This window comes from Lygodium microphyllum, chromosome 22, assembly GCF_053477565.2.
Source record: "Lygodium microphyllum isolate KBCC chromosome 22, Lygodium_microphyllum_v1.1.10, whole genome shotgun sequence".
NCBI classification, from domain to species: Eukaryota; Viridiplantae; Streptophyta; class Polypodiopsida; order Schizaeales; family Lygodiaceae; genus Lygodium; species Lygodium microphyllum.
Genome location: NC_141156.1, coordinates 7,214,256 through 7,286,344, shown reverse-complemented (window position 1 = coordinate 7,286,344; position 72,089 = coordinate 7,214,256). Strand labels below are relative to the sequence as shown.

The 72,089-nt window shown below is 40.4% G+C and overlaps 1 protein-coding gene across 1 annotated transcript; it reads left to right on the top strand.

Moving 5' to 3' along the window:
* Positions 1-29,319: 29,319 nt before the first annotated feature.
* Positions 29,320-52,752, top strand: LOC148016865 (kinesin-like protein). The gene is made up of 6 exons (XM_087662899.1): positions 29,320-29,765; positions 29,893-29,941; positions 30,030-30,081; positions 30,172-30,362; positions 50,824-50,937; positions 51,799-52,752. The coding sequence occupies exons 1-6, from the start codon at positions 29,467-29,469 to the stop codon at positions 51,970-51,972; spliced, it is 879 nt and encodes a 292-aa protein (XP_087519025.1). The 5' UTR covers positions 29,320-29,466; the 3' UTR covers positions 51,973-52,752.
* Positions 52,753-72,089: the final 19,337 nt, after the last annotated feature.

Sequence of the window (72,089 nt, the reverse complement as noted above, 5' to 3'; positions counted from 1 at the left end):
TTGAAAGAAAGGAATGAGAAAGGCCTATGTTCCAAACAAGGGAAAATACACATTGAATTATGCTACCAAATGCACTCACAAGATATCTAGGGTTAATAGTATGTTTTTCATTGAGGAATTGGGTGATGAGGAGGATGTTTCACCTTCCTATGACCATGCAGATGATAAAGAGCTTGTGGATGGCACAAAGAATTTAATGACCCACTTGATGGTTTCCATTTTGATATGGGTGGCTATGCTCCTTTTTATTTGGGTGGAAATGTTTATGATGTACTATTGGGTAGCTCTACTTTAGCCTATTCTATTTCTATCGATGCATAGATAGGTCTTAAAAGTCCAACCACTTTGAGGATTCAAGGCAGCACTAATGAAAAGATGGTTTACATTTTGGTAGACAATGGGAGCACCCATCATTTTATCAATAAGAAAGTCATGGACCAACTTAAATGATTCTGTATTGATTTACCTCAGCTAATAAAAGTTCAAGTAGAAAATGGAGATGAAGAAACTAGCAATCAAGTTTGCTCAAATGTGCCTCTACAATTGTATGAAGGTTAGAATACTTCAGTGAATCTTATAGCTTTGGATATGGGTTCCATTGACATAATATTGGGATGTGATTGGCTAAGGAAATTGGATAATACTTTAGTGAATCTTATAGCTTTGGATATGGGTTCCATTGACATAATATTGGGATGGGATTGGCTAAGGAAATTGGATAGGATCACCATGGATTTTTCTTAGACATAGATGGAGTTTTCTTGGAACTGAACTCTTATATAGTTTGATGATAACAAAATAGTATAGATTTTTTTATCATAAATAGGATGAAATCAAATCGAATTCTATCATAATCCTTGTCCAAAACAATAGATTGTTAGTTAAGATTTTGTTATCACCAATAGGATGAAATCCCATCGAATTCTATAATAAGCCTTGTCCAGATCAATATTCATATGCACAAAGTTTTCCGTTGCCAATAGAGCATCATCAATATAGATAGAACCAGATTGAGAATGGTCTCTTGGACCTTGCATCATGAGTAGGGTGATGGGTGCACGTTTGCAAACTTCATTCACAATCATAGTGAGGTCTCGCCCATAGATTTCCCAATATAGTTGAAAATTTTCCATTGACAATGTCTTTATCAAGTGACTTGTTTTCCTCATGCATGGCACCACTTGGACTTTAGTGACGGCTTTGTCCAAAATATTGGTCTTGTATAGACAAGTGATAGAGGGCATAACTTCCAAAAATAAGCAAGCTTGAGCATAATAATCATCCCTCATGTGATTGACTCCTTCCTTACAATATTAAGATAGAAAATTGTTTAGTATCAAAGTGATATTTTTATCTCTCCTATGTGTTTTATAACTTGGTCATCATTGACTTTTGAGATTGTAACTTGCGCCCTCCTCTTTTTGACTACTTTGGAGAACGATGATGATAGGCAATCACCAACTTTCAGCCATTGAATTTGAGAGTGAACTCTTATACCATGGAGTTAAGAGTCCCCATATGCTACTAGACAATCCTTAAGCTCGTGTAAGAGGTTAACCATAACCTTGTTATGAAGCCAACACTAATAGTAGTAATAAGTTTCAAAGAAAACTTGGTGCATATGATTCTATGGTAGGTGGGTATGTACCATTAGAGGTCCTTTAATGAGGAAAAAGAAAAGCGAAAGAGTGCAAGTAATGAGCTCATTATGAGTGAAGTAAAAGTTGGTACTCCCAATGAGCTTTTGTTGCTAAAGGGAGCAATCAAATATGCAATTAAGGGTCCACTAGGGTAAAGGGGCCAATTGCAAAATAGGTGCCAAAAAGCAAACACCTTAGGTCTAGTAATGTAACAAAATAAGTTAATATACTAAGAATCTTGCTTAGGTGTTACTCATTAATTTGCTAAATGGTGTCACATTACTAGCTCACAAGTACCTCAATGAGCCATGCACATGAGTGACATGTGAGGTATCTTGTTAGGCCTTGTTGACTTGGAGTGCACTTTTGAAGCACAATGTTCATTAGCATGCTACAAGCATAAGATTGCTCGTTCCTTCGAGCTTATGAGGCAATATAGATGTTCGACTAACATGTTGAGTTTCCTTTAAGATAACACATGATGGGAGAGAGACATGTATGTGTACATGTAATATCTCTTGTTAATATATTTTTAAAAAATGCATGATTTTGTGGAATGCCTTACTCTCAGTTCCACCTATCAATCGACAGTGTGTGCCCTTCTATTATAGATTGTGTGTATAGCATGCCAAGATGTGATCTATTACAACGTGGCTATCAACCCCATTGGGCTTGATAGGACACATCAAATCCCCCAAGTGGAAGGGGGCGCCACACCTCCCCCCTAAGGTTTAAAAGGGGTTGGTCTTAGATGGAAAGGCTTCATGCGGATCACATGGAAAGTGGTGATGGATTTGTTAGAGAGGCATAGACGATATGTGTTGGAGAGAAGCTGTTGTAGTACTACATAGGGTCCCAACTAGTGGTGTAGCAAGGACTTGCTGAGTCCTTGGCCATGTAGAGGGTAGTATAGGAGGACGTGATTCCCTTCCTTGTATATGACTGAAATGTGGCCATTATCGTAAGCCTTTTTTTGTTTTTGTTGTGCATGTTGGAGGTTCCTAATCAATGCACTTCGGAGTAAGGGTTGCACCCTTTGCAAGTGATGTAACCAATCCACTGCATCTGCTTTCACTGGTTGGACTTTGACAATATGCAGATCTAGTGGTAATGGGGGATTGAGCCCATACAATGCTCTGATACAGGACTGGCTCGTGTTGAGGATTGGGCTGATGTGTTGTATGCGTGAACAACATATGGGAGAACCTAGTCCCAATTGTGATGGAGAGGATCAACAAAAGTTGCAATCATTTGTTTAAGGGTGCAGTTCATCCTCTCAGTGAGTCCATTGGTTTGTGGATGATAAGGAGACATACAAAGCTATTGAATACCAAGGGCTTGTGTAAGGACCTGTAAGACTTCGGATTTAAATTGTGGACCCTAATCGGATAATAGTTGGAGAGGATACCCATGGCTGAAAATGAGCTTGTGTAAAAGGCAACTAGGTGGATAATTATTTTGGAGTGGGACAAGGGGTTAGTGATTTGTCTCTACCACAGCGTGAGATCCATGGAGATATGGATGAAATTTAGCAAAAGCCCATACAATTGCTAACAGCTTTATGTGTTGTGGAGTAGTTAGTTTCGGCTGGAGTGAGAGAACGTCTTATGAATGAGATTGGATACCATTGAGAATGCTCATCTTGTTGCAATAACACAACCCCTAAACCATGGTTGGAAGCATCCATTTGCAGGAGAAAGGATTTTTGGAAATCAGGATGTGCTAGCACGACTGCGTGTAAAATAAATTGCTTCAATTGATTAAAACCTTGTTGACAAGCAGTGGTCCAATTGTACTTACTTCCTTTCTTGAGGAGGCGATGAAGAGGATATGTTGGCACAAACCGAAGAGAGAAGTTAGCCATCCCTAGGAAACTCTAAAGAGTCTTGACACTTGAAGGGGGTGGGTAATTTTGTATAGCTAATACTTTGGCTGGATCCATCTGAATACCATAATCAACAGAGATAATGAAGCCAAGAAATGTTAGCTTAGTGGCACCCCACTTGCACTTCTTCAATTGTAGCTGTAGATTATAGTGTTGGATCCGGTTGAGGACTTCATGAAGGACTTGCAAGTGGTGCTCCCAAGTAGGTGTGTGTATGAGAATATCATCAAGGTAGACTACAACAACACCTTGTAAGATAAGGTCATGAAAAACATGATTAGCAGTGCGCTGAAAAGTGCTTCCAGCATCTGAAAAGCCAAATGGCATGCACGTAAATTGATACAAGCCAAGTGGAGTTTGGAAAGTTATTTTGTGAGCGTCAGCTGGGTTCAGTGTTATTTGCTAATATCATGAGGTGAGATCAAGAAAAGTAAAATACCATGACCATCCTAATTGATCTAGGAGGTCATCAACTCTTGGAGGGGATAGAGGTCATGAACAATCACCTTATTCAAAGGGCAAAAATCAGTACAAAAATGATAACTACCATCATCCTTCCGACGAACGAGGTGAGGTACAAAGAGCCAATTGCTTTTTGAAGGGACGATGACACCTTTCTACAACATCTCTTGTACAATGTGATTGATTTGCTCATTAACGGGGCTGGTGATCAACGTTATGATGCCATCTTGATGGGAGTAGCATCTCCCGTACAAATTGAATGACACACAGGTAAATTAATGGTTGATGTGCTAGATTTTTGTTGAGATAAAGAAGGGAATCGACTGAGTAAGTGATAGATGTCTTGTGTGCGACTTTCGATTGAGAGAACTGTGTGTTGAACATGAACAAAGTTAGGACCTGTCTAGGAATACAACAATGGGATAGGAAGTGCATTTGGGAGAATGAGATGGTGGGTGTCAAAGTGGAGTTTAGCTCGTGTTTGAATAAACTAATCACAACCAATAGTTATTGGAAAGAGTTGTCTAGGGAGAACATAAAATGCATGTCTAAAAGTTGTGTGTGCTAAACGGAAAGTGCAGTGTGCCACTACATTGAAATGGTATAGCTAGTTGTTATAACCAAAGAGGACTGAAATTAGATGAGTGACTTGAGTAGGAAAACCTAATTGTGTGACTAGGGATTGACTTATGGAGGAAATAAAGGGTAGGAGCGCCTGTCGTGCTTAACATTTCCAAATTAGCATGATATTAGCCTTGAATGCACTATGTCGTCGAAAGAGGAAGGATATTTTTAATTTTTTTTAAGAAAAAAGGAGGTTTGAGAGTGATGTACACTACTACACATGACATCTATGTTCGATGTAATGTTTGTGCATGGTATATGAGAAACCCACCAAATTTGTACTTATTAGAGTGCATAAAAGATTCTTAGAATAAAAAGTTCAATATATAGTACTAGGGTAGATGGGCAAGATTGTGGAAAATCCATATTCGTGCATCTTGCATTCACAAATAGGTAGATTAAAATTTTATCTTTATTATATATTAAGAGAAAAGAACCATACCTAGCAACTAAAGCTCCAAAATAAGCCCAAGCCTACAAGTCACTCAATGGGTAATCTCGAAGGTGACAAAAAATAAGTTTGGGTTTTAAAAAAAATGAAAAGTAAATTTAATTGGTCTTTCTTATATATCAAGAGAAAAGAACCATACCTAGCAAAACTAAAGCTCCAAAATAATCCCAAGCCTACATGTCACTCAATGGGTGATCTTGAAACTGACAAAAAATAATTTTGGGTTTTTAAAAAAGGAAAAGTAAAATTAACTAGGTTGGCACCGCAAGTATTCATTTGCTTTCACAAAAGCTAGGTGATGAGAGGAGGGAGATCATCATCCTATTTGTAGCATGTTGCTAGGCTGGGTAGTGGGGTGCTTTGAAAGAGATCGATGTGTTGGTTTTTCAAATTCTAGCTTATATTTTTAGTTTTAGGCTCTTTCTTTTAGCATTGATGACATCATCTACCCATAGAGTCCATGTATCTTAGTGTGACCATCTGTAAAGCTTGCGAGCCTTTCTTTGATCAAATTTGCTTATGTCCCTTAATGTGTGGCTTCTCAATCAAATGGTCAAGGCTAGGATCTTGTAGCAAAACAACACACACCCGCACATCCTCCCTCCCTCTCTCTTAGTATCCTTCTATGCTCATCTCTCTCTCTCTCTCTCTCTCTCTCTCTCTCTCTCTCTCTCTCTCTCTCTCTCTCTCTCTCTCTCTCTCTCTCTCTCTCTCTCTCTCTCTCTCTCTCTCTCTCTCTCTCTCTCTCTCTCTCTCTCTCTCTCTCTCTCTCTCTCTCTCTCTCTGCACATTGAAATGGAGTTTGGCATGCCAAACTATCATCTACACATTGTGTAGGCATTTTTGGATCTCTCTCTCTCTCTCTCTCTCTCTCTCTCTCTCTCTCTCTCTCTCTCTCTCTCTCTCTCTCTCTCTCTCTCTCTCTCTCTCTCTCTCTCTCTCTCTCTCTCTCTCTCTCTCTCTCTCTCTCTCTCTCTCTCTCCTTTGTGCACATTGAAATGGAGTTTGACATGCCAAACTATCATCTACACATTGTGTAGGCATTTTTGGAAAATATTCAAGTGGGGTGGGTCTATCTTTCATTTGTTAATTTTTGCAAGGACAAATAGTGGATGGCTACAATAGTTATGGATATATGATGTTGATACTAAGAAGCTTGGTGTTGCAAACACGGATATGGAAGAGTGATTGATAAAAGGAAGTGGAGTTGATACAGGCAGTGGTGGTCAGGGAAGTAATTGTCATGGAGCGGTGAGGAACTTGCTATGAGTAGGGGTAGCATGCTTTGTAAGTGAAAGAGAGTAGGATGTCCTTAGTCAAAGCTGCGATTGGCATGCTTCTTTTTCATCGATTCATTGATCCTTGTGCACACCTCTCTTTTTTCACATGCCTTCTCCTCTCCTCTCCTCTCTCTCTCTCTCTCTCTCTCTCTCTACTTAAGCTTGAACATATTGTAGGCTATAAAGGAGTTTCTATCTAATTGACATTTTTCTTATTTTATGTTATTCTGCTTCATCAGTATCATGATGCCTCTCTTTGGAGAGAAGAGAGACAAACTTTGTCCTTTCCTTTTGTTAATGCTTTCTGGCTTTATCAATGTCCTTCCCATTTGATGCCAACCCTAATATAGTCACTTTGACTGTAACAAATATTCATGATATCGAGAGGATAGATGATCACTATCGCAATTTCTATTTCTTTCTATTCAATATAAAGTAGGGGATGTTGCATGACTTGCTACTAATATACTTACACTTGCAACATTTTCACAATCAAAGAACCAAAATAAACTAAAACACATTTTGAAAAACTATTAATTGAATAGTCATAAAGCATTTGTTTGCAAAGCAACATACAACCATGAACTCCATAGAGACTTGGCCAAGTTTTGCTTACTAGCTAATTACTTTTAAATTTACTCTTACTTTATGTTGGGGGTGAAGGTGTGTGTGCCTAGCCACCCATGTATAAGTTACACTGACAGTACCCACATACATGTGCACCTGTACACTGCAGGTGATGAGCACCCATCACTGTCACTTCATTCTTTATTCTTCCAATGACATTTGAATAAAGGGAAGGCTGGTCACACATTGTGACTATTGTGACTGTTGGAGTTCCCACATTATGTGTGTGTCTATCTCACTCTCTCTCTCTTGATCTTGCTCCTTCCACCATAGCTCTTGCTTCTACTCCTTGCTTCCACTTTAGGGCTCACTCCCTTCAACTGGTATCAAAGCTATTGTGCCAACATTGAGGAGCTCAACCCGCTTCAACTTGTGGAGAAAAAGCTTCAGCTCACAATTTCAATGGCAATTCAGTCTTCTTCTCGAGGTATGAATCTTGCTCCTATCAACGGCTCCCTCCACTTGAGGTTTGTTCCAGAGCTTGGAAACCCTTGTTTGAGCTTCAGCAAGTGCTTGATAGCACTCAACAAAAGCAATAGGAGTAGAAACAGGGGCTGCAAAAAATCAATGTGATTTATGCATTTTTGTTGCCTCCTTCCTCTTGATCAGCTTGCCCACTTTGCAACCCCTAGCACTCCTCTCGGCTTTTGGGAATCATTGGAAATCACCGTGACACTCCCTAGCATTGGTCACTTGAGTTTTGGAGCTCCCAACCTCCATTTCTTGCTATCATTAATAGGAGACTTGCTGTTATACACAATTTTGAATAGAGTTTTCTCAGACATTGGAGCTTGTATATGCTTCCCAAGATATCTGTATACTTATATATTGATGCTAGGTACTTGGGGGATGCTATGGCATTGATGTGAGATGGCTTTGGACTGATTTGAGCACTCTTTTGCTCAATTTTACAGAGGTTTTTCATTTCTATTTATAGCATGGTTGAATGCTATTTTATCAATGAAAGTATATGCCGATTGCTCTCAGGTGCTTACCGATCATTCCAAGTGATGTATTAATGCTTATGGTTCATGTTACATGCTTAGTTATGTTTCCCATCCAAGGGGATATGGCTCTCACAAAGGTAGTGCATCTTGGATATGTTGACAAAGTATGGTATGGCTGATTGTAAGAAAATTCAATGCCATTTGATCAAAATATGAAGCTAAGTATTGATGCAGGTGAGATATTGGAGGATCCCACAATGTATAAGAAGATGGTGGGAATTTCGATATTCGCTACTATCATCAAGCTAGATTGTAACTACACAGTTGGTTTGGAGAGTCACTTTATGCAAGGGGCTCATAAGCCTCATTTGGGCAATGTGAGATGTACCTTGCAATACCTTAAGGCCACATAAATAGATAAGAGAATTATCATTTATTGTGACAATGTTAGCAACATACATTTGGCAAGGAACCTAATGTTTTATGCATGCACAAAACACGTTGAGATTCATTACCATTTCATCAAAGAGCGGGTCTTGGAAAGTGAGATTGAAGATTGTTGATATTTTTACCAAGGCCCTAGGAGCAAAAAAGGTTCGATGATTTGGAAACTTGGAGTGTAGGTCATGGATTCGAGCTTGAGGAGGAGTGTTAAGATGTCAAGCTCAACACAAGCTAATACACTTATCCTTGGATGATAGTTTTCACATTCATATCACTAGCATGGTTGGTACCTGCATTATCATATGATTACAGTGATACTTTACATATGGAATCAATTAGTCCATCTACCCGAGTTAGACGATATCTATCTAGTCATCTTTCTAGGTAGCGTGTTTACACTATGGATGTATATATTATGTATGTTATACTCTTTCTATATTCTTGGTAGACTATCATAGTGAAGAAGAAGAAGCAGAAGAAGAAAGATTAGGGTTTTCAACTTTCTATCTTGTGTGTACTCTTTGTGTGTTGGGTCTCTTGCAAGAGCTCAAGCTCCCTCTCTCTCTCTCTCTCTCTCTCTCTCTCTCTCTCTCTCTCTCTCTCTCTCTCTCTCTCTCTCTCTCTCTCCCCCTACCTTTTTAGCTATGGTATTCATGAGAGTGTACAATGGCTATGTGAGAGATAGTTGTAGCCTCATCGATCAACGTACTTGAAACAATAAGCATTCCGTTAGATTTGGCATCAAGCTTGAGAAAGCCCCAACAATAAAATAAAAAACACCTTCTTAAGATAAAAATGAACATATTGCTCTCTCATATTCATAGATCCATTCATTAAAAACGGGACTTGGGAAAATTCCAAAATCTCTATTTTGGTGTTTAAACCATTGGATCATATATTCCTTTGTATAGAAGTAAAACCAACTATGTACATAAATGACTATTTTTCTCTTCTTTAAAAGTCTCTCCATTGAACATTTTGTAATGCTTTGCCTTCAGTTTTTAATATCAAGTAGTGGAAATAAATTGTCATTTTTTAAAGGAAATTAATTTGAAGAAATTATGTGTTTATATGTATGTGTGTTGTAAGATGCATGCATAAAAGAGATTGTTCTTATTGATACCAATAAAGATTAGGGAACATGCTAAGTTCTCACCTTGAAAGTGATCATTAGGTTAATCAATAGCTAATGTAAGCTATACCATCAATAACAGAGTGCTTACTCACATTTCTTGATGTAAGTTAGAAAATTCTCATATATCCAAATCATCTTTGCAATATCTTCAATAACCCTATAACCCCATTCTAGAGGGGATGATGCATTAATTTTTCTTTGCCATACACAACTCAAGCTTCTCAATCCTCCGATAGAAGATATCATCATTGCCCACCTTTAATGTGTATTAAATATGTTTAAAGCTTTAATATTTCTTGAAAAAAAAATAAAAGTGCATGTGCTTATGATATCTAATGCGCTTGCAAATACTTATGATATCTAATTTACCTATGAATGGTAATTACAAGTACATTGGAGATAATATGTCATCATTGCCTACCCTTAATGTGTACTTTTTTATTTCCTTTTGCTCTCTTCGTGTTGGGGTTAACATTACCCCCTCCTAGATGAGTGCCAGTCCCATGGCACTCTTCGTCGAAGGTAGCATGCGGAGCTTGCACCGAAGACGTGGGTGGAAAGGACTGTTGTGGTTTGCCTTGGAGGAGTTCTGATGTTGGTGCGGATGAAGGTCATTGGTGGCACTTTGCTGTTTTGATTGGCTGGTGATATGATTGTTGTAGGTGGCAATAGGGCTACTCTTTGTTGGGAATGGTCACTCATAGCTGGCACGGGTGTTGGTTTTCTTGGGATGCTCATGGTGGATTCTGCTCGTGATGATTCTCTGGTGGTCTTGCATGATGAAGTAAAGGACAAGAGTTCATAGTTGAGTGTTGATCTAGAGCTGACGACGCTTTCGTTGGAGTCTTTAATACCTGCAATTGGAAAACCTCTCATCTGGTCTCTCCCTAAGGGGTAGTGCTAGTCTTCTTATCGTGCACAAGACATATTTTGATTAGTTTGGGAGACAAGTCGAACTCTAAGCAAGCCTGGAGTATTGTCCTGCACTTGAGGACCCAAACCGTGTATAGGTTATAGTGTGAATATTAAGTGAGTACACGTGCATATTTAGGTATTACTTAGTTAGAAGACTGTCGACCTGGTTCCTTGTATAGCAATGGGTCAATGAAGCAAGGGGCTAAGTTGATGGAAAAATTTGTCGATGAAGACAGGGAGTATACTTGAAGATTGCTTGAGACATCTTTATGGTCTTGTCAAGGCAATGTAGCATAATTGAGCTCCTTGATGTCTTAGATTTTGGTAGCTAGTGGCTACTTGTAGTGCTTGAAAAGTATGGTGTACTTTTCCATTATCTTTCATGCCTTGCTTACCACTATTGATTGTAATGGCATTGAGATGGAGTGCAAAAGAATTGTGCAAGTGGTTCAGGGTGACAGGTCTAACCATAGGCGAGGCGAGCTCCCTAGGTATGCCCTGCCGCCGTTGATGTGCCCTGAACAATTGTGGGGGATGTACAAAGGGCTAGGGGATTAGGGACAGAGCCAGTCGACCAAGGTCACTGGACGTACCTAATTTGAGGACCCCTGGTGCGGTGTTGTGATCGTGTGTGATTTTTTTTTCTTTTTTCTTTTTTCCTTTCCTTTTCTTTTTTTTTCTTTCTTTCTTTTTTTTTGGTGGAAAAAATGAATACAATCAATGCCATACATTGAGGCTGTTAGCCTTTCATTTGGATTGAGAAATGCTGGGATTCAAAGGCTATGAAGAATGGATATTACAGAGATGATTGTGTCACCAGCCTTGATGCTAGAGGAACTATTGTTGAGATGAAGAGATACACTTGAGATTTTGTAAACCTCTTTGTGGCATGTGAGACATCGAACAATTGAGGTAGCACTTGGAGTGAGCTATGCATGGACAAGGGTAGAGCATCTTGCGAATTGAATCCTCGATGATGAAGAGACGTTCACCCTTGTTGAGAGTGTGGCTCCTGCCCGAACATAGAGTTTGGCCAAGAAGGAGGAGGTAATCGATGATTATGCTTTGGCCATGCTCAGTTGCAATATGTGCTTTCTGCAGAGGTGTCCTTGGGTTCTCGTCCAGTGGCACTTCCGTCATGTCTTTTGTTTCTTGGTATTCCTGTCACTTCCTCCATAATGGTTCTTTGTGGGGTTGGTGGTCTTGTGGTGACTTGAATATTAAATGCTTCTAGGCATTGACCTGTGTCATTCTGCATTCACTTGGAAAGGCGTGAGAGTACATGCAAGTCACATGCTTCAACCATAATGAAAATGTCCAGCTAAACAAGACATTGCCAATCTGAATCCCTTAGTTTTGACTTTATGCGTATCACCTGCACTTGGTCATCATTGCTCATGGGGTGTGTTGGCCTTTGCTTCTTTTGGTATTATTTACACAGTCACAAAACACGTTGTTTATTTATGTACATGTTCATGAAACCATGTCACTCCGTGAGGATAAAAACCAATTGTAGAACTCAGGATTGTACTTGAGTTTGGCACACATATCTAGCTTCTGTTGTAGCCTACTTAGCAATAATAAATATTTGGCAACATCGAGTAGCATGGTGCCTTGTCCGAGTTTAATGGAAACATGTAGCTCCTCCTCAGTGAGAACTTTATCAATCAAAGGGCTCTCTAGGCTAGTTCCAGCTAGGTCCATACCTCGAACTGTAGCTAGAACTCGAAATGAAGTTGGTGCCACATAGGTCGGGTCTCTTTGGGACTGCCATTTGGCCAGTCGCTCCTATGAGACTGTCATGATTTGGGCTCCAAGTTTGGCCATTGTAGCGCGATTTTCAAACCAACGTTTTTCAAATTGGCTTCTACCCTCTGATTGTCGCTTTAGTTGCTCTATCTCTAAGAGATTTGGTTGGCAGGGCATTTCATTAAATGTCACGATTAAGTGTAGTTCGTCAACCTCCTCCTCAGAGATGAGTCACATGCGTTCATGTAAGAGCTTGTCATAATGTCCGTCAAGATATTCTTGCTCTTCCCACAATAGTGGATAAGGCAAATATTCCTGAAGCTGCTCCCTAGGGAATGTGCCCATGTCTGCATGAACATAGACACGTACAAATAATTTCAGTTTAGTGTCCCACTCGGTCAAGCACTCTGTGACATCTCTATGTCTATGAGGGCTTTCTTGGTTGCTATCTCATGCAAAGTTCTAAGGGTTTCCTTAGGCTTTAGCATAGCTGGGGGCTCAGGCCTAGATGAGCAAGATTGATCAATGCCAGGATTGCTTATGCCTTCGAGGTTTTCATGTTTCTCTCGAGGCTTTATGGTAGTTGTGTCATGGTTCTCCTTGGATGTGACCGGCGTGGTCTTAGCATCCTGTTGTGACAGTGTTGTATCCACTCTTGATTGATCAATGCAAGTTTCTATATCGGTGGATTGAGTGTCGCAAGCAATAGTTGACGATAATTGTTGCTTTGATTTATCAGAACACATGGATGTGTCTGAGATTTCACTACTGTTAGGAGAGATGGCAATGGGTTTATCTATGGATGAACCACGCGCTTCGTTCATCATCTCTTCAGTACTCTTGGTCCCAATCTTCTTGTTGTCTGCACTAGCTTGCAACTGTCGTTGTTTTCGTTGTTTTCTTTTTTTTCTCTTGGGCACTAGAGGTGTATCCTTTAAGGACTCAGGATCCTGAACTAGGTCAGTAGTTGATGTGCTTGGTTGGGCCTTAGCATTCTCTTTCTGTGGCATGTCGTCATGGGATTTTGATATGGCCTCACTAGGTTGAATAACCTTGCTAGGTTGTGAGGGTTCAACTACCTCTCTTTTTGGAGAGTCTAGCTATCCAGCTAATTCTCCTCTGTTCAGCTCCGCATTCGATTGCCTTGACAGTTGCTCCTGGTTAGGCATTTGCTCTAGATTTTTATCCTTATCTATTAGAACCTGTCTCCATTGCTTCTTGTTAAGGTGAGTGTTGTGTTTAGAGCTGTTGTTCTCTTGCTTTGGAGGTTTTAGCGACTCTAGTGTAGAACCATGAGACGGTTTAGGGTTTTTGTCATGTAGGCTTGGAAGAAACCAATTGAAGAAGTCAGGGTTGTATTGATGGGAAGCATAGAGATCTAGGATTGTAGGGTCTTAAGTGAGGCAGAAGGCATATGCACTGACATCAAGTACCATGCTCCCTACTCCTAGCTTGCTAGCCACGTGTAGATCTTCTTCTAGAAGCACTTTATCATACAAGGGATGTTTTTGGACAGTGGTAGAAAGCTGGACATCATGGGCAGTTGCCAACACTCTCAATGAGGTCAGGGCAACGTACGTGGAATCATGTATTGATGTCCAAAGGGCTTTCCTTTGCTCAGCAAGTGTCATTAGTCGGTGGCCAATTTTGGCTGCCAAACTTTGGTTGGAGTACCAATTTTGTGCAAAGGTACCTTGTCCTTTCCCTTTTCATTTGATTACTTCAAGCTTTTCCTTGTTTGTCTCACATAGAGCTATATAAAATGAGGGTATCAAGCACATTTCTCTATCTGTGGCTTTTGGGATGTCCTTCATGACTTCTTTAACAATAGATGCATAGTAGAAAAACAAACATGTTACTGCTCATGCCAAGTCAGTGGTTCAGCTATGAGCTTGGTGTGATCTAGTGTTGGCCTTTCGATGTCCACATGGACCTATGCACGTGTGATGGCTGTCAACTTGTGATCAAGCTTCACCATGCACTTCATCTCTAGTTCATTGGTCAGATGCGCCATTTCTTTGGCCAAGTCTTCGAGAGATTTATCCTCAAGTCTAGGCTTTAGGTGCTTTGGAAGATTGGAGGTGTCAAGGATGTTCGTTGTGACATCTCTTCCAAAGGTGAATTGCTAAGGACATGTTCCGCAATGGGTGTTGTCACGGCCAAAGGTTGTGTCTACTGTGGTCCCTAATTGGAAGTAGTGGTGGCTAGTTCAGTGGACTGGCTACCATTGGTAGACTGCGGTGTCAAGTCCTTAGGCAGATCGGAAGTGGTCGTGTCTTTTGTTGTCCTTTGTGCATTCACTTGTGCAGGTTGAGCAATGACATGAGGCTGTGCTGCCGTGCTTCCCGTGTCCATTTAGGTGAAGAGGATGTAGGAGATTTGGGACTCCTACATGGGCTTGGCACTGACTGGAGAATTTGCTCGTGATTGTTAGATGATTCTGTCATTAGCTTTGTTGAGCAATCAGCCTTATCATGAGCAATGTTGTGCCTGTGGTGCTCATTATCCTCTTGGGAAGTCAAAGGCTCCTTGGGCACTAGTGGACCTTGTGCACACTCGACAGTTACATCTGATATCTGCTTGCTAAGCATGCTAGGCTGAGGATCTACTTTTTGATAGGTCATGTTTGGTTTCTTGATTTCAATCGTGAGGGGCTCAATCACTCCAATATTTTTGGTTCGAGACTTGGATTTTCATTTAGGTTTACTCCTACGCCTCTTTGTTTTTGACATAATTTGGGCTTCTGACAGGTGGTTTAGCAGGGGGTTTTGGTACCCAAATCCATCGGTTGCGTACATAATACCCTTGAACACGAAGCAATGCCTTGGATATCTATCGTGGCATTGTGCTAGCTCTCTATCGATGCCTTCATCTATAAAGCTTGGGCTTCTTTCATGGTCTTCTACGATATTTGTAAGTCCAAACCCTATCCTTGGCCTTGTCTCCTAACCTTTTTGTTTCAAGTATGGCCTCACTCACTGGTTCTCTCCGTTCAACCTGCACTTGTATCAACTCTTTCAACAACTCCTTGCTCTCATTACTAGGCTTGCTTGGTATGTCAGAATGCTCCTTGCCCTTCCCTCGAGGTTTGGTGAGGTCACCCTTGCTAAAAGTCGTGATTATCCTCACACCCGGTAGTGTTAGGTGTATCCTTTGTGCTATATAGTCGGCTTCACACTTCGTTGCCTTTTTGAAGGGCCTTCCTAGGAGGATTTCCTTATCACAATCCTCGCTATTTGGAGGAACATAGAACAGGACTAGCAAGCTTTCTGTTTCAATAGTTACAAGGATTCTGCACTTCCCTAGAAGTGCTTGTGGGTGTTCCCCGTAAGGATTAAGAGTTGCATCAGTCAATTTGAGCTCTGGTTGACCTAGTAGAGTCCATGCTTCGTAAGTCAAGATATTGAAATCTGCTCCTTCATCAATGAGAGCATCAACACTATGCTCTCTTTTTGCGGTGAGTTTGACCCTAAGATAAGCAGGTGGCACTATGTCTTTATCTTCCGGGTCTTGGTTTACAGCTTCAAGCCTTCTGATACATTTCTTTGAGTCCCTAACTACACAGTCAGACGTGGATTCTCTACTGAGGTCTTGTGTCGTCTGTGCAGCGCTGCTCAAGGTACATCTATCGTTAGGACTGTCATGTCTAGTCATCCTCGCATTGATAGATTGATGATGTTGCATTCTGCTTCGACTAGACGTAGTTTGAATACAATGCACATGTGTTCTTGTGGTGTGGTCTTTTTGCCCTTGATGGCTAGATTGTCCCGTTGAGGTTCTAGGGTCTTTGTTTGTCTTTGTTTGGGTATAGGCTTCTATTTGCTGCTTTGCAAGTGAAGATCTATGCTTGTGTAGAGCCATTACTACACTAGGGCCTAATCCAAAGGATATGTTGCGGCGCGCATTTTCTCTCTAGCCTACCAGGGGAGGTACGAAGGGGGCAGAGCTCCCTTTGCGGGGGTCCAAGGGGGCAATCCCCCCGGCCCGAAGGGCCGTTACGGTAAATACCACGCATGATTGGGAGGACCTCTTGTAGCTAATTTTTGAACTATTTGTTGTGGATTTTAGCCCAGTGATAGATCTATGATGTGCCTTTGGCTCTATACGATTTCTGGAGTCTATTTTGGTGGTGGCAACTTAGTTTTTGGCCAAAATGGAATTCTGGAAAAATTGCAGTTTTTGGGTCGAGTCCTAAATTCGGCTGGCCGAGGGCCAAGGGCCGAGGGTAGAGTGGGCTGAGGGCCGAATGGGTGTGGGCTAAGGGCCGAGTGGGCCAAATGGGCCGAGTCCCAAATTCGGATGGCCGAGGGTAGAGTGGGCTGAGGGCCGAATGGGTGTGGGCTAAGGGCCGAGTCGGCCAAATGGGCCGAGTCGGCCAGGCCGAGTGGATCGCTCAGATAGGCCGAGTCGATGTTAGGGCTGAATGTGAATGGGCCGAGTTAGCCGGCCGGGCCGAATGAGTTTTTGGGCTGAGTCGGCTGGCGGGCCGAGGGCCAATTGTGGGGTTCGGCCGAGAATGGCCGTCACTCAGACAGGCCGAACACGGCGCAGTTTTGGCAGATTTGATTAATAATGCTTCATTTTTTATGATTTTGGTCTTGAGGGGTCACACAAACTTCCAGAATGCAAGAATAGACATGAATGAAGGATTCTATACCCCTAGAATAGCAAATAACCTCCAAAGTACAAATCGGCAAGCAAATCAAACCCTCTTTCCCTGTTTTGACAGCAGAAACCCTAATGCTTATTTTCTTTGTTTTTCTTTGTTTTCTCCTACTCTAATGCATCCAAATCACAAAGTAAATACCTATGCTACTCCATCTCACAACATAAACCTGAAAAAAGCAAAAAACCTACTTGCCAAGGAGATCGAATACCATCTTCAACCCCCTCACTTCCTATCTATATCAAGCACCGGTTCGGGGAAAACCCTACTTCAATGCTCGATGTGGAGCGGGCAAGCACTCAAGGCTTGAATCCGTTGGTCCCGGGAACGGAACCAAAATGTGGGAGCTTTCACTCAACCGCCAAGACCCACGGACCGCTTATTGTTTCAAGCGTTCCAAGCCGAGCACTAATGGCTACCTCTCACATAGCCGACGCGCCATCCATATCGACAGGTGTAGTGAGCTTACCTCCATGCCGATCAAGTTACCTCCTCTCCCACACACTCCGGTAGCTCCACGATCCAAGTGCAAGCTTGCTTCTTCTCCACCGCCCATCTATCTTAACAATTTGCACAGGAGAGAGCCTGGCTCTCTTTTACAAGATTTTAGGGTGCGCCTTTGTATTTTAAAACGCACCTTTCCCCTTTTGCATTTGCCTTGGACTTTTAAGGTTGCCCTTGCGCTTTTGGCCTTTTCTCCTCTTTTTTCTTCAGTTGGGCTACCTTTTTTCCGCCTTTGCCCTACGTCTTTTTTATTTCCTTTTGCTTTCTTCGTGTTGGGGTTAACACCCAAAAATGCATGGGGTTGATCTCTATCTTCAACATCAATGCCCACCACAAAGAGAAAGACAGCCTTAAGTTCCAAGAGAAAGCTTTGGTGCCCTCCTTGAAGTGATTCATATCATATTGATCCAACTTTTGTCACTACTCGCAACTACTACTCACATTGTTGAACCAAATGAAGGTAGTAGAGAAAGAGGGATTGCATGCACTCTCCTTTGATGCAAGGATATCCAAAGAAAGCTACCAACTTATTGTCTCTAGTGTCTAGAAAAAATGAATTGCTAGTAACTTTATAAATTGTAGTCATCCCTTAATTCTGAAATTGCCATTGTTGGCAAGGCTTACCCTGAAAAGCTACATGATGAGTAGAGCCTACATGGAAGAGTCATTGAATCCACTCCCTCTAACAACATAAGGTAGGTGGAAAATTTTTATTTTTGGAAGAAGAAGAGAGAGAAAAAGAAAAAAAACATGAAAATGAATAAAATAGAGTAGAAACGAGCTCTTATGTAGAGAACAAGTGTACATATGATCACATCACCTAAAAAGACCTCAAGTTGGATGCGCCCCAAAGCCCCAGGTCGACAAGCTTTGCTCCTAAACCCCAGCTCCTCCCCCACAATCCATAGCACATCAAGGGAGGCATACGCCCCTAGGGAGTTCATATATTTTCCATTGCAAGACTAAAACATAAAGAGGACATGAAAAATCCAACAACATTGATAGCCCCCATAGTTCTGCTTCTTTTCTTTCCTTCAATCGTGAGCTATACCCTAAAGAATAAACCACAAAGATGGGCCCTAATTTCCTCTACAATAATAAATTCAATAGTGATATCACTTTCCATTACCACCTCTTCATGACTCATCAGCATTTGGTTCATACAATGCTACCAACCAGCTTGTGGAGTGCTATGGGATTGGTACTGGGTAATTGTTAATATCAAAGGTAAGGGAAAAAAGTTAAAAAACTAGGGAAATACAATAATTTAAGAAGCAAAAGTGAAAGTGCAAGCATTGGAAGCAAGAGTATATTAATTTTTAAGCCATGAAAATATTATTTTCAAGCCTATCAAGATTTTTATTTTTGGACATTGGTAAAATTTCAAAAGACATTACATTCTAAAATTATCTTTTTAAAAGAGGTTTAGGCTCATTCTTGTGTAAATTGCAAAACACTTTTGAGTTAAGACATTAACCATAGCAGACATGATGTGTTCAACCATGGAGCTTTGGTTCTCTTGGAGCGAGAAAGGCCTATTAAACCAATAAAGCATGCTTAAAGCAAAGGCGGCCTAGGTTTGTGTCAAAACAAAAAGGGATAGGATGCTCAATCCACCTTATGTATAAAATCTGAAAAGTGGATGGATAAGCTCATTCTTATGGTGTACATCTTGCCCTCTTCTAGCTTCTTGCTTCTATCTTCTTGTGTGTGTGTGTGCGAAGAGAGAGAGAGAGAGAGAGTGTGTGTGTGTGTATTTTTTTTTTTGGGGGGGGGGGGGGGGGGAGATGAGTGATTGTCATGTGAAGCTCTTTGCCTCTTCTTCTTATTCTTCTTCTTAGAGTAAGCTTGGAGGATTGAAGCTACAAAGATGAAGCGCTTTAGGAGTATTAGTTGAATCACAGAGCCATTGAGGAGCCTTTGCAGTTAAACTGCAATGAGAAGGTAAATTAGTGAGCTTGCTATTGCCGATATATCAAGCTCAACATGAGTTGACACTCATGTACTTGGATGGTAGTTTTCACATGCATATCATCGGCGTGGTTAGTACCTACAATAGCATATGCTTCCAATGGTACTTTGCAACTAGAGTCCACCTGCCGGAGTTATGAGATATTTAATGTCGATGCTTCCCACACCTCTCATGCTTTGATAATTAGAGGCATTAATGATAAGGGCAATAATAATCACCCTGGCATAGACTCTCTGTAGTCTTGCTCTTAGTCATGTGGATAGTTTCGCAGTAAGTTCTCGCAGTAAGTTTCGTGGTGTTCATAAGTCCTCATTGACTTGTCATTACTGTGGGAAAGTAGGGCATATTTAGTCACAGTGCCATAAAATGCATGAGGACAAGCATAAAGAAAAGGGCAAGGGTAAAGCACATGACAATAACGATGATCACAACATTGTCCCTAGTAAGTTTACTGTTAAGATTGAAGAGATTAATGTAGTGCAAAGTGATTCTGATGATGATTTCATACTTGCAACTCCTTCTCTTGATACTTCATAGCTGACTAATGCTTTGTCAAGGAATACTTAATATTGGTTGATAGATTTGGGGACTTCTTTTCATATGACCTATCATAGATAGTGGTTTCACTCTTATCGCAATTTGATTGGATCTATCCATTTGGGTAATGACTTGGCATTGGTGATGTCCAATTGCAATTTGGTTTAGGTTGCATATTTACTCTTCATGATGTACGTCATGTATCGGCTCTCACAAAGAGCCTTATCTCTGCTGGCACTTTGGATGATGCAGGTTATCTAGTTTCTTTTGGTGATTCCTCATAGAAGATTGCCCGTAGGAATCTTATCATTGCACGTGGTGCTAAGTCCAATACTCTCTATCCCTTGCTTGTATCTAAGTCAATTAACCATATTTTGACAATGGATGCAGTCCACATGTATCTTTTTGCATTGTCGCCTTGGGCACATGTCCTTGAAGGAAATAAAAATGCTTACTCGTTTACAGTATCTTCCATCCCTTGACTATAAATGTTTTGAGTCTTGTGATCATTGTTTATATGGTAGGCAGACACATAATGTGCAAACAAAGTCTGGTATGACATGGATGGATGAGCCATTGGCTCTCATTCATTTGGACATATGTGGTTCCATGCCCTGCAAGTCATTAGGTGGCACGAAGTATTTTGTTACTTTCATTGATGACTATACACATAAGGTCTAGGCATATCCTATTCAGACATATGTGGTTCCATGCCTTGCAAGTCATTAGGTGGCATGAAGTATTTTGTTACTTTCATTGATGACTATACACATAAGGTCTAGGTATATCCTATTCAGCAAAAATCGAAAGTCTTGGCTACATTTCAGCATTGGCTTGCTTTGGTTGAGAATCAATCTAGGTATAGAGGTTGAATTGCCTAAGGTCAGATAATGGGGGTGAGTATGTCTCTAAAGCCTTTGAGCAATTTTGTGACGAAAGGAGTATTGAGCATCAGTTGACCACCCCATAGACCCTGCCCTAGAATGGTATGGCTAAGCACAGGAATAGGACAATTCAGGAGTGAGTTCACAATATGCTTAACAAGGCAGGCTTACCACAACATTTTTGGGCTGAGGCAGTTACTACTATTGTACACTTGATAAATCAATCCCCATGTACTACTCTTGACTATCAAGTTGCAGAGAAGGTATGGTTTAGAGAACCTCCCTCATATGCCCATTTGCATGTCTTTGGTTGTGAGGCTTTTTGCCATGTACCCAAAGACAAGCACAATAAGTTGGATCCTAAGTCTAGGAAATGCATCTTTCTTGGTTATGGGGATGCATGTGAGATGGGCTATCGCCTATGGGATCTACAGGCTCGAAAGGTTATCCATAGCCATGATGTTATTTTCCAGGAGGAGAAAATGCATAAGCAACCTAAGCATGTCGTTGAGGTACGTAGGGTGATATTTTTGGAGGAACCTCCTATTACTATGCAGCTAGCTAGATGACCTGCAACAACAACTAATGCCCTAGTGGTCCAGGTCCCTAATTCTCCCCAAGATGTACAGGTCCCACAACCAGCTTTGAGATGGTCTACTAGAGACATACAACAACCTGCACGGTTTGAGCCCTTTATGGATTATGTTATGGTAGCAGATGCTAGTGAGCCTCTTACATATGACGAGGCTATGCACAGAGGTGATAGTCACTCTCAGGAGAGGGCCATGAAGTCAAAGTATAACTCATTGTAGAAAAATCATATGAGGGATTTGGTTCCTTTGCCTAGACACAAGCGTGCTTTGCTAGGCAAGTAGGTGTACAAGTTGAAAAGTACCCCTGGACACCCCAAACCCGGATGCAAGGCCAGATTAGTTGCTAAGGGCTTCAAGTAGGAACATGGTGTGGAGTTTGATGAGTCTTTTCTCATGCCTTCACTTCTCTCCCTCCCCCCCTTTCATTGTATGTTTCTATGCCTCTACAGACGACACTCCCTCCTCGCAACATCTCAACTAGCTCTCTCTCTCTCTCTCTCTCTCTCTCTCTCTCTCTCTCTCTCTCTCTCTCTCTCTCTCTCTCTCTCTCTCTCTCTCTCTCTCTCTCTCTCTCTCTCTCTCTACTTCAACTTGAACGTATGGTAGGCTATAAACAAGTCCAATGGTACGTGCTTCAAGTGTGGAACCCACAACAGAGGCAGTAGAGGAGTTTCCATCTGAGTGGCATTTTTCTTATTTTATGTTATTCTCTTTCATCAGCATCATGATGCTTGTCTCTTTGGAGAGAAGAGAGACAACCTTTGTCCTCTCCTTTTGTTAATGCTTTTTGGCTTTATCAATGTCCTTCGTATTTGATTGCCAACCCTAATATAGTCACTTTGGTTGTAACAAATATTCATGATATCGAGAGGATAGATGATCAATGTAGCAACTACTATCGTAGCTATTTCTATTCAATGTAAAGTAGGGGCTATTGCATGACTTGCTACTAATATACTTACACTTGCAACATTTTCACAATTTGAAGAACCAAAATCAACTAAAACACATTTTGAGAAAATATTAATTGAATAGTCATAAAGCATTTGTTTGCAAAGCAACATACAACCATGAACTCCATAGAGACTTGGCCAAGTTTTGCTTGCTAGCCAATTACTTTTAGATTTACTCTTACTTCAGTTGTTCATATGTCATTATGAGTTTTGGCCCTTTGATCATCCTAACCATGCCTTGCAAATATTTTGAGAAAATATTAATTGAATAGTCATAAAGCATTTGTTTGCAAAGCAACATACAACCATGAACTCCATAGAGACTTGGCCAAGTTTTGCTTGCTAGCCAATTACTTTTAGATTTACTCTTACTTTAGTTGTTCATATGTCATTATGAGTTTTGGCCCTTTGATCATCCTAACCATGCCTTGCAAACCCTTACTACAAATATGTATGTAAATAGTATATTTTAAAGTAAATCTCCTTGCTTTGAATTCCTTATAAAAGTCATGCTAATTGTATAGACTTGCTCTCATAATATTTTGAGAGATGGGATCCAATGAGTTATCAAGTTGAGTGAGAAAGAGCTTGAGAAAGAATCTTTCAAATTTCAAGCATTTCAAAAATAAAGTGTATGAAAGAGCATTTACTATCATTGTATCTTAAGCCCCTTGATTTGCATGAGAGTGGTTGAGTGAGAGAGTATGAAAGAGCATGGATGTACATTTGCACTCTAAAACACACATATTCCTTGTTGCTGGGCCCAAAGGAAGTGTGAAAGAGCATGGGTGCACATTTGCACTCTAAAACAATCATATTCCTTTAGGTTGGTTACACACCGCCATCGCCCGCCAAATCTGTGCCCAGTTGGTGGGCACATGAAAAGCTGACTTGGGTAGTCACTTGTCCACCTGCTTACACACTCGGCAACGAACACTTTTTGTTGTCAATAAGTGTCAGTCCATAATTGTTTACACACCGGACACTTTCCGAATCATGTGTGAATGAAGGGGCGCTACGGATGTTGATCATTATTGACATAATAATAATTATTTGAATATCTAATTAAACACAATCATTGATGCTAGATTTTTTTAAAAATGACTAATACAACTTTTAAAAAGTGACTAATAAAACTAAAAGCAGTACAAAACTTTTAACTCCCTCTCTCGAAACATGGCTTGAGCAATGTTGTCTCTTCAAGATGCTCCCCAAGGATGGCTTGCCCCCAGTGTTGGCTCTATTGATCTCTTTGTATTGCTTGTGTGGTACCTGTGTTTGTTAGCGTAGCAACCTCTACTAATTCATTCCTCAAACTATTTTGCTAGTCCATGTCTTGACAAGGTGCATTACTTTCTCTCTCAAGTTCCGTTGTCGCTTCACATATCCATGCATCATCAAAACTATCTCCATGCACAATGCATATATTATGTAGAACAAGGCATGCTGCCACCATCTTCGGGACATTTTGTAAAAGCATGTCACATCTCTTCAACAATATACAAAATCACACTTTAAGGATGCCGAATGCTCTTTCAACAGGCATATGAGTACTTGATTGTATGTAATTCCAATAATAATGGTCTGGAAATAGTCCATACTTACTACCCATGAAAGGAGGAAGCATCCAAAAGTGTGCAGGATAAGCACAATTGCCTAGTAGATAGTATTGTCCCTGAGATTTATTTGTGCATCATTTTCCAAGATCTGAACATTGAAAAACATTCTAATTGTGCATAGAACCTGTCCAGCCAATGTCATAGTCCCAAACATCACAATTGGCTGCCACACTGATATGTAGAATAATTGAGTGGAAGCCCTTCCTATTAAAATAATATTCGTGGTTCTCTTTTGGGGCAATGACGGGTATATGACCACCATCTACTACACCAACAACATCCGGTATACCTCAAAGGGCTTGAAATTCATCTGCATATTTTTGCATTTGTTGTGAGTTGGCCACTTTATGTACATACCATGCAATTGAAATGTGGCAAGTGCATCGCAAAAGTCCAAAATAACCAACTGTGTAAATGAAGTCGAGACTCCATACAAATTAGCTATAAGTCCCAAATTTGAGCCACTCCCCAAGGGATGCAAGGCCACACAGACCCACTTCTCGATAGGTATTGCTCTTCTATAGTTCGTGTTCTTGCATCACATTTGTGGTGCTAGCTTCACAACGAGATATTCAAATGTACTCCTGCTAACTCATAACTTGCTTTTAAACATTCGGTTTGAATAACTCCCCAGAAGCCCCTGCTCCATAAAAGTTTGTCTTGGATAAGCCTAGCATGGCCATCAATCATGCCTTCGTTGACCCACTCTAGCTCGATGTGCGACATAACCTAGAGCCATGCACTCCATCAAAGTATGCAATTGCATATGTCATCGTCCCTGTCATCCAAATCACTTAGCAATAGTTGGAACATTGCCATAACAACAACTACAACACCAACGACACACATTATCAGAAGACTTTCATCGTCCATTCGCTTGTCAAAAGATTTGATGAAACTTTATGAGACAATTAAAGAGAGATGTATAATTACACTTTAAAATATTTTTTAAATAAAATTTATTAATTCATCTATTGTTAAAACCATCATTCATTTTTTAAGACTTTTGATTACATCTAACATACCAGATATACTGAGGAGGCAAGTGTATCCATGATAACGAGCTTGTGCTCTTCAAATGTTTTTTTTCCCTCTAAGTTTACTTTTGGTTGGCTAATATTGATTGAGCAGTGCTAGCCATGTCGCTGAGAGACTCCTCTATCTTTCTACCCTTCTTATTGTGTGCTCCTCGACTGGTCATTTGATCTTGCCCGATCTTCAAAGGCTCATTGGAGCCAATGTCTTCTTGTATGCTCACCTGGATCATTGAAAACTGATGTAGTGTTGTCTTCCGGAGGAGACAACCCACCAACAGACGAGGCATATGCATCGTGACAACATTGGCCTGATTCCACATATATTCATCCACAAGATCATACCATTGACAAGTGATCTTGTGATCATTACCTGATATGGCGTTGTGGGCCTTATCCTTTCTATATGACTCATAGATGCATCCCCAACAATTTTTGCATGCCTTACCCTCTTTGTCGAACTTCGAAAATAGCGATGCTAGTTGTGTGGCTACCTTGGACTATATATCCACTCCTTACTTCAGTGGCTTTGAAAACTTTGCCCTCATAGATCCTCGAATGTGAATGAGCTGTACTATCCATGCATCCTTTCGCTAAGCAAATGGCTTTTTGGTGTTTGTTGAATGACCTTGTGTCCTGAGTGCGTCATCCTAATTCTTTCCTTTCTGCGCCCTCTTTGGCTTAGGAGGTTTTGATGTGTTAGACTTCGATGAAGTTCATCGTGGATGCTGCTCGTTGGCATTCTCAGAATGTGGCACCATTGGTACTTGGGTCTGAACCATGTCAACCTCATCACATGTGTCCTAGATTGCATTATAAGAACTTATTGCTTGCGATTCTTGTTGTGGTGGTGCCGAGGGGCCATGTTGAGGACTATGTGGAATTGGATGAAGAATTACATTATTATGTATTGTTGTGGAACCATCTATACCTAATTGTCTTGGTCGTTGGAATGGTGTGAATTGAGGAGGACGAGGATTGACCAAAGGAGGGTGGTTTGGAAACACGTTTACAGCCCCAGCCACATAATGGCTTGGAACACCCACACTTTGGCTTGAAAAGTACATAAACTCATCACTGCATATTGCATCTTGGCTCATTTGAGACACGAATTGTTGAAACTCCTCCATGGGAGTGCTCTCATGAGAATCCATCGAGCTCCACCTTATGCATGAAAATTGATCAGTTATTTACAATATGTGAATGGATAGACATGTTTATTGTTCTTTACATAACTGATCCATTATTGTTCTTTACATTCTATGCATAACTTTATTGTTCTTTATGTGACCAATATTACGTTCTATGCATAACTTTATTGTTCTCTATGTGACCAATATTACAGGGGCCAAACCTTGCAAGACAATAATGACTTAAGAACTTATGATAATGATTTTGCATGAATACATGATACTTGCAATGATGACACCATGCATAAATAATTCACAAGCATATATCATAAAAGATTGTAAATTATTTATGAACTTATGATGATGATCTTGCATCAATACATGATACTTGGGATGATCATGTGATGCATAAATGATTTCAACCCCATATTGTACAAGACCATGAATGAATTACGAACTTGTGATGATGAGTTTGCATGGGTAGATGATTCTTAGGCCTGTTACACACCAAGCCCTGGATGCCCAGTGTGTGTGACACAGGCCAATCACAAGCCTAGATACCAAAAAAGGGTAGCTCTCAATGCTTGGCAATAACGACAATGTAAATGCATGAATGATACACAAACCCAAACCATAGAAGACCATAAACTTTCATAGGCAAAACATAATTGCAAATACACGATTCTTATGACCTATGAACTTTCATGTAAAAGAGCTAAGAATATAAAAGATTTTTGCATCCATACATGAAAGTTATCATGATGATGCAATGCATACACAATGATTTATAATCACATGCAGGAGACCCAAGAAAATTCTTTATTGAATCATTTATTGAATCTGACATAAAGCTTACTCAAAGCACGAACCATAAAGCATGCAGTAATTTAAAACATAACACAAAACTCACAAACATACACAGAGAGAGAGAGAGAGAGAGAGAGAGAGAGAGAGAGAGAGAGAGAGAGAGAGAGAGAGAGAGAGAGAGAGAGAGAGAGAGAGAGAGAGAGAGAGAGAGAGAGAGAGAGAGAGAGAGAGAGAGAGAGCACCTACTAATTGATCTTCCTTCCTTTCGCGTGATTGTCCTTTCAGCCTGATGCTTGCAATGGCCCCATATTCCTTGTGATATGATTAGAAAACCTGTGATTAACACTGTCATTCAAATCATGATATGAAATGCAATTCAAAGAGGCCAAGAGAAAGGGAAATGATGCATGCATAATCGTATGTTAGCGTTGCATAAGGGCCACTCGATCATATGACTTGATGATTTGGCAAAACATATTCGTCCAGATTGCTGTTGCAGCCAACTAGTCTCAATTAGAATGATCAATCTCCAATCACTAATCAATGATTAGAATGATGATCAATCTCCAATCTCTAATCAATGATTACAATGATCAACCAGTTCCATGATCAGATCTTGGATTAGAATGATTAGAATGATCAATCTCCAATGCGTGATCAATGATTAGAACGATGAAACTTCCATCCCTGATCAATCTCCAACCTCCAATAAGACCAACCAGTTCATGTAGGGGGATACCAATCTCCAATCAGATCAAATGGTCTTCATGCATTACTGGCCTGATCATGGAATCCTCAAATGAGTCCATGCACGGGGGAGACCATTGCTCGAGGGAAGGGGAAGGACCTCATATAGGGGGGAGAGCCCATTGAATCAGAAATACACCTCATCCACCACTCGTCCACCACAAATGGCAACCATGCTTGAAGTTAAAGACAAAGCTTTCAACAAAGTCACTGTATTGATCAGAGAAATCAATAACCCATGCTCTCGTCCACCACAAATGCCTAATCAAAGAAAGTCATTGTACTGATTAGAGAAATCAATAACCCATGTTCTCGTCCACCACAAATGGCAACCATGCTTTTAACAAAGCCACTAGACTGATCAAAGAAATCGATAATCCATGTTCATGTAAGAGCTGACTATACACAGGGGAGAGAGAGAGAGAGAGAGAGAGAGAGAGAGAGAGAGAGAGAGAGAGAGAGAGAGAGAGAGAGAGAGAGAGAGAGAGAGAGAGAGAGAGAGAGAGAGAGAGAGAGAGAGAGAGAGAGAGAGTTTTTAACAAAGTCACTGAATTGATCAGAGAAATCAATAACCCATGCTCTCGTCCACCACAAATGGCAACCATGCTTGAAGTTAAAGACAATGCTTTTAACAAAGTCATTGTACGGATCAAAGAAATCGATAACCCATGCTCATGTAAGAGCCAACTATACATAGGAGAGAGAGAGTACCTTGCAGCCGAAACAGATTTGAACCTTGGTGTTGATGATTGTGATGATGGGGCTTTCGTAGATACCATGCAAGAAACATGGGTAGTTCATCAATGAGTGGGAGCAGGAGATCGATCGACCTGCATGTGAAGAGAGGGAAAAACAGTCAGTGCAACGAGAAAACTCACTTAGGGCCCACTTGCAAACGACGATTGGCTACACACGATGGCGGACATAGCAGGGTAGGGGAGCTCCCCTGCCCTGTTTTGGCCTTGAATAGGGCGGGGGAGGCATTGAATGCTCCTCAAGGCAAGCCCGTTTGGCTGTGAGGAGTGTGTAAAGGGCAAGTTGCCCTTTTTTGGTATCCAGACTTATGATTGACTTGTGTCGCACACACCTTAGGCTGGTTACACACTGGGCTATGGATGGACAGGTGGAAAAAGAGGCATCCGCTACACTACATATCAAAAGGTCATTGGACCCGATTTTTGCAGTTGGTGGACACTTTTGGGTGGGGGATATCCCCCGTCTTGAAATTCGGGCGCACCTAATGCACAAGACAACAACACATTTATTCAAAAGAGGTGGAAAAAGAGGCATCCGCTACACTACATATGGATGGACAGGTGGAAAAAGAGGCATCCGCTACACTACATATACACACTGGGCTATGGATGGACAGGTGGAAAAAGAGGCATCCGCTACACTACATATCAAAAGGTCATTGGACCCGATTTTTGCAGTTGGTGGACACTTTTGGGCGGGGGATATCCCCCGTCTTGAAATTCGGGCGCACCTAATGCACAAGACAACAACACATTTATTCAAAAAGGGCATTGCACAACTCACAAGAATTGAAACCCCACCAATCCCCACACACCTCAATGTCATTACCAATGGGCCAACCTACCTTTGGTGAAATATTTGGGCACAGCTTAGCATGTAACCAAAGCAAGCACATAACCCCGGCGCCCCGAGGCTGTATGTAACCACCCTTAGACCCAGCGACGCGCGTCGTGGAACTCTAGCTCAATCTAAAGGGCGGGGGGCAGAGAGAGAGGTGGTCGTAACCACCCTTAGACCCAGCGACGCGCGTCGTGGAACTCGAGCTCAATCTAAAGGGCGGGGGGCAGAGAGAGAGGTGGTCGTATCTTCCCGGGAGAGCGAGGAGATGCTGCGCCTATGGTTGCATCATCATCATCATCATCATCATCAGCACTACTGCCACTTCAACTACCACCTACAACAGCAGCAGCGGCGTCTCGGTTGCCGTCTTCTGCTGCAAATTCCGTCCTTTGCCCCCTCCCTGCAGCAGCATCGGCACAGCGGCCGCGCCACTCTTGCCGCCACTTGCGACGAGCTCGTCCAGAAGAAAAGCAAAGGCCAGAAGAAGAGAGAAGCCATCAGAGCAGTGGATTGGGCCCTCGAGCTGTCGGGCTTCTCGGATGTGCAGCTTCGCAAGGCCATCAAGTATGATTATCTATTTTAAGCTTCGGTCTGTGTAATATTTTGGCCGCAAGAGAAAGCCATCATGTTGGCTAGAGTGCTCATGTACTGCTTGAGATTCTTCGGTGATGATGCACCGTGCATTCTGCAGATGGGGTAGCTTGAACGAAGCGGTTTTCGATGCCATCAAAATCGTGAAGGTATTTGGAGTCATATCCTGATTTGTTAGCAAGCTCTATTGATGCTGCATTCGTGTTTAAAGCTAAGAATTCATTGAATCTCACTTAGAAAATTGGGCGTGATGGAAAAGGTGCAAGAAGACGGCAACTTAACCTTGTGGGTACGCATATTAATCTGTTCCATATCTGTTGCTTCATTTTGAAAGCTTTTCTATTGATGTGAAGTCTCAATCCCCACTATGTTAGTTCAGGTGGAATGCTAAGGAGTGCAGATCCTGCTCTGATGGAATCAGTCATCAAGGCAATCAAGAGTGGAGACGTGGAGGGTGTATTTTCTGAGCATAGTGAAATCAACAGCAATGTGCATCGGGAGGGTATGGCAGATGAGGAGGCTACAACAGAAGGGGAAAGTACAGCCGATGAGGAAGATACAGAAGAGGAGGTAAAGATCGATCGGTTCTTGTATTTGTATATTTGTATTTGTATCTCTTGTTAGGTTTTCATTGGATTCTGAGATTGAATATGTACAACAAAGGACAATATAATAGTGTCTTTCAATCTCTGCTTCCCTCTCTGCAATCTTCATTACATACCCTCAGATAGTGGTATGTGGGAGAGGGCAAAGCACCTTCTTTTCTTGTCATCTTCTTTTATTTCTACTCTCCTTTGCATCTTCTATCAAGTTTAAGTGAGATTGGTTATCTCTGGATAGGCCTTGCGAACCTTGCCACTCATGATTAACAAACATAATTTAAGCAAGTCATACTATAGCCTCCTAACACTCCACTTCTATTTACTGCCTCTTAATTATGCGAAGTATGTTTGTTAGGCAGCCTGAGTTGAGTGAAGAGAAAATGGTCATCTACCACTGAGAGCCTGTGGCAGGCTGCAAAGGTACCTTGGCAGTTTGCAATCGGCAGCAGTAGTGGAGTGGCTGTTTGGGCAGCAAAACACGGTTGTCCTTGGTTGTGGTTGCAAAGAAACACCAGAACATAGAAGATAGACACAAGTGTACGACAAAGTATTGAGTGATAATGATAGAACTTAGATTTGAAGAGTAACTCAAAGACAATGAAGATGCAAGAAGAATGAATGATGAATACAATGCTCAATGCAGTAAACACAGTGTAGAGTGGACACTAAACCTCGACCTCCTGTGTCTTTGAAAGACCGAGGCAGAGAGATGAGCTGAGAAGTGTGATGTACTTTGTATGGATCTCAAAACATAGCAGGTAGTCTCTATGAGTGATCAGCAGCTGCAAATCCAGATCTGTGCATTTGGATCAGGCTGAAAGAGGCAGTGTCAGCTTAGAAATAGCAGGCAGCAGGTTGATGATGAAGAAGATGATGTAGGCAGCTGCTGGGACTGCAAAACACAGCCTTTTGCTGGCTGTGGGAAGCTGTGACTGTTGCAAAGTGTGCAAACTGGCTGGAGAAGAGCTGTCTGCAGTAAAACACAGCAATCTGATCTCCAGATTTTTGTGGTGATGGTTGGTAAACTGTGTGGACAGGTTGTACAGGAGTTGGCAGTAGCAAATGCAGGAATCTGGGCAGTTAGGACAGGTTGCCAGGAGCTGGACACAAGCTGGCAGCACCGCGAACTGAGATATCCACTAATGGAGGGGTGTAAACAGCGGTGGAAGGAAGGTGTGAGATGTTGGAGAATCTGCAAGAACAGGACTGACTGATTGGAAGGACAGCCTTGTATGTAAAGATGCGTGGATCCTCCTAAATTAGGGTTTGGCTTATGAGACATAGACATTCTCTAGGAAAATTTTGGTAATTTTAATGTCGAGTTTGGTAATCACATGTTTTGGGGCTGTTCCAATAAGCTTATTACATGTTTTAAGTTTTTAATGCATTTTAAAGTTAGAAATCCCCTCTAGGCCCAAAATTGGAATCTAGGAGGGACTACAAAATATAGCTCATCCCGTAATAGCTGGAGGTGTCCCATCCCAATGGGCCAAGGCATTGGACAAAGGGTGCATATCAGTTGTCCACCACTGGCCTTCCAAGACGACAATGGTGATGGTTGTCTTATCTCAAGAATCCAAAGGGTCACCCTAGAGGCTAAGGCATTGGATAAAGGATGCTTGGCTGGCCAGTGGCCTAGTAGGACTTGCAAAGGCAATGAAACCGCTTTTAAAAAATAATAATTTTGGCAGTTCGTTTTGTGGAGTGGTTGATTGTGGTGAGCAGTTAGTGTAACCAAGAGATAGAATGATGTTAACCGTGTAGTGGGTACTTGTCGCAGACAGATCGAGTTTATCCACTGTCACAAGCATATCTTTTGCTCCAACTCCTATTACACCTCCCATTGCTGATCAATTGAGATGGGATGGGAGAGATGCCAAGGCACATGCTTTGATTGCACTGCTGTGCAAGAGATGGATTATTCCGCACATACATGCATAATGGCCAAGGATGCTTGGGATAAACTTGCTTCTTTGTGTTTGATGTGCAATGAGGCTCACGTGGTCTACTTGGGTAAATAGCTTGAGATGGAGCACATGAGAGAGGGTGATTTGGTGGATGCCTACCTGTGATATAACGGAGTAGGTCGCTAATATCAATGAGATTATTCTTGATGTTTCTTTTGTTTCTACAATCTTGGCTTACCTACTTGAGTCTTATTAGAGTTTCATCATTACACTTTGCTTGCTTGCAAAAGGATGTGTTGATGCATACACATTTGATGCATTGGTGTCATTGTTATTGCAAGAAGAGTATATTAGCTTGCCTATGTTAGTTATGTCAGTCTGTCATCTCTTGGTTATAAGCTCTTGTCAGAATTTGACAAAAGAGATAGAAGCTGTGGCAGTTTAGGTGCATTTTCTTTATTTTTTGACTTCCTGTGTGCATTCTTGGGCCAGCTATTGCTTTTCACGGTTTGCTTACACCTGTCAGACATTGCCATTGTCATTACAGATTTTTGCAAGGTCACCCCTATTTTTTTTTGGCATTTTCTTCAGTGACAAGCATTAAATGCTGGTCGGCCAGCTTTTTTGGCACCTATTGGTGTAGGTTGGCCAGATTTGGGCATTTATGGCTATTTATAGCCAGCCCCTCCACTTGGCAGATACACATACTCTTTAGTCTCTAGTCTTCCCTTTGTAGGTACACATTTCGACACTCCGACTCTTCGTGCTTGGTGTTGTCATCGTCATCAGCCTGATTTGGTGCCCTCACTGACGCTTTGGACTGTGTGCAAGGACTAATAAGTCCATCATCATTGTATCAATATTCTTCTTCAGTTAGTGTAGTATTTTTTCTTCATCTTTTGCTTCCTCTCTTTCTCTCTCTCAGCTCTCTCTACGTTCGTGTTTCTCTTGCGTTCATGTTTCTCTTCCATTGCGAACTCTCACATGGTATTAGAGCCTAAGTGAGGACATAGTTTGGATATTTCTTGTAAAAGAGCAGGTTTTCATGGTGGAGGAGCAGGCTAGATCTTCAAAACACACATTTTCAGCTTGTGTTTACTGCGTTTACAGCGTTTACAGCCCATTGTTCATTTGATCTTCCTAACAGCTAGGCGATAGTCTCTTGGACTCGGGTGATGGCATTCAGGCATTAGGCGACATCTTTTTCTGTATTTTGTAGAAAACATAAATTTGCATTTTGTAGGTGACAACACCTTGGTGTAGGTGACCACTTACTGGTTGGAGATGGCAGCTTTTCCCTGACAAACGACGCATCTACAGTCTTTGTAGGTGATTGCCTTCTGTCTTTCTTGCTGTCTCCATCAAAATGCAAAATTTTGGGTGATTGCAGGATCGAAGATATCTCATCAGTTTATGAGCTTTGATGACTTAGAGGGGGAGCTTTTTTTATATACACTCTTTTGAGCGAAGACGCAATTATCGTGATTATAGTCGGCGAGACGAGTTCCTTGTTTACATGTCCCCCTTCTATTCATCTATCATAGAAGGCTTTGTCTGAAGTGAAGATTTTGTCCTTGATACCTTCGGTATAGGTGCCTGTCTTACCTTCATTACCCAAAGAAAACAAACTTGATGGTTCAAACTTTTTACTGTGGTCATCTAAGGTGGAGTGCATACTCGGCACCTTCGATCTTTGGGTTCTTGTTTTAGATTCCATCCCGTGTCCTAAGGAGGATCTAGTAGATGAGACTTCTATGGATCGAGTAGCCTTGTGGGATCGGCTTAACTGTCAACCCCAATCCTTCCTCTTTATGAGTTTGTAAGATTTTGTCCTTGTGCATGATTGGAGGTTGAAGACCGCGGTGGAAGTGTGGACGAAGCTTGCATCTTTGTACCAACACAAGACGTTTGCCCACAAGATTTTCCTTGAGAAGAAGTTGCGGATGCTTAGTCTTGATGATTCCTCCTCTATGAAGGAGCACATCACAAAGATGGAGGACATGAGAGGTGAGCTTGCCTCTCTTGGTCAGATGATATCCCTTGAAGATATTGTTAGCCTACCCTATTTTGTATGCCAGTTTGTCATCTCCTGGTTGTGAGCTCCTGTGAGAGTCTAGTAGGAGACAGAGGAGCTATGTCAGTCTAGGGTATTGCTATTTTAGTGTGCATTTCTTTTTTGGGTGGCAGTTTGCCCAATTAGGGCATTTTCTATGTAGTCGGCCCATTCTTAGATAGTTGACCGGTTTTAAGGCTGCCGCCAGCAGGCTGGCCAGATCTGGAGGTTGGGTGCTATATATAGCAGTCCCGTATTACTCCCTCTCCTCTCTGACATCGTTGCTGCCATCTTTTCCAGTCTGATGTGGTGCTCTCATTGACGCTTCGGGCTGCGTGCAGGGACCAATCAGCCCACAGCTCTCAGTGGTATTTAGACGGAGTATTGCACGACTTCGAACTCGATCACACACTTTATTGATCGAGACAGGTGCATGGAGTGGACAGGCAAGAGAGATGAGGTTATGCAAGTTGTGTGGATTACAGAGTGTAGAATCAGAGGAGCACATGGTTATGACATGCCCAGCATATGCACACATACGGGTTGACTTTGATATCCCTTTATAGAGGCCACTTCACCAGTTTTTGACCACTACTCCTATATCGAAGTTAGAGGCTCTCATCACCCGCACGTTACGCTTTCTGTAGTGACTAGGAGCGTGAGGATTGAGACACGCAAGGATTGTTAGCAGTAGAGAGAGATAGAGAGTGAAAGAGCACGATTTGTGGGTACAATGACGAGTGTTCTGCTTTAGGTTTTTCATATATATATATATATATATATATATATATATATATATATATATATATATATATATATATATATATATGTATGTATGTATGTATGTATGTATGTACAAGTGCTAAGGGTGTATTAACACCCGTGCACGTATAAAAGAGCACGATGGCCCTTTATTCCCAACAACCTCCCACCAAAAGGCAATGTGCCTCAAGAGGAGAAAATAATTAGCTAAGTCTAGGTATGTACAAAGCTGAAATACATATATCTATCCAACTCCCATCATTTGTCGACAATGAGCAAACCGCTTTGTTGAAAGACCTTTCGTGAGAAGGTTTGCAGGATTATCATGTGTATGCACTTTGACAAGCTCAATGCTCTTGCTATCGAGTACATCTCTAATGAAGTGGTACTTCACTTGTATGTACTGTCTTTGCATGAAAGACGGGATTCCGAGCTAGCATGATAGTACTCTGACTATCACAATGGAGAACAGGTAACTCTGTAATGCAAAGCTCTCCCACCAGACGTGAAAGCCATAAAGTCTCCTTGCATGCCTCAGTGGCAGCCACATACTCTGCCTTTGTAGTAGACAATGTAACACACTTTTGTAGCCTAGAGATCTAAGAGATTGATCCTCCTGTGAAAGTAAACACATACCCAGAAGTGGACTTTCTGCAATCCATATGACCAGCATAGTCCGCATCCATAAAGCCAACAACAGATGCGTTTTGCTTTCCAAAGTAGATTCACAACTCCTTTGTACCTTTGAGGTATCTCATAATACCTTTCACTGCTACCCAATGCTTTTTACCAGGGTTTGCTATGTATTTGCTAACCACTCCCACTGCAAAGGCAATGTTAGGACGTGTAGTAACCATAGCATACATCAAACTGCCAACAGTTGAAGCATATGGTATCTTGGCCATTTCAGCCTTCTCATCATCAAATGTGGGGCTGTCCTCTGCTCTGAGTTCCACATATGGAGGCAATGGAACCCCAATTGTTTTCCCTCCCTCCATATTGAAATGCTGCAAAACCTTTGAGATATACACTTGTTGAGATAGATAGAGTAATCCTTTGGACCTATCTCTGATTATTCTCATGCCAAGAAGGTGATTTGCATCACCAAGATCCTTCATGTCAAAGCTGCCATGAAGGCTTTGCTTTAGTGAGTCCAAGGCATGAGTATCCCTGCCAGCAATCAGCATGTCATCAACATACAGAACCAAGATAATCAGGCTGCCATTTGTTGCCTTCTTGGTGTACAAGCAATGATCCACTTGACTTCTATGGAAACCTTGAGAATGCATAAATGTATCAAACTTATGATACTATTCTCTTGGTGCTTGTTTCAGTCCATACAAACTCCTTTTGAGTTTACATACCATATTCTCTTTCCCTTTTTCAACAAACCCTTCAGGCTGCTGCATATATATGTCTTCATGCAGATCATCATGTAAGAATGCAGTCTTTACATCCATCTGTATGAGCTCCATATCTTTAGTTGCAGCCAAGTCCAAAATGGTCTACTTTTCTTTTCTTGGGATCTCATAATCTATATCCCATTTCACCCTTGTCACCATATCCTAGGAAAATGCATTTATAGGACTTTGGCTCAAGTTTGCTGCGTTTTTCTTTACGAATGTGCACAAAAGCCTTGAAGCCAAACACTTTCAAGTGAGCATATGAAGGTGGCTTACCGGCCACACTTCTGAACTCCCCTCCTAAAGACTTGTTTGGTAACTAATTAATCAAGTGTACGGCTGTCATAACAGCCTCTGCCCAAAAACCATGGGGTAATGCGACATGAGACAGCATGGTACGGACCTTATCCTGTATGGTCCGATTCATACGTTCTGCAACTCCATTTTGGGGTGGATTATGAGGGGCAGTGAGCTCCCTCTTTATCCCTTTGCTGTCACAAAATGACTAAAAGGCCTTGGACACATATTGCCCACCATTGTCAAAGCGAAGATACTTGAGTGTCTTATCAATTTGATTTTCAACCAAAGCCAAGAATTTTTTAAATTTGTCAAGTACTTCATCCTTGTTACGAATAGGGTAAACCCATACCTTCTGTGTAGTATCATTGACAAAGGTGACAAAATATTTCTTTCCCTTTAAAGATAATCCTGGCATCTGACATACATCGGAATGTACTAACCTAGAGGAGAAGATTTCAGTGAAAGAGACTTTTTATGAGACGTCTGTGCATGTTTACCATAAACACAATGATCACAATTTGCTCAAAATCAGCATAACGAAGACAAGGCAAGTAACCCAAACGAGAGAGCACTTTCATTCCAATTTGACTCATGTGTCCCAACCGGCCATGCCACAAAGAAACACTTGGCTGCTCGGTCACGGTAACAATATGGTCACTCACACTAGATACATGGAGAGGATACAAGGTATCACTTTTATAACCTTTGGCAATCACTCTAGATTCCTTACAATTTTTTTTTTCCATCACCAAAGGTGGTATGAAATCCATCATTATCTAGCTGCCCTGTGCTAATCAAGCTCTTCTTGAGCTGAGGTACATGCTGTACATGCCGAAATGTGAAGATAGAGCCATGCTGAAACTGCAACTGCACACTGCCAATACCTGCAATGTCACATGCTAGTTGTCTCCAAAATGGACAACACCATGTTGACCCCCTGTGTAGGCAGAAAACCACTCACGATGAGGGGTGACATGAAAGGAAGCACCTGAATCGAGAATCCAGGTATGCATGCCATCATCTGTATTTGCAAGTAAAGGATGTGCACCAAAGTGTGAAGAGACAAAGAGTACGCCATTCCCACTGTCACTGTCATGAGTGACTACATTGAAACATTCACCTCTTCAATTTTGACACTACTCTTCTTAGGTTGACTCTCTTTCTTCTCTTCCTTGCTATCATTTGTTTTCTTGTCCTTTCCTTTCTCTTTCTTCCATTTGTAGTTGTCACATTTAAAGTGACCCTTCTTGCCACAATGATGGCATTCAACATCTTTGCCACGTGATTTACTGCGTCCCTTGCTATCAGATTTGCCTTTCTGTTGTGATCTGCCCCTAGTATGTAAAGCACTGGAAGACTTACTAGATGCATTGTTTTGTCGATTCATTTCTTCCATGAGTAGAGCACTCTCTACATCTACATACAAAAGAATTGCATTAGAATTGCTCATAGTAGTCTTGAATGTATCCCAACTCTCTGGAAGAGTGCAAAGCAAGAACGTAGCCTTAAATTCTTCATCAATCAAGAACTTCAAGGCAACCAGCTAGCACAAAATTTTGCAAAAGCCCCAAATTTCTCGGGTCCAGATGTGCACCAATGTCAGCCAATCTGATTCAGCTGAATAGAATTTCACTGATACAGTAAAAGCCCCAGATTTTATGGGTCCAATGTTGAGAAATTTCACTCAGATGAGCAAAATTTCAATAATTTTGGTGAAATCCCCAATTGAAATGATGGTTAAGAGTTCGAATCTCTTTTGGTTTGGCTGCCTAGGAAATAAAGATTAAGTCACTTTAAGGTCACACAATGTCTGCAATTTCTAACATGGATGCCTCAAATTTGCATGAACAGTACTCAGTCTAGAGAAGCCCCAAATTTCTGGGCTTGGATTGCACTAAAATTGGAAGCTGTGCCTCCACACGTGAACCCTCGGTAGGGAAAGAGGAATTTCAAAAAAAAGTTTTGAAGAGGAAAAAAATGGATGATGGGTCCGTTGGCCCATCAGTTGGTGCACGTGAGCCCCGCTGGTCCCATCCGTTGCACGCTCGTCAGTCGCCATGTTGCCACACTGGTCGCCACGTTGCCACAGTGGTCGTCTCCTGGTTGCGTGCGCCTGGTCACGGCTGTTGCCCGTCACGCCCGCTGTTGCTCATTGCTACCCGCTGGTCCACGTTGGACCTGCCGTGATCTTGCCTGATTGTCAGTGCCACCTACGACTGCTTCCACTCTCCTGTCTGCCGACGGACACACACCCAACAATTGTACACGAGGTGCCTTTTACCTCGAGAAGCGTGCACTCTGTGCTCTGATACTAGTTTAGTGTGATTGGGAGCGCGAGAATTGAGACACATAGGGATTGTTAGCAGCAGAGAGAGACAGAGAGTGAGAGTGAGCACGATTTGTGGGTACAATGACGAGTGTTCCACTTTAGGTTATATATATATATATATATATATATATATGAAAGTATGAAAGTACAAGTGTTAAGGTGTGTTCACACCTGTGCACGTATAAAAGAGCAAGATGGCCCTTTATTCCCAACACTTTCGGGAGAACCATGCTACATAGATTGTTCTTTCACCGTAGCTACCCCTTTCCTACCATGGGGGAGGGGAATCATTGTATATCTGGAAAGGTCCCGTGGGTCATAATTTAGCCTTCCGTGGACGATAATAAACTACTCTACTCTGCTCTACTCTCTCTTTGTGTTCGTGTTCCTACTTTCGTTGCGCACTCACATGGTATCATGGCCTAACTGAGAGCAGGGAGGAGAGCTTCCATTGCAAAGGACACTGACCAGCCAATTAGCCCTCTCTCCACCCATTGCAGCCATCTGGTGCAGTCCCAGGCTGAAATGCAGCCTGCTCAACCTGCGTTTTTCTGTTCTGGTGCTCTTGGTGGTGGAAGTGACAGCCTTCAAGGTGGTTGCAGCCTGCGTTTTCATCAAATGCAGCCCTCTGGGGGTCCGCAACAGCACTTGATGAGGAGGTGACTTCTTTTCGAGGATAGGTGGCAGTTTTTCTCTCCAAGCGGCATATTTTTCTCTCTCCTTTTACAGGCGATAGCATTTATTCTGGTCTCCTTTGAGCAGGTGGCCCATTCTGCTTGTCTTTTGTTGCAACTTGCTTGGTGATTACAGATTTGAAGGATGTCTTATAGGTTTTCAGGCTTTGATGACTCGGAGGAGCTTCTTTCTCACCCATCTTTGAACGGAGACGTCACTATCAGGAGTCTCGTGTTGGGAGATGGGATGAGTCTCCTCAAACTCATCCTTCTTCTATCCCTATATCTTAGAGGGTTCCATCTACTGTGAAGGTTCCGTCAGAGAAGTATCCATTGGATGTTCGCATGCCTTTCCTGATTCTTTCAATAGGGGTACCCATTCTCCCTTCCTTTCCCAAGGAAGACAAGTTGGATGGTTCCAACTATTCCCTATGGTCGTGCACAGCGGAGTGCATCCTCGACACTTTTGATCTATGGGTGCTTGTTTCTTCACCGATTCCTCTTCCTGAGGAAGACCTTGATGATGTGGTCTCCATGGACCGTGTCGCCTTATGGGATCGGCTCAACTCTCGAGCCTGTTCCTTTCTCTTTATGAGTCTATAGGATTTTGTTCTTGTACACGTTTGCAGGTTGCCGATTGAAAGTGTGGGCGAAGCTTGCGTATTTATATCAGCACAAGACATTTGCCCACAAGATCTCCCTTGAGAAGAAGTCGCGGTTGCTCAGTCTTGATGCTTCTCCTTCTATGAAGGAGCACATCACGAAGATGGAGGATATGAGGGGTGAGCTTGCCTCTCTTGGATGGAAGATCTCCTTTGAAGACATGGCTATGATTCTTTTGACTCAGTTGCCATCTCCTCGGTTCGATGTCTTCTACACCAGCCTTATCACCTCGAGGACCCGCAAGAAACTCTTATGGGAGGAGCTTTCACCGCTTGTCTTGGAGCATGACGAGTGACTCAAAGAGGTGGGGGCCAGTGGTTCTGGCTCCATCAAGGCTTTTACTGCAGGTACTGGTGGTGGAAAGAAGAAGAAGCAGAAGGAGAAGGCCAAGGACAAGAAGGAAAAGGACCAGAAAGATTCGAAGGAGTAGAAGCCCAAATGCCCACACTGTGGGAAGGGCACTCACCCTGAAGAGAAGTGTTGGCAGAAGTACCCTTGGCTTGTGGACAATGTAGCATCTTCTCACATGACCTTTAGGAAGGATTGGCTTTAGGATGTCCATTCCAAATGGGGCACTATCACCATTGGTGACAATTCTATTGTCCTTGTTTGAGGCGTTGGGACTTTACCTTTGTTCTGAGATAGACAGTCTTTTTTTGCCAAATTCCTTTATGTACCTGATTTGGGTTTTAACCTTTTGTTTGTCCATGGTCTTACACAGCTAGGTATCTGAGTCATTTTTACTTAGGATGCCATCATTGTGGAGGATGCTTCTATAGGTGCAACTCTTTGGACAGGTACACGAGGGTGGGCTCTACAAGCTCACAGCCTTAGCCGCAAGGGCTTCCCAGGAGCTTGGGCTGCTTTGGCATGCTCGTTATGTTCATCGAAACCTTGATGCGATTTAGCAGGCCTCTCAGAGAAACATGGTGGAGGGACTTCCTGATTTCCCTCCTCTTCACACTTTATGCCTCAGTTGCTTGAGGGGCAAGCAACATAGGCAGCCTCACCCACAGGTTGCTTCCAGGCGGGCTCTTCTCCACTGGAGTTGGTGCATACCGATCTTTGGACCTATGGGCACGGCCTCCCTAGGGAAGGCTAAGTATCTGATGTTGATTGTTGACGACTTTAGTTGTTATGTGTGGCCATATTTTTTGGAGTACAAGAGCAATGCATACTCTTGATTTTGCGAGTGGAAGGTGTTTGCTGAGACGCAAACTACTTCCAAAGTTCCTGGTATATGAGCTGATCATGGTATCGAGTTTACTTCTCACCTCTTGTCTCAGTTTTGCAGGGATCACGGTATTCGGGTGGAGTATTTCCATCCAAACACACCATCTGAGAATGGTGTGGTGGAGCATGCAAATCGGACCATGGTGGAGATGGCCTGGAGCATTGGAGCCTTCCTCATTCCCTTTAGGATGAGGCGGCGGCTATTGCGGTTCACATCCGCAACCGTTCTCCGACTTTGGCCTTACACGACACGAGCCCCTTTGAGGCTTTCTTTGGGAGGAAGCCTTCCGTGTCTCACTTTCACATCTTCCGATGTGATGCCTATGTCCATGTGGACAAGAAGAAGAGGTAGACGAAACTCGACTCGAAGTCGCGAAGGCTTATCTTTGTGGGCTATAGCACGACCACGAAGGACTATCGGCTCTACGACCTAATGACATAGAAGATTGAGGTGAGCAAGGATGTGATCTTTGATGAGGCTGCGGCTTTCGAGGATCCTATTGATGGTTCTGTTATAGGTGATACTTTGTCATTGACGGCCCTCCCCCACCCTCTCTCCCTCTTTTCCTTCCAGGTTGCCTCTTAGCACTCCTTCGTCGTCCTTGGCTCCTCCCCCTCCTCTCACTCCTCCTTCTGTACCCTCTACTTCGGCTTCCCTTCCGCCTTTGATGGACGCGACTTCTTCTTTGTCGAGTTCTTCTACCCCTCCAGCCTCCCTTCCGGAGTCTTCTAGGGATACTCAACCGTTAGAGGGGGAGCCTTCTCATGATGAGGAGGATCTACTTTCCCTTGGTGCGGGGGAGTCCCTTTCACAGATAGGTGCTTTGCAGGTTTCAAAGGCTACCCGGTCTCCCTTGCAGCAAGTGGAGTCTCTAGGATTCCTCAGTGGTACAGGCAGCTTATGCAGGATTTTGGTGTTTCTCACTTTCTTGCTACTCCTGCAAGTCCACGCCGATGAGTTCAATTATAGGCCCAATGGGATAGTTCACTCTGTGTAAACTATGCTCTTATGTCTCAGATTCTTTAGGATTCCGAGCCTTCTACTGCTGAGGGGGCTCTTGCAAAGGATGTTTGGAGACAGGCTTGGGAGCTTGTACTGTGTTTCAAGAAGCGAAAAGTGATAGATGTGAAGTCGGTCTTTAAGACCAAGTATTGTGCCGATGGTTTCTTGGACAAACATAAAGCTAGGTTTGTTGCCAAGGGTTTTGCACAGTAGGCAAGATTGGATTATTTTGAGACCTTTGCTCCTACGGCTCAGATGTCTACTATTCGAGTTATTTTGGCTCTTGCAGCTCCCCATCGTTGGCCTATCTATCAGATGGATGTCAAGTCTACCTTCTTGAATGGCATCCTTGAGGAGGAGATTTATGTTTCATAGCCTCCCGGTTTTCTTGTGCAGGGGAAGGAGGATCATGTCTATATGTTGTGGAAGGCCCTTTACGGCCTAAAGCAGGCTCCTCGTGCTTGGTATCAGCGGATTGACCACTTCTTTGTGCAGAGTGGTTTCCATAGCTCCGATCATGATCCCAACCTATATTTCCAGGTTGTCGGTGGCTGTTGTGTTTTGCTGATTTTGTATGTTGATGATCTTATCATTACAGGGAGCGCCACTCAGGAGGTGGATCACACTCGGACTATTCTTTGGCAGGAGTTTGACATGACTGATCTTGCGATCCTCCACTTCTTTCTTTGCTTGGAGATCTATTAGATGGCACAGGGCATTTTTATCTTGCAACATAGGTACATCTCTGAGCTTCTTTTAGAGTTTCGTATGGCCGAGAGTAGGCTTATTTCTTGCCTCATGGACCTTGAGTCCAAGCTTGTGGCAGATGGAGTTCCCCTTATTGATCCTACCCGTTACAGGTGCCTTGTTGGCTCTTTTATCTGGCTTATCCACACTTGGTCGGATATCTCTTTTGTGGTGGCTTTGTTGTCTTCTTTTATGAGACTCCCACATAGGACCATTGGAGGGCTGCCTTGCGTGTCCTTTGGTATTTGCAAGGGACTCAATCCATGGGATCATGTATTGGGGGGGGTCACTCTGTCTGGATGGAGTGATTCTGATTAGGTAGGTGATGTGGCTTCGAGACGATCCACTACAGGTTATGCATTTTCCCTTGGATCAAGAGCTGTCTCTTGGAGTAGCAAGAAGCAGCCTACTATGGCTCTTTCTTCTATCGAGGTTGAGTATCGAGCCTTATGTTCGATCGCTATGGAGGCCATTTGGCTCCGTCGTATGTTGGCAGATATTGGCTTTCCATAGACAAGACCTACATAGTTACGCGTGGACGACCAAAGTGCCCTTGCTCTGGCTAAGAACCCAGTGTTTCATGCTTGCACAAAGGACATTGAGGTTCAGTACCACTATGTTCGAGAGTGGATCATGGATTCAGAGCTGGCAGTGGCCTAATGTCCCACGGTGGACAATGCGGCTGATCTCTTCACAAAGCCTTTGTCTCAAGCTTCTTTGCTTCATCACATGAGATTGTTAGGTCTTCAGACCCTCTCAGGATCTGAGAGGGGGTGTTAGTTTGCCCTATTTTGTATGTCAGTTTGTCATCTCCTAGTTGTGAGGTCCTGTCAGAGTGTGGTAGGAGATAGAGGAGCTCTGTCAGTCTAGGGTATTGCTATTTTAGTGTGCATTTCTTTTTTGGGTGGCAGTCTGCCCAATTAGGGCATTTTCTATGCAGCCAGCCAGTTTTAAGGCTGCTGCCAGCAAGTCGGCCAGATTTGGAGGTTTGGGGCTATGTATAGCAGCCCCCCTAGTCATTCTCATTCACTTCTTCTTGCAGATCCAGCACACACTGCTCCCTCTCCTCTTTGACATTGGTGCTGCCATCTTTTCCACCCTGATTTGGTGCCCTCATTGACGCTCCGGGTTGCGTGCAGAGACTGATCAATCCACAGCTTTGTATCCAGCATTCATTTCAGTCAGTGCAATATTTCTTCCTTCATTTTCTGCTCTCTCCCTCTGTGTGTGTGTGTGTGTGTGTGTTCGTGTTCCTACTTCCGTTGCTCACTCTCACGTGGCTATGATCCTTTTGACCCAACTGCTATTTTCTCGGTTCAATGTCTTCTACACTAGCCTTATCACATCGAGGATCCGTGAGACTCTCTTATGGGTGGAGCTTTCATCGCTTGTCTTGGAGTATGACAAGCGACTTAGAGATGTTGGGGGCAGTGGTTTTGGCTCCACCAAGGCATTCATTGCAAGTACATACAGAGGGAGGAAGAAGAAGGCGCAAGCCAAGGGCAAGAAGCAAGGGGACAAGAAGGATGAGAAGAAAAAGAAGAAACCCAAGTGCCCGCATTGTGAAAAGGGCACTCATCTTGAAGAGAAGTGTCGGCAAAAGTGGCCCCATTTGAAGCCAAAGGAGAAGGATTCGAAAGATACAAAGGTTACCCCGGTGATGATAGAGTGTGTCTTTGTGCATGTATTTGTTGAGAAGGATACAGCTCTTGTTTCTTTCATTAAGGAAAAGCCTTGGCTCGTTAGTGGGGTCTCTTCTCACATGACCTATAGACAGTATTGGCTTCAGGATCTGAGTGTTAGAGGGGGCACATTCACCATTGGTGACAACTCTACCGTTCCTGTTCGAGGAGTGGGGATTATTTCTTTATTGCCAGGCAGACAATCTTCTACTCAGTTTTGCAGGGATCATGGCATTCGGGTCGAGTATATCCATCCAAACACACCTTCAGAGAATAGTGTGGTGGAGCATGCGAATCAGACCATACTAGAGATGGCCCGATCGATGTTGAAGTATTGGGGTCTTCCTCATTCCCTAGGTGAGGCGGTGGCTATTGTGGTTTACATCTGCAACTGTTTCCCGACTTTTGCATTACAAGACATGACTATCTATGAGGCTTTCTCTGATCGGAAGCTCTCCATGTCTCACTTTTGTATCTTTGTGTGTGATACATTTGTCCATGTGGACAAGAAGAAGAGGAAGATGAAGCTTTACTTGAAGTTTAGGAAGCTCATCTTTGTGGGCTACAACATTACCACGAAGGCCTATTGACTCCTCTACGACCTGAAGACACGGAAGCTTGAGGTGAGCAGGGATGTGATCTTTGATGAGGCTTCAGCCTCTGAGGATCCTATTGATGGTTCTATTCCAGGTAATTCTTCGTTATTGATTGACCCTCCCTCACCTTGAGTTCCTCTTCTTCCTTTCAAGTTGCCTCTTAGCACCCCTTCTTTGTCTTTGGCTCCTTCCCCTTCTCCTTCTCCACCCTTTACTCCAGCTTCCCTACGACCTTTGACGGATGCGACTACTTCTTCTTCTTCATCACATACTTCCACCCCTTCAGCTCCCCTTCGGAGTCTTCTAGGGCTAATCCGTCAAGGGAGGAGTCTTCTTTAGGTGAAGAGGATTTACCTTCTCTTGGTAAGGGGGAGTCTCTTTCATAGACAAGTGCATTGTAGGTTTGGAGGCTACTCAGTCTCCCTCCCAGCAGGATGAGCCTATTCAGATTCCTTATTGGTACCGACAGCTCATGCAGGATTCAAGTGTTTCTCACTTTTTTGCTTCCCCTACATGTTCACATAGAATAGTTTGCTTACGGGCCCAGCGGAATAGTTCACTTTGTGTGAACTATACTCTTATGTCACAGATTCTTCATGCCAGTGAGCCTACTAGAGTTGAGGATGCTCTTGCATAGGATATTTGGTGACAAGCCATGTAGGAGGAGGTGGATTCTATTGAGTGGAATCAAACTTGGGAATTGGTTTTGCGTCTCCCAAAGCAGAAGGTGATAGGTGTGAAGTGGGTTTATAAGACTAAGTGCCTTGCAGATGGCTCCTTGGATAAGCACAAATCTAGGCTTATAGCCAAGGGTTTTGCTTAGAGGGTAAGCTTGGACTATTTTGAGACTTTTGCACCTACAGCTTGGATGCCTAGTATTCGGCTTGTTTTGGCTCTTATAGACAGCCTACCATTGCTGGCCTGTTTATGGGATGTATGTCAAGTCTGTCTTCTTGAATGGTGTCCTTTAGGAGGAGATTCATAGCTTCTAGGTTTTCTTGTGCAGGGGAAGGAGGACCATGTCCATAGATTGTGGAAGGGCCTCTATGGCCTGAAGTAGGCTTCTCATGCTTGGTACCAAAGGATTGATCACTTCTTTCTACAGAGTGGCTTCTATCGATCAGCTCATGACTCCAACCTATACTTCAAGGTTAAGGGTGACAGGTGTGTTTTTCTCATCTTGTACGTGGATGATCTTATCATTATAGGGAGCTCTACTCAGGAGGTTGATTATACTTGGGAGATTTTGCGACAAGAGTTTGACATGATAGATCTTGGGATGATATATTTCTCCCTTGACTTGGAGCTCTATTAGATGGCATAGGGCATTTTTATTTTGTAGCACATGTACATTTTTGACCTTCTCTCGAAGTTTGGTATGGCCGATTGTTGGCCTATTTCTTGCCCCATGGACCGTGAGTTCAAGCGTTTGGTAGTTGGAGCTCCCCTTATAGATGCCACCCTTTATAGGTGTCTTCTTGGCTTTCTCATCTGGCTTATTCTCACTCGGCTGAATATTTATTTTGTTATGGCATTGTTGTCTTCTTGCATGAAGACTCCCACTCGAGCATTGGAGAGCGGCCTTGTGCATTCTTCGTTATTTATAGAGGCCTCGATTCTACGGGATCATGTATGGAGAGGGAGTTACTTTCCCTAGTTGGAGTGATTTTGATTGGGCAAGTGATGTGGATTTGTAAAGGTCCACTATAGATTTTGCCTTTTTCCTGGGATCGGGAGTTATCTCGTGGAGTAGCAAGGAGCAGCCTATTGTGGCTCTTTCTTCTACTATAGAGGCAAAGTATTGTGCATTATGTTCTATAGCTATGTAGGCGGTTTGGCTTCGTTACATGTTGGTAGAGATTGATTTTTCTTAGCTTGGATCTACGGAGTTGTGTGTGGACAACCAAAGTGCTCTAGCTCTGGCAAAGAATCTTGTATTTCATGCTCACATGAAGCACATCAAGGCTTAGTATCACTATGTTAGAGAGTGGATCGTGGATTCCGAGTTAGCGGTGGCCTATTGTCCCACGGAGGACAACACAGCTGATCTCTTTACGAAGCCTTTGCCCTAGGTTTCTATGCTTCATACATGTGGTTGCTAGGTCTCCAGACACTCCCAAGATTTAAGAGGGGATGTTAGCTTGCTTATGTTAGTTATGTTAGTTTGTCATCTCCCAGTTGTGAGCTATTGTTAAAGTTTGACGGAGAGATAGGAGCTTTGGCAGTTTAGGTGCGTTTTCTTTATTTGTCAACTTCCTATGTGCATTCCTAGGCGAGTGACTACTTTCCATAGTTTACCTACACTTGCCGAACATTGTCGTCGTCATTTTGGGATTTTTTTTGGGGTCACCTCTATTTTCTTTTGGCGATTTTCTTTAGTGACCAGCATTAGATGCTAGTTGACCAACCATTTTGGCACCTAGTGGTGCCGGTCGGCTAGATTTGGGCATTTATGGCTATTTATAGCCAGCCCCCCATTTGGGAGACACACACACTCTTTAGTCTTTAGTCTTCCCTTTGCAGGTGCACACTACTCCGACTCTTCGTGCTTGGTGCTGCCATTGTCATCAGCCTAATCTAGTGCCCTCATTGATGCTTTGGGTTGCATGCAGGGATTGATCAATCCATCATCATTGTATTAACATTCTTCTTAAGTAAGTACAATATTCTTTCTTCATCTTCTGCTTCCTCTCTTTCTCTTTCTTTGCTTCTCTCTATGTTCGTGTTTCCCTCCCATTGTGCACTCTCATAGAGTATTCACAAGTGAATCACTTAAGTGTAAGCATGGAAAATCAAGAATTCACAGCCAGCCATAGAAACAAGGGAAACAAATTAGCCTCTTCTACGGACTCTTCAAGCACCAAGGATGAGGGTGCCAAGAAAAAGAGAGAATTTTTGTAGGAAAAAGAGGCATATCATCGAGGAATGCAAAATGAGGATTGGTAGTGGAAAAAGAAAGCAATTAGGCATGACTAGTGCTGAAAATTTAGGAATTGCGAAGGATGCAACAACACATTTAGCAAGTTTGGAAATTGGCCAATCTTATGCTTTGATTGTGTGTTGTTTCTATTTCTACGATCCTTCTTCTTATGCAAATGGCTTATTATTGGTAAAACACAACAATACATGGTATTTGGACAGTGATGCTTCCAAGCACATAACATCCCTTTGTGACTTGTTTGTATCATATGCAAATGTACAAAGGGGGGATCAATTGTATGTGCTAATAATGCTTCGTATGCAATCCAAGGCATTGGAGCTTAAGGGTGAGCTTGTTTGGCTTTGGTGAGTTTAATGTCTATCCCTTTCATGTTTTTCTTTATGCTCATACGGCATATGCCATGTTTCATGTGTATGTTGGAGATCTATGGGGGTATTCATCAATATTAAAGCACCATTTGAAGCTCACGAGATCATGACAATTTAGATCCAAACTTGATGGGTCTTTGGTACTTTTGGATGGGATGTTGTGTCGCGCATGCATACTAAGAGACACTTGAACCTTTGGGTGCATTCATGCCTAGTGACCCCATGTTTAGTGGTTAATGGCGAATGTTGTAGGTGCCCATCTTGGTGTAAAGAAATACTTGAGCACCAAAGATAAACACAAATATATGACAAAACACAAAGTGATAATAGAAGAACATAGAGGTGAAGAGCAACTCAAAGACAATGAAGATTGAAGAATGAAGAATGAATAATATGATGCTTAATGTAGTAAACACATTGTGCAAGAGTGAATACAAAACCTCAAACTCCCGTTGCTCAGAATGGATTGGGGTAGAGACGAGTTGGAGAGTGTGTTGTACTTTCAATGAATCCCGAATTGTAGTAGGTAGCCTCAAAGCATTGACCAGCTGCTGTAAATGGTAGTGCAGGTTGCACTATTTGGAAAACACAAGGCTGACATTGAAGATGACTGATCTGAAAGCACATGGACAGCAGTTGTCAGACCCTGGACACAGAGAATGAGTAGGGCAGCAGCTGCAACCAGCATACAGTGGTATGAAAAGACCTGGTGGGAGCTTGATTGATGACCTCTGCTGTGTGTGGAGGCTCTGGATAGCAAAATGCGACCCAGGGTGGTGTCACTTGGCTGAAACTGGCCAGAGAGGGCTGGGCTGCAGCAAATGCAGCAGTAGAGGAGGCTGATGCAAGTGCCTGGCTGAGGGACAGGACCCAGGAACTGAGATATCCACTTGGAGAGGGGTGCAGACAGCAATTAACATTGTGCCAACAATTTGCAAGACAATATTAGGGCTGGGTGGTGGGCAGCCTTCTATTTATAGACGTGGATCCTCCTAGAATTAGATCTTTGGCTTATGGGCCACACACTTTGGTAACTCTCCAGGAAAGTTTGGTAATTTTGTGTTTTGGGGCTGTTTTAAAGAGCTAATTAGGGTTTTAAGTTGGTAATGCATTTTCTTTAGCTCAACCCATGGATGTCCAAGGATGTAACCATTGGCTTGGTGATTGAGGATAATTGATGAAGGCTGTTATTAGGTTGCTTTCATAGCTTGCTTACTATCTCAAACCCAATGGAGCAAGATGAAGGGTATGTGACCGACTTATTTTAAGGTGGCTTGGAAAAGGACACTTTGATCGAAAAAATACTTATGTTTCTCAATGTTGGAATGTTGCTCTGGAAACCACTCAGCTGGTGAGCCTCTGAAACTTCTGGATCCAGCCTTAGTCTTGGCTGTATTTTAGATGCTAATCTCCAACTGCCCCTTTAATTAGGGCTGCAACACATTACTCCTTCAACAGTAGAGCACATATGTAGTCTAGGCTAGTCAGTAAAACCACATGGAATAGAGGTATATTGCATGCGACACTGGTATATTCCGCTTGGATTCTGTCTCTACGCATTGGATTCTAATTCGACTTCACACACCATTCCTAACACCACTATCTTCAAACTACCTCTCGACTTACTGATCTTAACAGTAGGTAATTAACAAGTTACTTACACTCACTTGAGAAGAGGCAAGTTTAGGTGATGGTTACAGCTCAGACTAGGATTCTTGAACATTTACAATTGATCACAAAGATAAAATTCTTGTTGCCCTCTTTTTAGGACCAGAATCATGTTGAGGACACGGCAGAACGGTGGCTCCAAGGACTACTATCAGGAGACACAGATGTATCTGCAGAAATCTATTCTATCCGCTCTGCAGATTTCGATCGTCAGGTACTCTTGTTCTTCTCATCTCTGTGTAAGTACTGTTAATTGGCATGTTTGCAGAAGCTGGATATATGAGTGGCTCTATCACGTTGGTCTGAATAGTCGAACAAAACCATATGCTCATTGACTTTATGATACTTGGAAAATAGTCTGTTGCTTTCAGCTCGATAGTTCTTAACTGACCAATATTTAAAGATGGAAAGTTCAAATGATGCTGGCATCCAGAATTCACTACAAGTAAATAAATCTAAATGAGCAGCAGGAAGTCTTAAGGCTAGCATGATGCCCTTGTATGTTTTCCTTCACATTATATCAAGAGAAGTTCCCTCTAGCAGTTTTTAGGCAAGTTGTACTAAAAATGAAACTCTGCATGCTCTTTTGCAGAAGGATTGGACATCTGCAATCCTTTTGTGCAAGAAAGTTCAGATGTCCATGAATTTTGGTAGGCTCTTGGATCAAGCAAGGTTTTGAAGAGAGAGTGTGATATGTGGGTCAGAGCCAAAATGGTTTTATTTTAGGCTTGTTGGTTGGACCAAGGCTCATAATGAGACGTATTATATCCATGTACAGTTCACACGAATCCCCCCTGTGAATTTCACTTGCTTTCTCATCTTGGCCATCTTTAGTTCTCACAGGATTGCTAGATGTCTCTCAACGTGTAATTCCTTCCATATTCCTCAATATGCTCTGTTTGTGTTTGTGATGCACTTGACACATGCTGATGTGTTTGTTTTTGTGATGCCCCTCACCTTTTGAATTATTTCAGCAAGCCATCCATTACCCATGATGCTATAAGCTATGGTTAATGGTGTCAAGGAACTTGTTAAGTGTTTTTGAAACTTATATGTATTGGACTGCCTGTTTTAGGAATTACGGAGGCTGGTAAGAGATGCTCGCAGCAGTCAAATTAGAGGAGAAGAGAAAACCGACCAAGATGAACATGGTGCTTATGATGGCATCGTTTCTATCATGATCAAAACAGAAGACAAGACCATGAAGCTTTGGAAGTTTCTGACAGACTTGGTGAGAAGTTGTAACTGACTCATTCTTTGTAAGCTTTGCTGTTTGCTTATCCTCTTCAAAGGCAAACAAGATGGGCATGTCTGCATCCAATTTGGCAGATGCTCACCTCTGATGCAAGGCCTAACAGCTACCAGACCCAAAATCCTTATGGGCATGTGCACTTCTTTGAGAATTGCCACTGTTGCTCAGTTGCGATCACCTTGATTTTTCCGATGGCTTTATTCAAGCAATTCTTACTAGTGTGGGGCAAACTTATCCTTTTAGTGTCATGTGGTACTGTTGTGAACCTTAGAACTTCCTCCTAAGTTTTCAGCTAAGCAATTAAAGCGGCAACAGCAACAGGCCAAGAGTAGGAGTTTGATGCAAATTCCTTCACCATACGAAATACTAAAGGGAAAATTTGGAGAGAGCACTAGAGGATCTAGCGAAAAAAAGGAAGAAAGAGTGGCGTGTTAGGAATTTAGTGGACAAAGATTTTCAGAAAATAACTTAACTCTTCGTGTTATATGTTGTAGACACCCATATGTAGAAAGCTTGTGTCAAGAAAAATACAGAGACTTACACTATCTAACAAAAATTCCAATGAACATTTTGGTTAGAAGCCACAACCATGAACAAGATTTGCTATTTCAATTCCAATTTTGATCAGGAGCCGTAAGATGCAGCATTCTCTCATCTTTGCAAATGCCACCAAACCTCAGGAGGAGGTGGCATCTTGAAGGAAGGGGCTCTGAGAGTCACTTTCATCATTGCAAAAGAGAATATGGTAGTGAAGGGAAACGCTTGATTGAATACCTATTAAAAATGTACTGGGAGGACATGCAATAGTATGTTGATTGCACTCTTATCTATTATAGTGGATCGAATAATATTGTCCTTGCATGGCCTTAAGTTTCATGAATTACTTTTCCTTTCTACTTATCCTCCACCTACTCTCCAACTTAGCACAAAGGTTTCTCTTCTTTTGGTTTGACATCCACATGTCTTTTGTCTTCATGCCAAAGCTTGTCAAGATTGACTTGGCTAAGCTTGTAATTGAATTGGAAATCTATCACTTGGATTTTAGTTTGTGGGAAGTTTGACTACTTTATCAAAGGTTGCCCCCTTGGAGTGAAAGCCCTCCTAGCAACAACATAAGTCTAATGACTAGTGCAAAAGGATGCGAAGGGTCTCTAGAAATTTAATGAAAGTATAGCGAGAAGTTTAAACTCAAACCGTGTCTCCTCCAAGGTGAAGGTGATTTACATGATGGCTTCTTTCGTCATTACCTAGTGGGCTCCCAACTTTTACGATCAATTACAATAAAGCACAAGTGGAATGGTTAGAAGTAGATTCTTGTCTCTTCAATTCCACCATTTTGAGTTTTCCATTTCTAAATGAATCAAACATATCATGACATAAGTTACTTCCAATGAAGTTGCGTTATCTAAAATCAAAATCATGTAACTTTTGGTATATTCTAAGTGTGTCAAATTAGTGGAACTCAACCCATTCTTTTTTGGTTAATTTTGAAATGCTTTTACAAGTGAATGAGCCTTGAGGAGAGAGTATATGAATATAGGAGAGAGAGAAAGAAGAGTGACTAGAACAAGAGAGAATAGGGAAAGTGTAGATAGAAGTATGAAAGAAGTCATGAAATAGAAGTATGAAAGGAGTCATAAAAGCTTGAAGAAGATGAAAGATGAAGAAAATGATTAATTTATTGTTGTGGTAAAGTTAAAACACGTCGTGCATCTTTTATACTTGGGCTGTCGTAGCATTAAGCGTCTATCAATTATATGTTAAAAATATATGTCCAAACGCTTGCCAAGCACTTCATTACAATCTATATTATCTTTAATGTTTACGTTTCCCAAAACAAAAGAGAGCATAGCACAAAATAACTCCTAGTAGTAGTAATGAGAATAGAGCACTATGTCAACGAGTTTATAATCTTTCAACATCTTTAAATGAAATGATGATTTTGGAGTTCAAGGTAACGTATCATACATATGCTTCAACATGGAGGCATAAAAGGTGCTAGCTTGATGGATTTTTCTTCAAGTGTATGCTCATCCAACATTGAGTAACAATGCAGTTTATTGTATATCTTGTTGTGTAAAAAGTGTTATACTTTTGATTGACAAAATAAAGCTCTTTTCATATATTTTCAACTTATGGAAGCTATTAATCTTTGTATAGAGACAAGATTGTAGTAAAATAGAGCTCCTATCTTGTAGACTCTTCATCCAAAATATAGTTTTGAAGGTATATAAACACCTCAATGATACTAATCTTTGGTCTCCTTGAAGCTTCTTTGAATGGTAAGCCTTTCCATTTGAGTAAGTAGTCCATGATAGAACACAATCTCAACTTCTTTATCCATTGATTGTTAATATCCTTTAGTATGTGTTCATCAACATGAGAACCAATAAAGGCATTAATTGACTTGCATGAAAGACATTGCTAATCTTTGTTGAGGAAGGAAGTTTCAAATGGTATGCTAGTTTATAGAGAGTAGGTTGTAGTAAAATAGAGCTCCTAACTTGCAAACTCTTCATCCAAAAGATCATTTTGAAGGTATAGAAACTCCTCAATGATAGTAGTCTTTGGCCTCCATGAACCTTCATTGAATTGTAAGCCTCTCCATTTGAGCAAGCAATCCATGACAGAACACAATCTTAACTTCTTTTTCCATTGATTGATAATATTCTTTAGTATGTGTTCATCAACATGAGAACCAACAAAGGCATTTATTGATTCACATGAAAGACATTCTGAACCTTTGTTGAGGAAGGAAGTTTTAAATGGTATGCCAATTTACCAATTTCCTTGAGTACTTTATAAGGACTATAGTAATGATAGGCAATCTTGTTCCTTGAGCCATCCTTAAGAGACACATATCTCAATTTTGGTACTTTGAAAAGTACCAAATCTTTGTTGAAGTCCAGTGGTACTCTCTTTTCATTAGTATACAACTTCATTTAATGTTGAGCTTTCTTGAGGTTGACCATGCACTGTTAAAGAAGGGCATGCATTCTTTCCCATTTTTCTTTTCCATGAGGGTTAATCTTATCATGAAACATAATGGTTGGTAGGAGTATCTCATAACTATACATAGACTCAAAAGATGAGACTCCAATACTAGCATGAGTAGTATTATTATAGGCAAATTCAACTAAATGAAGCCATAAATCCCATGAATGTTAAATATTACAACAATAGTATCTTAAGTAGATTCCTAACCATTTGTTGACTATCTTTGATTGACCATCAATTTGAGGATGATGGATTGTTGAAGGAGCAAACTTAGTACCTATAAAGCTTAATACTCCTTGCCAACAATTGCTTCTAAACTTATATCATGAACAATGACTTGAGGCAAACCATGTAACTTGAAGACACAATACATGAATTGGCTTGTAACAGGCCATATCTTGAGTCTTTGTTAGGATAAAGTAGGGATGCTTTTGTAACTTTATGTCCACCATTATGAAATATATGTTATTTTGTATCCTCTTGGTAGTAGGTAAGCTCGTACTAAAATCTATAGTGACATGTGTCCATTTGTCTTTGGGAATAGACAATGGAGGCAATAATCATTTGGACTTTGGAGTGTTGTTTTAATTTTATTGGCATGAGAGACATTTGGAAACAAAGTTCTTCACATCTCTTTGTGGTCCATTTCAACAGAAGCTTTTATAAATCTTGTTATATGTCCTGAATGCATTCAAATGACTAGCCATAGATGAAGAGTGCATTTCTTCCATAATCTTTTATTTCAAAGATGAATTATGAGATATAATCACCTTGCCATGTAAGCATATGAGACTATTCTTGAGCTAATATTTGGAGTTATCTTCAAGAAAACCATGGTGTAATTTTTAAAATATATGAGAATATTCATTGTCCAAGAGATAGGCTTATTGTAACTTCTCAATTCAATCACTATGCAACTCCATGATAGAATAAACTTTATATGCTTACATTCTTGAAAGATAATGTGCAACCACATTGTCTTTGCCTCTTGTATGAGATTTGTCAAAGGAGGTGTAGCCATTGATACTTTTTGCTTTATGGTAATAACTTTTCGTGATAGAATATACTTGAGGATTCTATGATCACTTTTCACCCTAAAGTAGTTGCTATAAAGATAATGATGTCACTTTTTGATAGTATGAAGATTGGCAATCGTTTCTTGATCATAAACATTCATTTCCATCTCTTTATCACTCAACTTATAGCTCTCAAAGGCTAACTCGCCACCATGATAGTGTAATAAGATTGCACCAATACCTCTTTCACTTGCACCACATTCAATAGTGAACTCAATGAAGTTGAAGATAACCAATATAAGAGCTAAAGTAAGCAATTCATTGAGCTTATTGAAGCTCTTATCCTCAATAGCATTCCAAAAGAATGCTTCTTTCTTGAATATATTCGTGAGTGGTGTTGCAGTTGTAGCATAGTGTTGAATTAATCGTCTATAGAATGAAGATAGCCCAAGGAGACCTCCAAGTCAAGTAGTGTTGGTTGATGTAGGCCATTCCTTGATGCATTTGAACTTATTTGGATTGGCCTCAATTTCTTCTTATCTTATTGTATACTTGAAATATTCCACTTTTGTTTGCATGAAAGAACATTTGCTTTTGTTGGCAAAGAGTTGATACTTGTGAAGGATATCAAATACCTTTCTTATATGCAAGAGATGTTCCTCCATAGACTTGCTCTAAATAAGAATATCATTAAAATAAAAACAACACAAACTTGAAAAGAAAAGCTTGTAATATCTTATTAATGAGACATTGGAATGTAGTAGGGGTATCGGTTAACCCAAAAGACATTACACTTGACCTCCATTCAATGTTTATAAAGTATTTTTCTCTATTAGACTTATCAAGTAAGTCATCAATTCTTGATATGGGATAGCAATTTGTAATGGTGATCTTGTTAAGATTGTGGTAATCTATGCATATGCAAAACATACCATCTTTTTTTTTTTCACTAGTAAGACCGCTGAAACATAGGGCAAAGAACTAAGTCGAATGAATTCTATATCCAATAGTCCTTTTATTTTCTTTGCAACTTCTTCTCTTTCATACTTAGAAAGTTGACAAGGAGTCTTAGAGTGAGGCTCCAACTCTATAGGATGATCAATTGCTCTATTGGGAGGTAGAGTTGCAGGTACTTGAAAATTATTCTTGTTTTTAAGTACAACTTTGAGGGTTGAATACTTCATTGAATTAGTAGGTTGATATGAGGTTTCCTTGTTGAGATGTAGTAAAAGCAATTGAGATTCTTTTTGAACTCTTTTTTCAATTTCTTGGTGATGATAAACTAAAAACCTACCCTCTTTTGTATACCATCAAGCTATATAAGACTTCCATTCCAAGAAAACTCCATCTAGGGATGGGAAAAATCCATGGTAATCTTACTCAATTGCCTTGACCAATCATACCCCAATATTATGTCAATAGAATCAATTATCCAAAGCTATATGATTCATTAAAGTACTATAGCCTTCATACAATTGTAGAGGCACATTTGAGCAAACTTGGTTGCTAGTTTCTTCATCTCCCTTTACTATTTGAACTTTTATTGGCTAAGGTAAATCAATAGGGGAACATTTAAGTTGGTCAACAACTTTCTTATTAATAAAATGATGGGTGCTCCCATTATCCATTGAAATATAAACCATATTTTCATTAATGTTGCCTTGAATCCTCAAAGTGCTTGGACTTCTAAAACCTATCCATGCATCCATAGAAATATAATAGGTTGAAGTAGAGCTACCTAATAGTGCATCATAAACATTTTCACCCAAATCAAAAGGAGCATAGCTACATATCAGAAGGGAAGCTGTCACGCGGGTCATAGAATCAATTTGTACCATCCACAAGTTCTTCATCATCCACATGGTCATATGAAGGTGAAACATCCTCCTTGTCACCCAATCCCTCAATGACTAATGTACTATTAACCTTGGCTTTCTTGGGAATGCATTTGGTAGGCAGCATGATCCAATATGTATTTTTCCCATGTTTGGAACGTAAGCCTTTCTTCTTCCTTTTTGTGAAGAGATCCATAGGGATAAACTTAGTATTGCCTTGATTGGGAGTAGGTTTTGGCTTGAATTCAATATTCTTATTCTTTGGTTTAGAAGCATATATAGGTTTGAAATTGACTACTTGTCTTGCGGCATTGTAAGAAGGATATACATGATCCTTGGGTTACTTGCTTGTGAAGTATAACCTCCTAAAGAACCCAAGTTTGGCCTTGTTTTGTAAGAATTCTCTATTGTCCAAGACCCTATCGAGTGGTAGGTTCCCTTTTGTACTTGTATACTGGTCCACTAGCTCAAAGGCTTTAAAGAGAGTGGTAGGGGATTGGGCAATGACAATGACTTACACTCTCCACATACATAGTTAGGTTGGGGAATTGATTTATATATTCATGCATGCACTCTCCACATACATAGTTAGGTTGGGGAATTGATTTATATATTCATGCATGGTGAGTCCTCTTTGCCCTAATCCATACCATTTTCATGTAAGAAAAGCTTTTCTTTTTCCACATATGAGATAAAATCTTGCACTATAAGTTTTTTAAATGCATCTCAAGTCTTTATGAGTTGATTCTTTTTTTAAAATGTATCTCCACCAAGTATGAGCAAACCCTTCTAAATATAAAGAAGAAAAATGACTCTTTTGCTCATCAATTTCTTGTAAATACGTCAACATATGACTCTAAGTTAGAAGTCCATTCTTTTAGATTTGATGGAGATGGATATTTACCATTGTACTTGGACAAAATAACTTTAAGTCTCAATTCTCGCTCATTAAGAATTGGTTGTCCATTATTGGGTTGATCATAATAGCCACCAAATTGACCTCCATTATGTGAATAGGTCCTCCCAAATGGTTAGAATCTTGAGGTAGGTATCAAACCCTTTTTTTCTTGAGAAATTGATCCATGAACATTTCCAACATTGTCACTGTAGCATTGAGATGGCTCACCGTACTCATTATGACTACTTGGAATTCCCCTTTGTCCAATAATGCTTTAAGAGTTTTTATAGGCTAAAGAGAAACCCTTCCATTAGTGTTTGCTTGAGCCTTGTCTCTATTTTATTTCCCACCCATTTGACGTGTTATCCATTGAGTTATTTGAAAAGTGAGTTGAGCATTTGACTTAGCCAATTTATCAATTGCTTCCTTAGTTTGAGTTCCAGTCAACCAATTGATCTATCTTGTTGACCAACTCATTGTGCCTAGATGCATGCCTTGTTTCATGTTCACACAATGTTATATTGAGCGTGTTGATCTCCTCTTGGATATAAGTGTCTTTTTGTAGTCTTTGTGTGCTATTTTCTAGTAGGGAATCTCTAATTTGAGTAGATAACTCCTCTTGAGCCTTATTTTTTTCTTTGTTTCTTGTCATAGAAGTGTAGCCTTGTTTGACCTCTAATTAGTAAAAAGGCTATTTCTTGAGCTAGACAACTATGATTCTAGAACTTTTTAATTTTTTCCAAAGCCAACAATTCCCTATTTGAATGAAGCACTTAAGCTCTACGATCGGATCAAATTGGGAAAATGTTATGGCTACTATTGTAAAGATTGATAGAATCTGTCCATTCCCATGCTTAAATTGCCAACTACCCTATTTAGCTCTATGCTTCCAAAACCAACCAAGACAAATAATCCACGCTAATTTACTCATTTGAGGGATGAAATGGTAGGCAAGGATACCTACATGGGCTCCGAATCATTGGAAGGTGGACAAAGTTCCCATTGGGTCAGCTTCTCACAACCCTTTGGGATCCTAAAGAGTGAGAGAGAGAGAGAGTCAACTCTCTTTTATCTCACTCCCTTGCCCCCCAATCCACCTTTTTCCTTGGTGGGAAATCATATTACATGGAGTTCAATAGCTAATCCTTCCAAGAAGACAAGTAATGCAATGGATAGAATGAGAAGAGACTTTCAATTGAAAGAAAATAGAATTGGAAATCAGAAATCAATAGGATAGGAATGCACCTCAATGAGTTTAATTGATTCACTCACTTATCAACTCATTATGAATGGTTCAAACAAGAGGAGAAAAATCAATGATTAGAGGTTAGATGAGTCCCCATAAGCATCATCTAGTGGATTGTAGGATGAAATTGCAAGATAGGAATGGAGATTGAAAGTTCATGTTACAATGGAACTCTAAATGGTGCTTAGAATGATTGCAACAATCTAATGACTTGAGATGAAGGGTAAATGATGAAGTATATCTCTCTTCAACAATTGTATTAAGCTAAAAAAATAGAATTAAGAGAGATTTATAAGGACTTTTTGAGAATATCTCTTATAGCAAAGTCAAATGGAGCTTGTAAGAGCATGATGCCTCACATAGATTGATCCAGTTGACTCAGAGCTTCAAAGATGCCTTAGAATGGAGATTGAAAGTTCTTGTTACAATGGAACTCTAAATGGTGATTAGAATGATTCTAACAATCTAATGACTTGAGATGAAGGGTAAATGATGAAGTACATCTCTCTTCAACAATTGTACTAAGCTCAAAAAATAGAATTAAGAGATATTTACAAGGACTTTTTGAGAATATATCTTACAGCAAAGTCAAAGTGGAGCTTGTAAGAGCATGATGCTTCGCGCAGATTGATCCGGTTGACTCAGAGTTTCAAAGATTCCTTCATTGTATCCTTTAGATGCTTATCCTTGAACTTGAACACTCCAATCACAAGGAAATGGATGGAATTGAAATTTCCCCTAGTACTTGATTCTTCTTGCAATGATGGAACAATGGGTCTTCAATTCGCTGAATCTTGAAGCCTCCTTCAAGCAACTTGATGTTCAAAAGCCATTGGTTTAAGAAATGATGCCTTTTGAACAAAGTTGAAGCTTTGAAAGAAGTATCCATGGCTTCCCTTGCTATGTGTGAGGTTTCAAAATAAGGATGATGCTAAGAAGAAGAGAAATAGGTGATCAATGATACCAAGAATATTGCTAACTTCAAGTCGAATGTAGAAGCAATGAAGCAGATGAAGATTTCTCTATCGAAATTGGAGGAGAACATGCTAGAAATTTAGCACAAATTGCACTTACTATTATAGGGCAAGAGATTTCTCTTTCGAATAGCCCTGCGCAATCATTTGGCACCAAGAAATGAAGAATGGTAGGATAGAGGTTGAGAGACTTAATGGAAGTTTGAAGAAAGAGTTGGAGAAGAAGACAATTTGAGAAGTAGAGACAACTAAAGTCTCTTCCAAGTCCAATAGGTCTTCTGTTACCCAATGATTGGATGGCTCAAAGTGAGTCATGGCCTACTAAAATTGTCCATCCACCACTCCATGTCTACTCCAAATAGCTTCAGAATTATCCTCTACCATATGTAGAAGATCCATTTAGCCATCCAAATGTAACATCAATGGCAATTATACAACATTATTTTGGATTTGCTTGGACTGATATTGAGAATGGATTAGGGAGATGAAAAAAGTGAGAAAGAAATGGATCAAAGACATAGATGCAATACCACTTGTAAGGTAATGAACTTGAGGAGAGAGAAAATAAGAGTGCAAGAGAGAGAAAGACTAGAAAAAAAGAGAGAATAGATAAAGAGAAAAGAACACATGAAAGCTTGAAGGGAGGTTGAAAAAGGTGAAAGAGGGAGAGATTGATTAATGTATTGTTTTGGTAAAAATGAAAAATTAGTATGTAATATCCTTTATACTTGGGCCATTGTATTTCCAAGTATTTATAAAATATATCTCAAAATTATATGTCCAAATGTTTACTAAGAACTTCATTAAAACTTTAGCCCTTCTTGTGGCTCCATTTAAGACTAGCGATGATGAATATTCACAAACGTTAAAACTCTAGAGCATGCATGAATTATGGCTTAGGCCCATGGAAGTATAATAAGACCGTGGATTGAGACAATGTAGTCTAAATATTTACCTAGTCTTGTAAGAATAATAATTATTAGGATTTACAAAAAAATTGTCTTCTTGATAAAATAAGTGAAAACAAGGAGTATTATCTTTTTCATTGTATTTTGGAAATTTTAAGGGAACTAGAATAATGTATAGAAGTACTCTTGGTCTCTTTTTGTATTAAAAAAAAGCTATTTATGTTTAGTAATAACATTGACCAACATAAATGATTCAAATTAAGTAGTGCTCCATAACGAGAACCAATACTTAAACCAATGTTAAGTAGGGGAAAAGTGAAACCCATTAGGCTTTAGATCATAGAGCTCGAGTTTCCAAACTTAAGATTTTACACTAAAAATCATTAGGTTTAAGCTTTACAATAAAAGCCATTAAGCTTAGCGTTCAATGCTTGAAATCATATTAATGAATCTAAAATGGGGACTAATGGAACCATGTTTTAGATGGAGCAAAGTGAAAGTTATCAGAACTAAGCTAAGTTATTAAATAAAGAAAGTGCACTCATGATACATTGAAATCACTAAAAATTTCAATAAATACAAAGACTATATGTTCAACCTATTCAATATTTAAAAAAATACAAAGACTATACATTCTACCTATTTCATTGTTAAAGAAAATAGGTACTTAGCCATTTTCTATCTCAAATCCCACATGGTTTTTTAACGTATGTCAAATTCCATCTCTAGTTATCTTGTATGAATGGCAAATGAAGACATCTAGTAAACCTAAATGATTGAAAGCTCTTGTTTTACATGCAAGCATCTTGAATGTAGGGACTTTGTTAATTTTATAGCTAACAATTACCAATTGCAACTACATTGGACATCATATGCATGTGATTCTTTAAAATTTTTTCAAGAAAGAGGAAAGCTTAAAAGGAGGAGTAGCGCATGTATAAAAGCCAAAAGTGGAATGAGAAGCTCATTCTTGCGTGTGGCCAAAAGTAGCTTTCTTCTTCTTCTTCTTCTTCTTGTTCTTGCTTGCTTGAGCTTGTGCTTGAGAGAGGGAGTGTGAGAGTGTGAGGGAGTGAGAGTGTGAGGGTGAGGGACCGTGGGGTGGAGAAGCTCTCCATCCTCTCCTCTCTTCTTCTCTTCTCTTCTCTTCACTTCTCTTGCTCGCGGTAATGGAGCTTGGAGTACGGAGCTTGAGGATGGAGCTTGCTTGAAGCTTGCACTTGGATCTTGGAGCTACCAGAGTGTGCGGGAGAGGAGGTAACTCGATCGGCATGGAGGTAAGCTCACTACACCCCTAGATATGGATGGCGCGTTGGCTATGTGAGAGGTAGCCATTAGTGCTCGGCTTGGCACGCTTGAAACAATAAGTAGTTCGTGGGTCTTGGCGGTTGAGTGAAAGCTTCCACAGTGGGCAGGACATGTAGGTGGAATCTCCTCTTTTAAGGGGTAGTGCGTTGCAAAAAGAGACCCAAATCTCCAGGCTGATACCTATAATATTTCTTCCCTGTTTTGGTTGAGACTCACAACCTCATACTATCCTAGGCACTTCAAACACTTTATCATGCCAATAGACAACTAGCCCTTATGGCCATAATCTGAGAGCTTAGGCCTTATGCTCCAACCACCTTTTCCTAGTTGTGTGCCCACTCTAATTATTTCTTGCATTGCACCAAGAGAGAGTATGTTCTTGAGTCCCCTTGAGAAGTAAAAGGTAAATTACAAGGCCGCATTCACTGGGATGATGTAGCAAACTTTCTCTTGATTCTTTCCACTCTTTCCTTTCCTTTTTGCTTGACTTTTGTTATTACTTCTAAGGAGGTGTTTTTCCAATGTGTTCAAGCTCTTATGGCATTGATTTTATAGCATTTATTTGGTTCCATTCTTTTATCTCAAGCAATGGAGATGAGGGTTGTTTCAGCCCCAAATCTATGCTAAATGTATAATAGGATTGAATTGCCTCATACAAGAATAGAGTAAACTACATTAGGTAGTGTAAAAAATACCTAATACCTCATCAAGAAACTAGTAGGAAACTCAGAAATAATGATATAGGAACATGAGAACACATCCTTTAAGCACTAATACTCAATAAATCAAATACATAAACTAGATAATATACTAGAAAAGAGCCAAAATAGAGATATGAGTCATGGTGCCCACTGTCATATTGTATTGCTAAGTAAGAAACTCCAGCATACAACTAGTCATGATCAAGAATGATGATCCATACATGAGAAAGACACACAATATCTCTTTAGGTCACACTTTTTTACTACCTACAAATTGCACTTCATGAGGCATACAACTTCATAAGATATTTAAAGACTTCTTTACACATAGAACTACTATGACTAAGGTTCTAAACCATGCTAAGGGCAAACATAGTGTGTCAAGCCAATGGCTAACACCTTGCATAGCTCAGTGGATGGCTAGCATAGCCATGACCCGAACCCTTACATGTCATATCATAGTGTCAAATGCCTTATCCAAAAGTAACATACCAAATGAGAAAAATTATGCCTTACTCTCACAGCCTTACACTATGAAGTAAGCCACAAAGAGAAACTATAAGTAAAGCCTCTCTAGTAGGATACTTATAGCCCTCTACTGTAGTTGCATAATCCACTTGACAAGAGATAGTCAAGACAAAATAAAGGCATACATGTCATAGTATGATGGAGATACAAAATCTGAGTGGGCCACCAAAACATCTCATGAGATAGGTTGCTTATGTGCATCATGAGACTCACTAGTAGACATTATATGAGATTATTATTGCACATTATGATCATGTGATGTGAAAGGTACAACTTCCATTTGCTAATTTTTTTCTAGAGTAAGTTTTCTTATCTTAACTTGTTGATTGATATCCCACAAAACTTCAGTAATATTAGATCTTATGGCATCAACCTTGGACAACTGATTTTTTGCTTTGTTTTGAGGCTTCAGACCTTGATACATTCTCCTTATCATGACAATCTACTGATCATACATAACCTTAACCAAAGCATTCTTCATCATAGTAGCATCAATCGGCATAAACACTAATCTATTAAGATCTACATCCAAACATAGTAACATTTAAACCCTTTCATCAATATATTGGCTTTGTTGCACGATATTAATGGTTACTTGCTCCAAACTATTACACCACTTTCCTATATTAGGTTAATTGTCACATGCAACATTAGTGAAACTGTTGGCTGTAGTAGTAAACTGGCCACTTGCAGTGGTAACCTTATTTTTTATTTTGTGATAACCTTGTTTCCTGCAATGGTGAATGTAGTTTCTTGTAATAGGAATGATATCTATTTTTCCCTTTCAAGACAAATGAATACTATTGCTAACACAAAAATATCACCAACATAAGTGCAATGAGATATTGTCAAAGTTTGAGAACTATTTATCTCATAAAACTAACAAATGACCATAATGTCCATAGAATTCTGCACAACTTTTGCTTCAGGCATTGTAACACTAGCATAAAATTAATTCTAGCTATTTGAACTTGTGAATACTTCTGTGGCTCATCTTTAACGATGTCTCCTTGCATCATACCTGGAATGAAAGTATTTGCAACAAGTATTGATAAGTAATGAGCAATAGTTCTATAGCACAATCATTTCAATGAAATATGCCAGGGCTGAGAATTCATCGTATGAAATGACATTTATACTATATCATAGAGAATGGACATAGAACTATAACAGAATAAGTAGATTACCACTCCAATGGTACATAGATATCACTTTATGATCTACCTCATAATTGATGCTAGGAGGCATATTCCACGGTGGATTCCATGAAATTTTTATTCCATGATGGATACTGTGAGGTTTTTCGGTGGATTCCGTGAAACTATATTTATTTGCCGGGGCTCATACACAAGGTGGATTCCTTGTGCGAGAAGTTGACAAGGACACCTGTCCTTTTTTGGGCATCAGGTTAATTTAATGTGCACGTGGGTGATTCCACAATGGGTGATTTCAAAAAATACATATTAAATTAATGGATATTTATGAGTTTAGTTATTAAATTAAGGTTAGGATAGAGTTCCAACCTATTTAATTATTTTATAGTTGAAGACTGCTAGGTATTCACTTTTGCATATTCCACGGTGGTTTCTGTGAGGTTTTTATTCCACGGTGGAATATGGGTCCTGGCATCAATAATCCTCCACAACTTCAGTTTGCACCATTTTTTTAATATAAACTTTTTAAGAATCAACCCAAACTAACATAGCATGTATTTGTCGATTGTCAAACGCTTGAGACTGTTGATAAAAAACTTATGTACTTGCTATTTTTTAGCTTGATGTAGCACTTCTTATTACTGTAAGAGTTGCCAGAATATAAATCGCTATTGTAAGAACAATAGGAATGTTGGCTCTTGCTGTAGGTATAGGAAAAATGTAAACAACTGCGGTGAGAAGTTTGGTTGCTATTGCAGGAAGTTAAGATATTGTTGTAGGAATTCAGAGTCTGGAAGTAGGAATTGTTGAAATTTAGGTTCTTGTAGATAATTCTAAAGCTTTCTTGATACAAAAAAGTATAACATACTCTTGCTACAAGCATCTACCTCATATAGCACCAGCACTTTCATGCTTCAAAATCAATCAACGTGAATAACATTAACCATTCTTGCTATAATTGAACTATATAGATATCCACTGTAGGTAGTTGCATACTTCCAGATGCTCCAACTTCAGTGATACATTGATCAAAGTCCTCAAAGACTTCAGAAATAGTAGTTTGATTTGAAACATCAACAATGTGATCATTCAATGCATATAGATCCTCAGGAATAACATCTTGACTTGAAGCATGAGAAAATATCAATTGTGTATACAAATTAGCAATTTCATTATCCTTTTGCAGAACAACTTCTTCAAGAGCATTAATGACTTCAAAACAATGAGAAACTTGGAAATCCATTACATTCATGAGTTGAGAAACCTCCTGTTGTAGTAATGTTTTTTCCTCTTGAAGTTGATTGATAATAGACAAAGCTTTGACTGCTACAACATTGGCCACATTTCTCTCCTTTTCAAGCTCAATAGAAAACCAATGAATCATCTCACTTGGAGATTGAATTATAGAGTGTATCTAAACTTCAGAAAAACCATACAAATTGACTGCATTTTGCAAATTTTCATATTCAACCAACTGCTACAAAGGAAATAAAGTGCCAATGTTGTAATCTTGCTTTCTTGCAAACGAATTACAATGCTAATCTTGCAATTTGGCAATTCCTATAGAGAACACTAACTTGTTCTTCAGATTGAGTAATGTAATGACCTGAAATTATCTTGCATGCTGGAAACATAGGTATCTTGAATAAACACATCTAAAGATGGTGCATTTTCCACTACGAGTAGTGGCACTTCTTCAAGTTCTTGCAAAGTTCCTTTATTGAAATCCAACTTAGTAGTTGCATTATCTTCCTTAACATCAATAAGAGAACCAAGAAAATTATGCACAATGACATCTTCATTGTAAAAACTATAGTCCTCAAACTTATCATCCATAATAGCATCATCTTCTTGAATACATAATTGTATCTTCTTGATCACCAATTGGACCATCTTCATTGTTCATAACTGTTGGCTTATTTTATTGGAGATTTAATATGGAAGTTTGAAAAATACCAAAATATGGAGAATACCTTAAGATTATTTATGCAAAGTGTGTGATGATCCACTCTCCCATTGGCAAGTTGCTCAATTGGGTTTGGGGCACTCGAGGATTCTCGGCTTCTTTGGCTCTTGTCCTCTCTCGCTCCCTTTACCTCAACCTTGGCGAGACCACAAGTAAAGAGCACCAATCATCATCATCATCATCACTTGAACTTAAATTGGAATCCAAAACATTACTTTCCTTGAGCTTTTAATTGTTGTAAGTAATCTCCCAACATGCTTAACACTTGAACAAGATAAGACCTAACTTTCTTGCCTTCATGATCATCATGCCATTCATAAGCATCATGAAGGATATCCTTAAAAGAATCCAAATTCTCTCATGCTTTATCCATATTCGAACTTGAATCCTTCTTTGCTATTGCTGTTGAAAACCTCTTGTAGATACCATCAAACTCATTATATAAATTAAACATGTAGAAATACTTGCAAGATTTTCCTTCTTCTCAAGACTCATGAACATAAAAACAATTCATTGAAGTATGTCCGAACTCAAAACAAACTTTGCACTGCTATTTCTTCTTCTTTGATTTACCAATTGCAATTAATCAGATTGAAATTTTAAACTTCAGAACTGAAAATGAAACCTAAATACTCTCTTGTTAATCCTCCATATAGGCTTCCTATAGTAGTAGGCAAAAGATAGTGCTTCCTCTTTCTCACTAGATTTAACTGAAGTTTATTATAGAGAGGGTATTCCTGCAATAATTCTTGCATTTTGAAATATCTCTATGAACAATCTATCTCTTTTTTCATTGAGGATTGAAAATCTTCATGCTTCTCCTCCTGTAATCTTTTGAAACTCTTGTTGTTGTTGCTTTACGAATGGTTTCTTCAATTCCCAAGACTTGTAGCTAGACAAAATAATAGATTAATTGTTTGTCATACAAGAAGAAAGGCAAAATGAACCATGTGAACTATATCATCCTACTTCAGATACTATATCACTGCTTCAGATTACAAAAAAATTTAGATTTCTGGCATAAAATAGAAACGTTTTTTGAGTAGGGTTTGAAATAAGTGATATAGGGTAAGAATGACGGAATTGCATTATCTTGCTATATGAAATGTATCACTACTTCATATAGGAAATTCAAATTTCTACCATCAAACCAAGTCATTTTTGTAGGATGGCAGTAGCAGGATCCTGCCGGTTTAAGCAATCGATTCTGCTTCAAGTCTCTACACAAATTCTAGACTTGTAACATCAAACATAGACATTTTTGGTCAAGCTTTAGAACCAGAAATGTAGCACAACAAAGGTATGATTACATCATCTTTCTTTTAAAAATATATTATTATTTCATATAGAAAATTTGAATTTTTGTCATCAACCCTTGTCATTTTTTTGGGTGTTTTAACATAGAAATATAGGGAAGCAATGGAAGGATCAGGAAAATAATAATACAATTTGCACACAAAAAACCTTTCAAACTACATATAGGAAATTAGGTTTTCTTCCCCAAAACAGGTTTGTTTTTTGACAAGGCTTCAAGTTTTTGGCATCAACTAGAGGCATTTTCTGTTAAACTTCCACACCAGAGGTTTAGGGAAAGCATGGCAGGATCATGGTGGCAAGATCACCAATAGGACTAAACTGCTTCATACATGAATAGAGTAAGCTACACGGGCAGTTCGAAAAATACCTGATACCTCATCAAGCAACTAGTAGGAAACTTAGAAATAATGACATAGAAACATGAGAACACATACTTCATCACTAAGACTCAATAAATCAAATACATAAACTCGAGAATATGCTAGAAACGAGTAAAAATAATTATGAGTCATGGCATATGCTGTCATATTATATTAATAAGCAACAATGATGATCCATATGTGAGAAAGACACACAATACCTCTTTAGGTCAGGTTTTTCAACTACCTACAAATTGCAGTTCATGAGACATATAACTTCATAAGATGTTTAAAGACTGCTTAACACATAGAACTACTATGACTAAGGTTCTAAACCATGCTAAGGGCAAACGTTGTGCATCAAGAGAATGACCAACAAGGGTAGTGTTTATTCTATAGATGGAATTGGTTCATCAATTATTAGGATGCCAATCATTCTCATGTCTTTTGGGGAGAGTCTTGTCTCCCTTAACCACAACACATAGAGCCTTCTTTGTGACCTTGTATTCTGGTTGGCAGATACTTTATTAGCAAGCTTTGTTTCTCTCTTGGTGAGTTGTAGATTTATTTTAAGATTCTCAGTCATTTCTCCTTCACTTTGTTCTATCACTTCAAATAGGGTTAGGTGTTGGTAAAACTTTGCCACTAAGTTTACATCATCTTTTTTACTAGCACATTCTTTTACCAAGTTGTGCTCACACTGTGATTGACCTAGTTTCATTGCCAAATCAAGCATGGGGGTTGCATTCTTCTCTCCTCATTGTCCAAATTTTTCCTTTACCCATTCTAAGTCCTTGTTTTGCCACTGTTTTAGGACTTCCAATAATTAGCATTTCTCCTTCCAAGGTGGTATTTTTCCCTTTGTTATATTTTATAAGGCAATTGGTTTTTGAGTTTCTTATAATTGTGTGACACTCTTGCCACTTCATTTACCAACTTCACATCTTTTCTATTTTCCTACTTCATATAGTCTGTGGCTTTCCTTGCTTTCTCTAGCTCTCTCTTTAGTAGCTATTGTAGCTGTATCAATGTGTTCAACTCCCCTTCTAGTTGGGATTTGTCCCTAATGGCATTTGCAAGTTTGCTTTCCAGCTACACTTTCCCTCCCTCTTCACTTTGCATTGTTCTTACAACTTCTCACACTATCTTCATGTGCCCTCTCTAGCCTTAAGTATTGAGTCCCTTCTTCAAGTTGAAAGTTCCTTTAATTACTTTCTGCCGCATTGGTATGCTCTACATGAATCTGTTCTCTCAAGTGTGATTAGAGCATGTTTTTTTTCCTCATCCAATCGATCCCTTTGATCATCTAGTTCTTTAATCGATCTTCAAATTCTTATGTAGGACTTTGGGTGAGTAGAGGCATAGAGGTCGGGGGTTCTTCAATTCTCAAAACCTTAGGTGCTCTTTGTTCTAACTCTACGTCTATGATTACTCACCTTTTAGTACCTGTGACTTTGATCTCTTCACACTTGCGAGCGAGTTGCATTTTTTTCTTCCAATTCAAATATTCTATTTTCCAATTAGCTTTTCGAGCTATCTTCATTTGTTATTAGTAGGATGAAGGGCATGATGGTCATGATTGGTGGTGATGGAGCTTTCAATGGTGCCTTATCTTTGCTTGGTGGATGTTTCAAAGTTCCTATTGCACTCGAGCCTACTCCTTGGACTAGTTCATACTTTTGTTAGAGTTCCAAAATTAGGATCCATGAGTGCCAATTATTGAATTCATGTCTAAATGCTTGATTGATCTCTTAATGGTTAGGGCTAAAACTTTTGCTTCCTTTTGTTTGGGCTCCTCCTCTCCCTCATATTGTCTTTGGTTTTGTTTCTCCTCCCTCCTTTGAGATTCGAGCCTTCCCCCCCTTCTTATTGCTAGCTTAATGGTGACCTTTCTCCTTCCTCCCTCTTCAGAGTTGCTGAACTTGGCTGCTCTAATTATGTCGCTTGTTGTTGTTGCAGGGTTTCAATTCTAGTGCTTCGTGTATCTTGAATTCTTTTCCTTCTTTTCTTTGATAACTATTCCTATGCTTTCTCTTTCCTAGTTGGGCTTTGTCTCAAAGCTTGGCTTGATGTTTCTTGCTAGCCATCTATCGTGCTTTAAGCTTTTGTTGAGTTTTTACGAGTCCTTTTCCAGTCTATTTTGTCTCCTTTTACAATTTTCTTACCTCCTCTTCCCCTAGATCTTTTGCAGGCTCTTGTCTAATGTAACTTCTATTGTGGATGACACTTTTTGCACTGATACACAAGGTTTTTTTAATGTTGGTGCCTTTCTTGCCTACAAGTCTTTGATAGCTTCCTTCATAATTGTCATTAGGATGCCCTAAATCCCACTAGTAGCTTATCTTGTGGCTTTTTCACTTTTTACACTCTTACTTACTATTGGTGTGGTTTTATATTCTTCAGGGTGGGGCCCACATTCTTGCACTCATGTATTGGTTTCTTGCATGGATGGTTTCCCTAATACATGCATTGAAAATTTTATTATTCACTTTTCCTACTACTAAGCTTTCTAGAATTCATACCTAGAACTTTCTCATTTAGAGTTATACTTGGTGCTAGAGAAAATTTATTGTATTAGCTTTGCCTAGATCCTCATAGTAGGGTTATTGTTAACCTCTTTTTGGAAAGATGGTGGACCAAAACTCAAAATTCAAGAGTCAAGAAAACAAAAATACAAGATCTGGAACCATAAGAAACATGGGTATATTAAATTTTGAGTCTCCTCAAATTTATTATTTTTGCTTAAGAAATACAAATATGTTTATTTTTAGGTGTTTGTAATTTTTGAAGGACACTATGTTGTGCTTATGTGTTAAGGAGATCTAGGTTCACTCTCATGCAAATTGTAAAATATTTTTGATTAAGAAAATTGGCTATGATAGGCATGAGTTATTGCGACCATGGAGATTT

Excerpts from the sequence above, each read along its gene's own strand:
- LOC148016865 (XM_087662899.1), top strand. The coding sequence starts at position 29,467 with ATGCTGCGCCTATGGTTGCATCATCATCATCATCATCATCATCAGCAC. Across the intron at positions 29,766-29,892 it reads CAGCTTCGCAAGGCCATCAA|ATGGGGTAGCTTGAACGAAG; the intron begins GTATGATTATCT and ends TGCATTCTGCAG. Across the intron at positions 50,938-51,798 it reads CTGCAGATTTCGATCGTCAG|GAATTACGGAGGCTGGTAAG; the intron begins GTACTCTTGTTC and ends TGCCTGTTTTAG.